Raw genomic sequence first — 55,639 nt, 5'->3', positions numbered from 1 at the left:
ATAAGTAGGCCACTCACAATTAGGTGGGCCATGATTCCAACTGAGGGCCTAAGTGGATCTTTATGGATTGGTGGCAAACCGTTAACGTACTTAAAGCCCATCATAGGCAATGGCACACATTGTGAGTTGGTGGGATGAACTTCGAAAGATTTTGGCCTGAATGGAGCGTACTCATCTTCCCACTCATCACCAATCGAGGTAAAGGGACAAAAGAACCAAGTGAAGTGTGTGTGTGTGCAAACAATTATTGAACAAGCCTTTATTAAGATTAAGAAATAGGACACATTCGAATCAAACTCTCTATCCCCAACAAAGTCGCCACTGTGAGCGCAACGTGCATTTAGCCTTTTGGGGAGTTTGCCTCAGCTGAGTGGACCGAGGTGGGGAAACAAAGTGTCGTCACCTAGTTTTATGGTCTAGGAACCATGAATATAGCACCCTTACATGAAAGGACTAAACTTACTACCAGAGTATGGGATCGGAATTTAGGTACGATTTTGGAAAGGTGTTAGGCATCCAAAACAGCCCGACCCGTGGGTCAGCTTCCACTCATTGTGTCTTACGTCTTAATTTCATTAAAGACATATGCAATATTGAATCTTAAAACTCACACACACATTAGCACACATCCAAACATACAACATGACATTTCATCCCAAACCTAACATACATCTATCATACTTTTCATCACATCACAAACCTTAGCAATCATCTATCATGCTTATCATCACATCACATCCGAGCGAGCAAACAAACATTCATAGACGAGGCAGTAAGTATATATGACAAAAACTTAGGCATGTCAAAGTTTGAACAAACATATGATATCATCAAAACATCTAAAGCATATCTTTCAAACAAAGCATATTCATACTCATCATCAAGGTAGATCCATATGCATGTTCATGTAAGTGTATGACTTACCTCATTTACCATTTCTGCATCACAACACCTATGGCATCAATGCATGGTCGTGTGAGTGCATGTTCATGGCATTAAAGTAAGAAATAAAAGAAACCATGTTAAAGGCAAACAAGCAATTAAACAGAAGAACAAGGACTCAAAAACATACAAGGAGGTCAAAACAGAGGCATATGATGTGAAAGAAATAAAGAAACAAAAGTAGAAAACTCAAATTAAGGTTTTTAGGCACGAGTATGCGTGCACATACATAGGACTGTGTACACAGACTAGTTGTATGCATACACATACTTCAAGCCTACATGCGCATGCAGAAAGTATGCGTACACAAACTTGCTTAGGAACCCTAACCCAAAAACATAGAAACGCAAAAAACGAACAAAACTAAAATCTAATAACCTAACATGCACGAAATCATAAAGCAAAGAAAACCTAAGCTAAAAAAACATGTTAACACAGAAATAAAACAAGAAAACAGATTAAAACATAATCAAAATGAAGAAATGAAAAGAAAAAGTTTTGAACTCAATAACTCAAATAAGAAGCTTTTCAAGCTTGATTTTGACCATTCCCCTTAGTCAATCTATTCACAATTAAATATAAAAGTGATTAGTAATCTTAAACTTGAAAGATCAAGACCAGAAAATGTCTCAATCAAATAAAATTGACTTGAGGATGTTTTATGAAAAACTCCCTTTTTGATTCACTATTTCTAGTAAATCTTGTGTTTTCTCTTAGGATTTTCTATGTGTTTTTGAAATATACCATGTAAGAATTCATATAGTTGAAAAATGGGAGTTTGGAATAGCTCCCAGACAATGTAGGATTCATTCCAAATCTCAGTTTTTAATGCAAAAAACTTGCCTTTCGTAGGTTTTTGAAACCCTAGCTGTGTGCGTAGTCTGTACCTACGTATGCTTGCATCAGACCTATGTACGTAGGCCGAGGGTTTCCTTATCCTTTTATTTTCCAAAAATAGATTTATTTGCTCATAAAAAGTTATATTATCTATTTTAACACCTTTCGAATCAATTTGTAATCTGATTGGATCCTAAACAAACTTTGGACCTTAAAATTTCAGCATCATTAGGGAACTAGTGTCACGCCCCAAATCCAAAAGGATCCAAAGCATTAGAAAAAATCTTAAAGGTACCTGTTGATTTTTCCTTTTTGAAAATTCAATCTAAAATTCATTATCAAAGTAACAACATCAAGAATTGTCATAAAAATTTCATTAATGATACTCCCAAAGTAAGTTAGAGCTCTATGTAATAATTACAAGGACCATTGGCCACAAAAGAATAGAAAATAAATACAATTACATATCATTAACTTGTCTCATCAATAGAAATAAAGTCATAACCACTATAATATACAAAAGAATAAGTCAAGCCTACTTTAGGATATCATCTAAATATTTCCATCACAAAAGTCCAACCTTTATCAGTAGTTAGTCTAACTACTACTAGCCACAAAAACTTGTCTAAAAATGATCGTTTCCTACTCTAAGAAATTTTGTAAAAGAATGGGATGAGATAGAACTCAGTAAGTAGAATAATTAATGGGGGTGGGGGATATACAAGTTTCATGATGATGAACGATTTACAAAATGTGTTATAATTTGGGAATTTCTATTTGGATCATACAAATCTATTTTTTTTAATAAAATGACAAGAATGATTAAAATAATGTTTCACCAAGCTTTCTCAAAATATTTCAACATGAAACTACATACTATTTACTGTGAACTATCAAAACACTATTTAAAAACTTGAAAATCCAACCCAAGGTCACATGACAAGCCACCTTAAAGACGTTAGGTATGCCACAAAGACATCAGTTATGCCATGAAGACATCGGTTATGCCACAAAGACATCAAATTATGCAGGTTATGCCACAAAGACATCAATTTGCCACAAAGACGGGGTGCCAAGATACCTATGTCACAAAGACTGCAGTATATGAAGACATCAATTATGCCATAAAGACATCAAATTATGCAAATTATGCCACAAAGACATCAATCTGTCATAAAGACGGGGTGCCAAGATACCTATGTCACAAAGACTGCGGCATCTGGCTAGGTAATCACACTTGTCACGGCACAAGGGTAAAAACAACATACAACTCACAGTTAAATAAAATTGAAACTTGTAGTTTGTTTTCAAGTAGTTTCATAAAACCTTTTAATATCCAAGCATTTCACAAAGTTCTCAAATTTTCCAAAATCATTTCTTTTCACTAAGATTTTCTAACAATTTTCCAAATATCACAAGTCAAAATAAAACATCTTTAGAATTTGCAAATAATTCAACAAATCCATAAAATCCATTCCCAAGAATTTTTTAAAAGATGCTTATCTTTTTCATGCTAACAAATCATGCATCTCCCCATATGTATTACCAAATATGAAGAACTTTTCATAAATAGTCATATATAATAGGGTTACAACACAATACTTTTCAAGAAAACATAATCCCGCAAATAATTTTCCAAAATGTGTTTAACCCAAAAATAACATTTATGCAACATGGTTACTTTCCAAAAATCCTATTAAAAAGCTACTTACCTTACAACCTACAAAAAGCCTAATTCTCCATGCTCCAAAGGAGATTAGCTAGAACCTAAACAATACCAAGCAAACCTATCATGATAAGTATCAAGCTTGATATTGCCTCTAACTACAAATTAGAAATTGCCAAATAAGCACTTAATTAGCCAAGCCTAGTATTTAACTTCACAAATAATGTATTCTACTTCTAAAGTTTCTCAACAAATTAATTCACAAGGCATAGGCTTCAATTTATAAAATTAACTCATTTAATATCATCTCCCTAATACTAAAATTAACAATTTATGAGTACCTTCCATAAGATTTACACAACATCATCAAAAGATCCATGACACCAAAATCATAATATCCTCCAAGAAAAACAATTTGAATGTTTAACTAGTTCCAAACAATCAATAAAAATTAGATTCATTTCACATTGAAAAGCCAAAACCCCTAAATCTTCATCACTTAGATAGCCACCATCATAAAAACTATAAACCCGCTCATCAAATAAATCCACCAAGACAAAACCAATACATATAAACACATGAATATCACTTCCAAAACCCATAAACCACATAGGTATCATTATCAGAACTTGGATAAAGAAAGCCTCTAAAAAAAGCATATAAATCCACCAAAAGATTAGGAAATTTTACCTCAAATAATAGAGATGAGTAAGCTTTAGCTTTTTCCTATGGAGTTTTCTAGTAAACTTCACCGAAAAAAGATGGTGGAAGTGGTGGTATGGAGGTACGCCGGTGGGAGTGAGAGGGAAAGTGAGAAAGGAGTGTGTGTTTATGAGAAAAAGAAAAAGAAGTGTAAGGAACACTTACTTTGACCAGCCAAAAAGGGAGATAAGGGAGTGTGATGTGTGGTGGTAGTGAATGGGGTAGGTGGGGCATGTGGAAGGTCCAAAAAATCTGACCTTTGTCTCTCTTTTTTTTCTTTTTTTGAATTAGGTTGGGGCATTACAACAGGGACCTAAGTCGTAAAGAGTACAAAATGTGGTGTTTACAGGGCTCGAGTCGTAAGAGGTACAAAATGCAATGTCTATTGATGCCCTTCTTTTGATTCGTAAGCTCCACAAAATGGAATCAAAAGAATAAGAGACAAAACATTTTGTTTCGACGTACAGTTCGAGCCCAACCCACACACATGGCAAACAACACATATACATAGGGTGGGGTACAACTCCGTAAAGTTGCATGGGATTCATATGTCTGAAATCCCACCTTTGTTACTCGAGAAACGAGCAATGACAGGTTCACTAACCTAGAACCTGTTTTGCCAATTGCAAGCAAAAGGTGAGTGACTTGCTATCATAGAGCCATTAAAAAAGAAAAACAAACATGGCCAACGGCCTCTATCTTTTCCATTGTGCTTGCATATTCAATTCTCGCGAGATATGTGAACAAGTTCTGTACTCTTCTTTTCTGACTTGTATAGGGTTTGTGCCTGCATATTCAATTCCCTTGAAATATGTTTGCAAGTTCTGTACTCTTCTTTTTTGACTTGTATGGGGCCTATGCTTGCATATTCAATTCCTGTAGGATATGTGCACATGTGACCTTGGTAGTTCTAACTCACAAGGAAGTACTTGGTGTAAGATCCACTGGGGAGGATAACTTGCTGAGGAATGTGTTGGTGGCCCATGGCGAAGCCTTCTTGGTAATTTTGACCTACAACGAAGTCTTAGATGGTGTGTAGTCCATTGGGGGAAATTCTCTTCTTCTCCTTCTTGATTCATTGGGGAACTAGGGAAGCTTTTGTTGATTCTACTCATGAGGGAGTTTCCTCAACTTTCTGGGGAAATTCTTTTCTTCACAGCCCTTAAGGATTTGTCTTTATGCCTTGGACCCATGGGGGAATTCTCTATGATACTTGGGAAAAACTTGTTTATTCTGTTACTTACTGGGGATTTGGTTAATGATCTTGACTCATTAAAGAGTTTCCTTAGTGATTTCCAATCCACTAAGGGATGTTCTTGATCCTTTCAATCCACTAGAGATGCTTTGAGAGTTCCTGTGTCTTCCACCCTACTGAAGGTATTTCTGTCATTTTGGATGCTTTCTTGAATTTTTTCATTATACTTCCCACCTTTTGGTAGTCCACTGGGGATATTCTAATTTTTTTTTTTTTGTGCTAAACTACACATAGTTTAGCAAGAGGCCTAAACTACATGCAGTTTAGTCATCAAACCTTCCCGTTTCTTCATTTTTCTCCAACAGTTACCAACCATTTCTTTTTCTTCTTATTTCTCTTAATATTCTTCATCTTTTCACATTCTCTCTAACTCTTCAATTTCCATTTTCTCTCTACAAAACCCTCTGTCTCTCTTTCATTTCTTCATCTCTTAACATCTGATTCTCTCTTCCTCTCTCAAACTCTCTCATCCTCTCCAATGGCACCCAAGTCCAAAACCAAGAAAACTTCCTACCTGATTTCTAGTGATGTCTTCAATCTCACACATTGGAATAGGGCTACAAGGTTAAATGAGTCTCCACTGACATACAGGCAATAAAATCATCTCTCAAAGGGTGGAAGGGCCGGATTGGTAAGTTTTTCAAACTTTTCTCATTTTCAAGTTTTGCTCTAATCTTCCATTTTAATCCATTTTTAGACTTGTAAATGCTTGGGTTTGTTGTAGGATGGGTTGAGATGAAAACTTGATGCCTTGGAAGGGTAGGAACATGCTTAGGATGAGTTTTGATCGATGGTAGGTTGAAAATGTCGAAGAAACCTTTTTGTCTATGTTCATGCGTGCGCATGCGTAGGGCATGCGTGCGTAGCCTGTATTCATGCATACATGTCCATGTTCATTAGTTTATATGGAAGCATGTTCCAACATGCGTACGAATGCAAGGACCCTGCGCACGCATGCGCAGGTCTGTGTGCACATACTGGCACTCATAAACCTCAATTTTCATTATTTTGACTCCTTTTCACTTATTTCTTTATCCAACGGCCATTCTTATGTTCTTTTTTCTTCTCTTTACTGGTCTTGCCCCCTTTTTTAGGCAGTGGTAGCAATAGTCATATCTCTTTCTGGTACAAGGCCTTGGCTAGCTTCGAGCCCATCCTCCGTTTGCTTCCGGAGAGTCATGCTAGTGCCATCTTGGTGCAATCATTAGTTGAGAGGTGGTGGAACCCTACCCACACCTTCCACGTTGCTAAGCGAGAGATGATAGTGACTACCTATGATTTCCACCGGATGATTGGTCTTCGATGTGATGGGTCGCTTATTAATTTGGAGGGTGAGTCGAGTATACAGCTGGGCATAGATTTGCTAGGGTGGAGGCACATGACAAAGACAGTCTGTTATTTTGATCTTAAGATGGACCACAGACCTCTTCCTCAAGAGATGCCTAAGGATTGTGCCTAGATGGCTATGGCATTCTTGATGTACATATTAGGGGCATATCTCTTTGCTAACAGTGGGCAGACGTTGTTCTTGAGATGGATGCCTCTTTTTCGTGACTTCGAGGAAGCTCGAGAGGCTAACTAGGGTCAGGCCTGTCTCACCTATCTATACTCATCTCTAGACACATTCAGCCAGGGAACTCTATGCCAGCAGGTGGGGACTTGGAATCTCCTTGAGGTCAATTCTTTCTTCCTTTTCTTTTTGTATCCTCCTACCAACATGTACTTCATGCCTTTGTAAACTATATTTATCCATATGCCATCTAGGTTTACAAAACTGCTCCTTATGCTCTTGTAAACTATGTTCATGTCTTTATCTTGCCAAACAAAGTATGAGATGGGCTTAAGGCCCAAGATGAAACAAGGACACAAACAAACACACAAACACATGAAAAACCACACGAGGCATCAAACATGTAAACAAACACACAAGACAACAGAACAAACAATAAAAGATCACAGAAGTGCAAGGATTGCAAGAAAATATGAAGATACCAAAGACAAGGACAGACACGGCAACTTCTAAAGAAGTGACAAACACAAAAAACCACAAAGATTGAACAAGAGCAAAGATGACACAAAGGACACAAAACTCAAGCTTGAACAAATTCTAAGAAAAGAAGACACAAAACAAGACCATTCTAATGAGGCATGGTAAAAATGGGAACTGAACACTTGATTCATTATGGATAGCTTTAGAAATGTTCAAACATTAGGACACATCCTCCTTGTGGGTCCACCTTGCCCCTAGCTTGACTGATTCACTTTTTTTTTTTACCCTAACTTCTGCCTAGGCCGCCCTTACGGGTTTTCAACCTAACGGGCATTTTTTACTCTATTTTACTTTTTTTTTACCCTACTTTTACCTAGGCCGCCTTCATGAGTTTTTAACCTAATGGGCATTTTTACTTTTTTTTAAGGCCCTAACTTTTGCCTAGACCGTTTTTACGGGTTTTTAGCCTAGTAGGCTCTTTCACTTTTACAAGAAACAAATAAATGGGATGAAATGAATAAGTGCTATGACTTATCCTTAAAAAAATTTTGTTGATTCAAACTCTCAATACATGAGTTACACAATTTAAATGATGTAATATGGTTGCACCTCACAAGGTTGCCTACGTACCCAAAAGGAATCAAGCCTAATGTAGTTCACACAAACAACTTCAATTGATCAGAGAGGACTTTTACTTCGCCTATAATGAAGGCTTTGGTTCTCGGCTCACAAAGAAATGGATAACAAAGGCTCAAACTTACTTTCTTAAGGGTTACAACTTGGTCAAGGATTACTTTTTATCACTTTTGAACTTTCTTCACTTTCATTTTTTTTTCTTTATTTCACTTCATCTTTTTTTGCATTTCAATTCACTTCACTTTTTCACTTTTTCACCTTTTTTTTTTGTTTTTTGTTTTTTTTTTTGCATTTCACTTCACTTCACTTTTCACTTTTTTTTTTTTTTTTTGGCTCAATTTTGATTAACTTTTTTTACTTCCACCACTTTATTTCATGCATTGCCCCTAATGTAGGGGGTAATCCTTGACATGGGTTACTTTGAAAGAAAATAACTTTGAAGGCTCAAAAGGGGTGAGCAAAGGGAAATATGTTTAGGATAGTAGAATAATGGTCTATCTTCATCCTAGTTTCCATTGTTCAATTATGGGAAAACATGCAACATCACATTTTGAGAATCAAATCAACTTGAAACTTTAAGAACTTATCATAAAGCTCAAACCATTGCAAACCACTTTGTTAATGAATTAAAAGAGAGTATATGAATTGAAAGACTCACTGAATTGAAACAACAAAACCATACTGAATTGAAATAATAAGGACACTTCTGAACTGAAAGACACACTGAAATGAAAGACTTTGGTGGATGCAATAACAAAGACTAAACTTCTCGATCAATCAACCCCAAGTAGGATGAGGCACAACATGGTAGTCGGAGAAAGAATTAGTCTTGATGTTTCAGAGGTTGATGGGTGGCTTTGGAATCTTGTCAGATTGAATGAGATCTTCAATATCATGATGGAGACGAGTGCACTTATCAATAGAATAACCATGGTTCTGATGGTACTTGCAATACTCACTTGTGTTTTAGTTTGGAGTATATCTTCCAAGATTGGGCTTGATAAATCCTTTGGTTGACAAAGCTTCAAGTGCTTGGGATAAAGTCATTCCCAATGGAGTAAACTCTCTTTGAACATTAACAGCATTAACTTCGCTTGTCTTACCACCATTGTTACCACTATTACTTGAATACCCTACCCTAAACTTCTTTTGAGGTTTTACATCACTCTTCTTAATAAGTCCATTATTAATAGCATCCTCAACTTGTATACCAATATCATACAAATCAATAAAAGTCTTCAAAGGAATTGGTGCAAGTTAGCGCCCATACGTAGGTAGAATGTTCTTCATGACCATCCTCACTTGGTCTTTCTTACTAGGACGATTAGGTATCTTAGAAGCTTTTCCTCTCCACCTCATTTGAAATTGGAAAATGACTCATCGCTCAATTTCTTTGTAGTCTCCAAGTCTCTAAGGCTCACATCCAATTGAATATTATATGAATATTGTTGTGCAAAAGCTTAAGCCATCTTGTTCCAATCATTCATCTTAGCATTTTCCAATGAGAGATACCATTGTAGGGCTACAACACTAAGAGTTCGAGGGAAACACATAATGATTTGTTCCTTGGTAAGACCTAGAGGCTTCATGGCAAGAACATATTGCTTCAAATGATTTTTGGGATTTCCAGTTCCATCAAAAGAATCCATCTTTGGCATCTTGAACTTTGGGGGGAGTTGGACATCGGGAAATGGACACAATCCCTCAATATAAAGCAAGAAGTCCTCCATACCTTGGGACCTCTTAAGCATACCCTTCATCTTCTCAATTTCTTGACTTGTCTCTTTGGCTTCCTTTGACTTTTCTTTCTTCTTAGGTTCCTTGTTGATCTCAGCCTTTTTCTCGTCAAAACAATCATCATCAAAGATAGAGTCTTCATCTTGAGATTCTTGTACTACCTTCTTCTTTTCTTGAGCACCTTCAAGATTATGAAGCCTCTTAATGAAGGGAGCAGTCATCTTTGCCATCATTTCTTCCATCTTCTTCAAAATATCTTGGTCACTTAAGGCCATTTGGTCGACAGAAGCAAGATTGGTTCTTATGAGGCGATTATCAGAGGTTTGAGACCATGAGGGTTGTGCAATACCCTTTTTAGGAGCAATGATTGGTCACTTACAAGAGACTTATCCTTATGAGAAATATTTCATGAAGATTACCAACAAAAACTTTTATGTACAGTTCCCACTTAACTATGCCCCTAGAATGAGACCATAAAGTTTAGACAAGACCCAAAAGAATGAAACTTGAAAACACAAAAATGAAGACACCAAAAGATGACAAACCTTAACAAGACATGGGCCTAGTGCCCTTAGACAAACAAGAGTGGACCTAGGGCCCTTGACAAAAGATAAAATAAGGTAACAACCCTAGAGAGCACAATATGGGCCTAAGGCTCCAAAACAAAAACAAGGATGGGCCTAAGGCCCCAAGACATAACAAAGATGGGCTTAATGCCCTAAACAAAACAAGGACAAGCTTAAGGCCTAAGACAAGCCAAAGACAAAACACGAATGGACCTAAGGCCTAAGATGACACAAGAACGGGCTTAATGCCCCTAGACAAAACAAGGATGAGCTTAAGGCCCAAGATAAGACAAAACATGGATGGGCCTAAGCTCAAGACACAACAAAGGATGGGGCTAAGACCCAAGACAACACAAGAATGGGCCTAATGCCCCTAGAAAAGACAAGGATGGGCTTAAGGCCCAAGACAACACAAGGGTGGGCATAATGCCCCTAGACTAAACAAGGATGGGTCTAAAGCCCAAGACACAACAAAGGATGGGTCTAGGACCTAAGGCAACACAATGGTGGGCTTAATGCCTCTAGACAAAACAAGGATGAACTTAAGGCCCAAGACAAAACAAGACAAAATACAGATGGGCCTAAGCCCAAGACACAACAAAAGAAAGGCTTAAACATCAAACAAAAAAGGGCAACTGGAATGGGCCAATATTTGAAAAAAATTATTACTAAAGAAAAACTCAAAAGATTTTTTTGAAAATTTTTATTTTGAAAGAAACTCTTTTTAGAAAACTCAATTTGATTTTTTCATTTACAGAAAACTCACTTTTTTAAAAAAGAAAAACCTTTTTAGGAATTTATATTAAAAAATCTCACTAAAAACTCATATTTTATTTTTTGAAATTTTTTTTTTTGAAAGCAACTCTTTCTTGAAAAAAATATATTTACAAAGAAACTCACTTGTTTTTTGAAATTTTTTTGAAATTTATAGATATATATATAAACCTAACTGAAAACTCACACCTTTTTTACTTGTTTTTTTGGGGTAAAAAATTCACATATTTTTTTTTTGAAAATTTTTATTTTAAAAAAGAACTTGACAACTTGAAAAAAGAAAATTGGTTTTTTATTTTTGAAAACATAATATACTAAAAAAGATTGACCCACTTTATTAGCCCAACAAACCATTCAAACAAAGCACACACATGCACACCCAATTAGGTAACCCTATATGATTGGGTTTTAAGCTTATCTACGTGTGGGTAAGCTTCTTAAAGCTAAAGGGACAAATCAGTAGGTCACTTATAACTAGATGGGCCATGATTCCAACCGAGGGCCTAAGTGGACCTTTGTGGATTGGTGGCAAACCGTTAATGTACCCAAAGCCCATCATAGGCAATGGCACAAATTGAGAGTTAGTGGGATGAATTTTGAAAGATTTTAGCCCCAATGGAGCGTACTCATCTTCCTACTCATCACCAACCGGGGAAAAAAGGACAAAAGAACCAAGTGAAGTGTGTGCAAACAAAATAAAACTGGATTGATCTCAATTAATAAAATCTTTATTTAATTATGGCCTAACAACTCGTCAAAGTTAAACTTCATCTCTATCCTCAGCGGAGTCACCACTGTAGGCGCAAATGAGAGTACACCCTGGGCGAGTGGAGACATAAGATGAGTATTTATAAGTTAAAATTAGGATTTTCAAACTTTGTAATGATATTTGGACATTCTCAAGGGTTCATGGGCTGGCCCACATCAAAGCATTATGTTTTGGCCCTTAAAATGAAGTTTTAAAACCCAAAAAATCGGATTGTCCAGTTGGCCCAACCTCAAAAAGTCATAACTCACTCAAAATAAGTCCAAATTAGGAAAGAGTTGTTTCCAAATTGAATCCCATGATGTCTACTTTCCAATGAAATGGATCTCACTTAAAAATTCTTTGTGGATCAAAAGTTAGGGTCAAAACAGTGAGCAAATATCATTTTTCAATATCAATTTCAAAGCAATTTGAGCACTTTTGAGTTGTGATTACTTCCAAACTATTGTGAACTCTTTAATTACCCTTGGTTGACATATGTCAAGCTCATCATTGGGGCCGGGGACCAAAATTTATTAATGGGTACAAAATGCGGTCTCTATAGGTGGCACAAAGCAAGCAAGGCAAGCATATTAACATTGTACAAAGCAGAGAAAGGGTATGCATCAAGCAAACCAACAGCATGGAGGTGTATCTCACAAATGGTCACACCCAACTAAGCCACAAGAGGGATGGGTGCCACCACACAAGCAAGTGGCCCCAAAGATCAACGAGCACAAGCCCACGGAGGGCACAAAGCATGGCAAAGCTTAGATCTAGTCAGACAAACATGGAGATAAAGCATAGAAGCAAGCAAATATAGACATGCATAAGGAAAATGATCCAAGCCTTTTGATATAGGCCTATGTATATGGATGTAGGCCTAGACCACAAGATCTAGATCTACACCCTACCTAAAGGGAAAAAACACAAGAAAAAGGGGACAAAGAGACAAAAAGGCTATAGAAGCACATGGCATAACAACCAATATGTAGATCTACACACATGAACAAGGCACGAAGTAAACAAAGATATAGATCTAAACATAAGCATGGCAAGGAGCACATAAACAAGTAGATCTAAGCATAAACATGGCAAAAAGCACCTAGGCACATGGATCTAAGCATAAACACAACATCTAGGCATATCCTAGCCCAAGAAGGCTAGGCCAACAACATTAAAGCGGTAAAACATGGCAAAAAGCAAGGAGACATGCCAAAAAGATTATAAAACATGCTAGGAAGCAAGATAAAGCAAAGATATACTATGGAAAGCAAATAGACATGGTAAGAAGAAAGATAAAGCAAAGGGTGTAGATTGTAGCTAAAAAGCTACATCTACACCCTTAAAACCTCAAATCTAAGGTCCTAAGACCAAGGAGAGGAAAAACAGTGCAAGAACACTACCTTTTGATTTTGAAAAAAGAAAGAAATCAAAAGTTTTTTGATGTGTTTGGGAGAAAATTTAGAGGGGAAAAGAGAGAGAATCTGCCCAGGAGAATGCTCCAAAATTGCCCAAATTTTTTTTTTTTTGGTTGAAATTTGGGGGTCTTAGGGTATTTATAATGGTTTTGTGACTCTTCGACTATCGGCAACTAGTGGCCGCCGGCCACTAAAGGTGCGCCAGGCTGGTGTTGACATCACCAAGGTTTGACTATTCCGGTTTTGACTTTGATCGCATATTTGAATGTCTTCTCGGACTCTGATCGAGCTAATCTTAGTGTCCTTGGAAATCTTAGGATGTCTAGTTTCCAAAACATTAAAGAAATTGAAATTTTGACGGTTGGATCAAAAGTTATGGTCTTGAGAAGCGAGTTGACACGCTTTGTACGATTTTCAGGAGAAAATGAATTCAATAATATTTGCAATGACGCTAGTCTCAACTTGTTCCAATGATCAGATCAAAATTAGGGTTTTCGTGGTCCCTAGGAGTTAATCTCGGGTTAAACTTGGTCAAAGTTGATGAAAAGTACCAAGTAACTCGAGTTTGATGCAGAAACATGAAAAATGTTGTTTTGGAATGATTTTGACTAGCTTTGACTTTTGGTCAACCTAGGGTTAACCAAGGGCATTTTGGTTAATTTGATCTAAAATGACACTTTGAGTGCTCCAATCCCTAAATGAGTTACGCCACATCAATCCAAATGTTTTTGTGGCCCCATGGAAAAAAATTAATATTTTTGAGATTTTGGGGTCCGGCACGTAAATTGAAGGCAAACAAAATACGATATCTACAGCTCTAATGTATTTTTTGAAAAAAAAAATGTAAGTGAACTTGTTGGGTTTTTTATAAGGAAAATATTATTATTTTATGGTTTATTGGGTGCCCTTAGGGAAATTTGTTAATGGATAATTTTAAGAAAAAAATTTGATATCATTTCTATTGAAAATATAATAAGTTATAAAAAAAATTAGTTACATTTTTTTAACCAACAAAAGATTTCTTAAATCAATACCTTTAAGGAATTTGTTAAGTTTTTCTTATTTTGTTATTTAATTATAAAAAATAGCGTTGTGGAAGAATTAATATTTGGAGAATAGCCTCTTTTGGCATTGAGATTGTTTTTCCTAAACATGATTTTAGTTTTATCGTATTTTGCGCTAAAATGGTATTTGGAAACATAACATTGAGGTTGTGTTTTACAAAATTTGAAATTTGACTGATGGTGCTATTTATTTATTAAAAATTAATAATTAAACAAATATTATATTCAATAATTTTCCATTATTATTATATTATTGTGAAAGAAAGTCATTGAATCCCCAACCCAACCCAACCCCAGTGGAGCGAAAGACACAAAAAGCACAAAACATATTCCCAATCTTGCATTTGTATTTGCTCTCTCCTCTGGAAGTGGAAGTGGAAGGAGAAGGGTCGGATGAATGAAGCGAACAATAATAATAATGTGTGAGCTGTTGTTGCTTCTGTCTCTATTCATCTCCTCATCTCTGGCCTTCCAATCGGATGAACTCCTCATCGAAGAAGAGGACTTGGGCTCAGAAGGCGGATTCCCTGATCTCGCCCACATCCGATCATCATCACCACAACCACCTCCAACAACCCCAACCCGGAAGAGGTGTTCGGAGTCGGATCAGGATTCGAAGGTCCAGTTCTCACTCGAACACGCCTTTGGCGACTCCGATTTCTCTCCTGCTGGCATCTTCAACGCTCGCCTCAAAACTTGGAACCACGGGGCCCAGGTCTCTCTCTCTCTCTCACGGGCCTTAGGTTTGTCGTGGAAATACCAATAATATATTGGTGCTGGACTGACTTTGGAGTTGTTTTACTTGTAACAGACACTAACAAAGCTGCGTTTTTCGAGGAATGATTTTACTGAGGTGGAGAAGGAGAAGTTTCAAGTAATTATTTATCCAAACTTGTCTTTCTTTCTTTGTGCGCGCAATTGCTCTGCTGAAATGTTGATGCTGTCTGTTATTGCAGAATCTTCTGAAAGGAGATGACTTCTATAGGATAAGATTGCCTTCCAATGTTTTGAGCTCCCCTGGGAGGGAATACGTTATATCCTCTGTGAAAGCAGTAAGTTTCTCATTTTTGCACCACCTAACTAATTTCGAGAATCATGTATATGGATAATTTTCATCAACAAAATCAAATTAGAATGCTTACTGATTGGTTTTTTCTTTTTCATTGTTATCCTTGAAATTTTGTGCTAATAAAAATATTTCTAAAGGTGTCCCAAACTTTATACTTATTTCTGCTACCAAATGTGACTATTTTAGTGGTTTTGCCTCTGTTATCTGTGTTTCATTTTTGTACCATTGTAATGCCTGAGTTCCTGACTGCACTAACTTGCAATTTTGTTTAAATGCAGAGATGTCTTCCAAGAGAAAGCCTCGATGAACATTTTGTTATACACATGGTACTCTCAACTTTGGGATTCATACTGAATTCATGTTTGCTGCCTATCAAAAGAAAAACTACATTCTTGCTTCTGTTTCTGATTTTTCAAACTATACTCTTTTCTTGAGTTGATACCTAGCAATCCTTTATTCTAGTTTGGGTAAATAGAGGAAGTCTCTTATGGATGTTTCTTTAGAATTTGGTAAGTGATGCCAATGAGCTATAGCTCAACTGTCCCTTTGTGGTGGGTTCGACACCTAGTAGGTGCATGTGTTTACCAAAACAAAAAAAAAAAAAAGGTAGGTGATTTCAACTTTGTTAAGTTTTTTGGTAGTAGATAATGGGATGGGAGTATGGGGAAAAACAGACAGGAGAAACTGAAAATCTCTCTTGTGGTTGGTTTAAAAATTATTAAGTTCTATGCCCATTATAAAATCTATTTCCCCATTTTGTTTCTTTTGCCTTGGGAACTTAAACTAGGACTAAATAGTCACTATACTGGCCTATGAAGGGTACCAGTTTGGTGTTATATTGAAAGTACCACATTTTGAGATTCATTCTGTCTTTATTTCTAACAATTCTTGTTGCCTTATATTTATTTATTTTAAAATCATTGTTTGGATTAGGATCAGGATTATAATTTGGTTGGTGGAGACTATTTTAGCAATAGGGTGTTGTATTCACTTGGATAATGTTATTGGAATAATAAGTTATTGGAATTTTGTGGGAGATTGAATAAGGCTAGCTTTTTTGTGGCCATAGTAGAGTACTATGGTGGGGCTTGCCGAGGGTGTGTTATGATACCAGCAAGCACTAACCGTTCTGGGTGGTCTTTGTTTCACAAAGAGTTAGGCTTCTTCTTCTCTGGTGACAAATCAAGGCTAGGTTATGGAGGTGAGAGCGGTTTTATTTTTGCCAGCCAATGGTGGCCGGAATAGGCAAGCTATGAACAATTATGGTAACTAGTGGAAGCTTAGGAATTTTGAAATTTTTGGAGATAATCTAGGTAATAATGTGATTCTTTGTGGCTCTACCAAAAATAGACCCACACATGCATTTATTTTTAAGTTGACTGTTGAGAATTTGGCTTTGAGAATTTTTAAACCAAAAGATGGGAAGGGAAAGTGCTTTAGGCTAAAGCCCAATGAAATTACTAAATATGAACCTTTTAATGAAGAAGCTCAAGGGCCCATTCCTCCTATTTTTAATAGGATTGACTTTCCTAGGCTTGACAAAGCCCATATGCTGGCTCTGGAAGACCCTAAAGGTAAAGGGCCTCTTAGTTCAACCCTTAGCCCAGACCGTAGCCCAACCCTTATATGTGCTGGGGTCTCAAGTTCTGAATCCGATAGAGAACCAATTGGGTGAGAGCAAGTCTCGGGGTTTGAAGCCGATAGAGAGATAGGTAGGTGAGAGTTCGAGTGGCGATGGGAAGTTGTCGATGAGAATTTTTGGTGCTCCGGAGACTGGCACAGACTTGGCGTCAAGGTGTATCTCATCTGCCTTCAATCTTGATTTCGTAGAGGTTGATCCTTCTATGGTCACGGGCTTCGATGCCAAGGTAACCCATGGGATAGGTAACCGAAATTTTGGGTTCACTAGAGAGATGGTGGCTAGCTCGGCGGCGGTGGCATTTGAGTCTCCGATTATGAAAGAAGTGTTGCCGATCCTTTGTCGGCACATATGGGTGGTTCAAAATCGTTTTTCTCCTCTTTCAGACTTGGGTAATGGGGTGGAAGCTGAGTTTGGGGAAAGGGAGGATCATGACAAAGCTTTTGATGTGGGTGGCCACCATGATGATACGACATAGCGGAGGTCAGTGGATTATGTTGGGGAACTTCAGAGTGATTCTAGGCTTCTCCTTCTACCGTGGGATAACAGTGGGGTTGATGACCATGGCTGTGGTAGTGGAGAGAATGATAATTGTTTGTTGGAGTGTGACCCTTTGTCTCGGTGGGATCCCAGCGAACTCAGAGATTTGTTGCTGGTTCAGGATACTGTAAAGGGTACTCAGGTGACAGAAGTTGATGAAGATTTTTTGTAATATGGTGGGTTTTCCAATTGTGAAACATGCAGCTCAATTTTTGGTTCTATTTTGTCTTCTTGAACTAGAATGTCTCGAGGTGACCAAGGATGAGGTGGCTAAGCGAACTATAAACCCAAGGACAAGAGGTCTCAGAGAGCTTAAGGGGCTGATTTCTTCTGTTAATTATGATGGTATCTCCTCTAGGAGTAGGAATAGAGTTTGTTCTAATGTTGTCGGGGGTGTTGGTAATTTTAAATGAATTTGCGACTTTTGTCTTGGAAAGTAAGGGGGCTCAACAATCCCCGGAAGAGATAGGTTTGTAAGAAACTTCTTAAAGAGTGGAAATGTGATTTTGTTTGTTTCTAGGAAACTAAAATATACTCTATTGATGCTGCTTTTGTTTGGAGTTTATGGGGTAGTCCTTTCATTGACTGGGTGGTGTTAGATGCGGTCCAGTCTTCAGGAGGGATCTTGATGATTTGGGATAAGAGGGTTTTTGAAAATATGGATGTTATGGTTGGACAATTTTCTGTCAATGTCTTATTGAGAGGGGTGGTGGATGGTTTTGTTTGGGGTTGTACAGGTGTGTATGGCCCTAATGATGATGGTCAAAGGGCTGCTTTGTGGGAGGAGTTGTCAAGGGTGCGTGATAGGTGGACCATGGTATGGTGCTTGGTAGGTGACTTCAACATTATTAGATACCACGAGTGAGAGGCTTGGTTGTGAGTCTTTTTATAGAGAGCAATTTCTTAGTGGATTTACCATTAGAGGGGTTTATTTCACTTGGTTTAGAGATTCTAGAATATGCTCTATGTTGAGAATAGACAGGGCTTTGGTATCATTAGATTGAGAGGATCATTTTGGGAATGTCTCTCAAAGGGTGCTTCCTTGGGTTATTTCGGACCATTGTCTACTTTTGTTGGAAGTTGGTGGTTTTCGTCAAGGTTGTTGTGCCTTTAAATTTGAGAATATGTGGCAGAAAGCTAAGGGATTTGTTGAAGTAGTTTAGCAATGGTGGACTGGGTAATGTTTTGTGGGCTCTCCAAGTTTTGTTTTGGCCCAAAAATTAAAGGCTCTGAAAGTTGATCTAAAAAATGGAATAGGGAGGAGTTTGGGGATTTGGCCTTTAGAAAGAAGAGCTTGCTGTTTGAATTATTGGGTTTAGATGCTAGAGAAGAGTTCCTGGGCCTTTCGAATGAGGATCAGAATCGTCGTATTCAGATCAAAGGTGACATAGAACATTTGGCTTCTATGGAGGAGACTTTCTGGAGACAAAAGTCTCGTGTCTTGTATGTGAAGGAGGGCGACAACAATACTCAATTCTTTAATAGGTTAGCAAACTCCCATAGAACAGCTAACCAAATTAAGAGGATTGAGGTGGATGGTGTTCTTTATGAGGATGGGTCTGATTTGTGATCTCGAGTAGTTCATTTCTACTAGAAGTTGTATGAGGAAACCGAAGTGGGGCGCCCTACTACGAATGGGTTAGATTTTGCATGTATAAAGGAGGAAGAGAGGTTGTCCTTAGAGAGAGAGAGAGAGAATTCACGAAGGAGGAAGTCATCTAGGTCTTGAGGGAGATGGAGGGGGATAAAGGCCCTGGTCTGGATGGGTTCACGATGGCTTTTTTTCACAAATGCTGGACTGTTGTGGAAAAGGATGTTATGGATTTTTTTGAACACTGTCATCAACACTCCGTGTTCGAGCAGTCTATGAATGCTTCTTTTCTCACTTTAATTCCTAAGAAGAGTAATGCCATTAATATTAAAGATTTTTGCCCTATCAGTTTGGTGGGCAATGTGTATAAGTTGCTGTCAAAGGTGTTGGCTAATAGATTGAGGGCAGTGTTGGATAATCTCATTTCTGAGTCTCAAAATTCCTTTGTTGGTGGAAGGCAAATTCTAGATTTAGTGTTCATTGCTAATGAGTGCCTAGATAGTAGGTTGAAGAGCTGTGGGTGTGGTTTGCAAGCTTGATATCGAAGAAGCATATGACCATGTGAATTGGGATGCTTTGTTATATCTATTGTGTCAGATGGGTTTTAGGGTGAAATGGAGGGGGTGGATTAAGGCCTGTGTTACTTCTACTCGTTTTTCTGTCCTAGTAAATTGGCTTCCCTAAAGGTTTTTTGGAAGCTCTTGCGGTTTGCAACAAGGTGATCCACTATCCCTCTTTTGTTTCTTTTGATAATGGAGGTTTTGAGCAGAATTTTGAGAAAGACGAAGGAGAGCGATCTTATTCGGGATTTTCAAGAGGGAGCAGTGAATTCTGTTGATGCGCGTATTTCCCATTTTTTGTTTGCGAATGACACTATTTTATTCTGTGATGCTTCTAGGGGATAGCTTCTTTCCATAAGGTTGGTTTTGTCTCGTTTTCAAGCTTTTACGGGGTTGAAGGTTAATGTTGGGAAAAGTGAGATTGTACTTGTTGGGGAGGTGAGTAACCTGGATGTCTCGGCTAATATTCTTCGGCGTAGAGTGGGCAGTTTGCCTATGAAATATTTGGGAATGCCTTTGGGAACTTCGTTTTAAGACAGTTTCTATTTGGAACCCTATTTTGGAGAAGATGGGGAAGAAACTATCAGGGTGGAAGCGTCTCTAATTATCTAAGGGTGGTAGGCTCACGTTATTGAAGAGTACTCTCTCAAGTCTCCCAACGTTCTATTTATCTTTGTTCACCATTCCTAAGGTTGTGGCTGCAAGATTGGAAAGTATCCAGAGGAATTTTATTTGGGGGTCTTTAGAGGGGTGCTTCAAATACCCTTTGATGGCTTGGGAAAATGTGTGTTCACCCATTGAGGTGGATGGTTTGGGGACAAGAAATGTGGTGTCTTTTAACCAAGCCTTGTTAAGGAAATGGCTGTTGAGAATTTGGAGATATGGACATGAAGTTAACCATTTCTGGCATAGAGTTATCTCCACTAAATATGGAGAGGGTCAAGGGGGGTGGAGCACTAAAGTTTGCAAGAGGGCTCATGGATGTGCCTATGGCGTAGTATTCAAGAGGGAGAGCTTTTCTAAGCATCTTTCGTTTTTAGTGGGTGATGGCACTCGTATCCGTTTATGGCATGATCAATGTAGTCAAAGGCGTTTCAGGCAAGCACCTAGGCGCTCAGGCAAGGCGAGGCGGTGTAAAAGCGCCTCAAGGTCACTGAGGCGAGGTGCCTTTAGTGAGGCGAGCGCCTCTGTCGACTAGTCGCTCGCCTTGAACAGTTTTTCCGGGTGTTAGGCGAGAGCCTCCGTCGCCTTTGTTTTCTTGTCGCCTTTGTTTTCTTTCCGGGGACTTGGTTTTGTTAAAAAGATAACTGGCTTTTTCTTAATTTATAACTTAATTTTGTCTTTTAGTAACATTAGTGGGGTTTGAGTTGGCAGCCACTAATGTTTAATAAAAAGCATATCAGACCTTAGCTTTTTAGAACCACAAATAAATAATAAAATAATATATAAGTACATGGACCTTCTAGCCACTACAACAGTTGCCCAATAGTACCCTACCTCAACAGGTTTTATTTCTACTTTTAAATTTATAACATTATTTTATTCCTATTTCCTACATGTAATTTTAATTTAAAAAGCTCTCTTTTTTACTATTGCTTCTCATTCTCCGGACCTCTCTGCTCTCTTTTCTTTTTTTGTTTTTGTCTTTCTTCTTTTTTTCTACTCCTTTCTTACTTAGAGCAACTCTCTCTGTTCTTTTCTTTCCCTCTCCTTTCTTACTCAAAGCAGCTCTCTCTGTTCTTTTCTTTCCCTCATAGCTCCCCTCTGTCAGTTTTTTTCCCCTCTAGTCTCTAATAGCAACTCTCCTCTTTTTATTTTTATTCCTATAATCTCTCTTCTTCTTTTTTTGGGCCCTATTGGATTCAACACAAAAACTGGTTTTATAGACTAATTCCTATGCATTAGGAACAAGGTAAGAGAGGCTTGATTATAATTTTAAGTACATTAATATATATGATTTAAGCTCTATATATGTAAAAAAAACTATATTTAATATTTAGCACCTTGCTTCACTCAGGCTAGCGCCTTTTTGGCGCCTCGTCGCCTTGGGCGATACAAGGCCTTAGCGCCTCAAGGTCGCCTGACGCCTTTGACTACCTTGGGCATGATAAGTGGATTGGTTATAATACCCTCAAATCCCTATATCTTGAGCTCTACGTGTGTTCAATTGACAAGGAAGCTTGTGTCTCTAAGGTTTTGTGGCTTCTAGAGGGGGGAAATGTTAGAATTTGGGATATGAGACTTTACAGGTAATTTCAAGACTGGGAGCTAGCTGCATCTTATTCACTTCTTGCGTTTATCCAATCTCACATTCCCCAGGGTACGAGAAGTGATGCTCTTTGTTGGCGTCTCAAAGGTAATGGTAGGTTTGACATCTAGTCTTTCTACCATAAGATTTGGGTTGCTCAAAGTTCTTTGTTCCCTTGGAAGGGTATTTGGAAATCTAAGGTTCCTAAGCAAGTGGCTTTCCTTTTGTGGACGGTTGCTCATGGTTGGATTCTTACTCTGGATAATCTCATGCTTAGGGGACGTTCTTTGGAAAATCGGTGTTGTTTGTGTCGTTGTGATGGGGAATCGGTGGACCACTTACTTCTACATTGTCCTGTTACACATACATTTTGGATTTATATGCTTTAGGTCTTCGAGATGTATTGAGTCATGCTAGACTCGGTGGCAGGTTTATTTTTGTGCTAGCATCAATGGCTTGGGAATTATACTTTGAATGTTTGGAATTTGATCCCAATTTGTTTGATGTGTATTGTATGGTTGGAACAAAACCACCGCTCTTTTGAGGACATTGAGAAGACGTTGGAAGAGTTAATTGTGCTCTGCTAGCATAGTCTCTTTGATTGGTCTCGTTGTTGGGGTTTTACTGATTGTTCCTCTCTACATGAGTTTATGCTTTCACTTAGATTTATTTCCGGATTTTTTTTTTTCATTTCCTGTTGTTCATCATCATGAACTTGTATTTTTCCTAATTTTTTCATTAATAATTCTTATGATTACCTATCAAAAAAAAAAATGTTATTACATGTTTACATTGTGTATAACTCTTTGGAGGCATTGAGAAGATTGGGAAATGAAACAGAGTTAGATGAAAATATGTGCAGAAGATGCACTTGATCTAAGATGATTTGCTTTATCTGAATCTTAATTGTATGCTAACACCTCTGTTAACATTTCTTCTCTGTCTTGTACTTGCATATTGTGTTGCTTTTAGCTATGATAAATGGATAGAAAATTTGTTACTAAAGTTTATATTTGGTTGCATACAGAGGAATCTTACATTTGGGGGAACTTCATTTTATCTATTATTTGTTGAGTTTTATACAAATAAAATAATAACTAATGTTTTGTGTTTTCCTACAGAAAAATTTGAACAATATCTTTTAAATCTACTAGTCTAGAATGAGATGTCAAATCAGTAGGTTCAGCCAGAACAAATTTCTTATTGACATGGATTTGACACTTAGTTTCATCAATATGTTGGACAGATGGTTGTTTTATGATTCAGTGCTTTGTCATTGTTTGATGGATCTAGGTTGCGTAATTTTATGATGTTTTCCTCCATTTATTTGTTTGTTAATTTTTTATTTTTCATTTTTTGCAGGAAGGTGTCAATATCTTGGCCGTAAATTATGGTGCCCCTGGGGCATGTCCACATCCCCGGCAACTGAAACTTGTAAGTCAAAATTGATCTTTGTTTTTTGTTCATGTTACTGAATGAACCAAAAAATTGGAATTTTTATCTGATGTAAAAATAGTTTACCATTGTTTGACTATCTGGGACTCTTTAGTTGGTTTCAGATTTTCTTTGATCCCTTTAAGGCTTTAACCCCTTGGGTAATGGCTGAGTTGAAATGAAGCCCTAACCAGAGAGGTTTCTCTTGGACTTGGAGTGTGGTATATTTCTTGGCTGTGCTTTTTAAAGTAGTAGTTAATCAGTTAAGATGCTATAATCCTAGCAATCTTTGTTGTGGCATAATTACTACTTTATTTTGAGAGAGAGAGAGAGAGAGAGAGAGAGGGGGGGGGGGCTTTTTGTTCTTCAATGCTTGTATCTTTGAAAACTTGGAATTTTAATCATATGATGTGCTTAAATCCAACAATGGCAGCTGATATTTAGATGACAAATTTAATTATCTTGATTTTGGCTGGTTGACAAGCAGCATTTGTTTTAAATTTTGCAACTGGAACTTTACATCTGGAGAGTGATAAGAGACTAAGCTGTGGAGCATGATGTGTAGCAAAAAATGTTACTCTTCTCAATTTTTTTGTTGTCTCTATTTCAGCCTGCAAAATGGTCTTTCAAGTCACACACGGTTTTGAAGAACAGCGAGCAGGCACCAAGGTAACTAGTCTGATATTGTTAATTCTTTCCACCTTGTAGAAGTAGCATCTGGTATAGTATGTTGCTGCAATTAATTCTCAGAAAAAGTTTAATGGAGTTTTCCAGAAAAATTTACTGAAAGAAAAAAAAAATTATAATGTTTCCTTCTTGTCGGCTCAACTGATTGACGTCATTGTTACCTGTTTCATCCATCCGAGTTCGTATGGTCAATCTGTCTATTTGATTAGGTTATGTTCAAGACTGCTAATTGATTTGGTGCTTTTTATTAAATATTTCAAGTGCAGTCATTACTTTATCAATGTACTAATCTTTATGTCTTTCTAAATGGTTTATCAATCATGTTGATAGCTGTATATTTCTTACTTGCAGAGCTCCAGTATTTTCTGAAGATATTCTTGGAGAGACTGCAGAGGGTGAAGTTATACTGCCACCAGAAAGGTCCTTTTGGGCTAAATATGTGAGTACCTAAGAATTAATTGTTTTCTTAACCTTTTTCCCCTTAATTTTTGTTATAAGTACTTTTCCCCCCTTAAACGTTCTTTCATCACAATAATTTTGTACACCATTGGATTGTGGCCATATCAGTGGATGTACCTGATCCCTCTTGGACTGATCGTCATGAATGCCATAACCCAAGCAATGAATATGCCGGAAGAACAAGGTGGTGGCCAAGCGCAGCAGCCAGGGGCTGCAGTCCAACGTGGGCCAACTCCTGCTGTGCGGAGAAGATGATGGGTTTGATTGCCTCTAACATCTTGGATGTGTGGAGTTATATAGACTGACCTTCGCTGTCTGTAAAATTTTTGTTATTATTCCAAATTTCTGTTAATGAGATAGCCTTCAGAAGAAGGGTAAAGCCCTCAAAATTTCCACAGATGCATTTGAATTCTATTGGGAATCATAACATGTTGCAACTTAAAACTTTTAAAAACGTTAGTTAAATTGGAGATTCATGCTGCTCGCTCACTGTTTTCCGTCTTCAACATAGTTTTCTTGAATGCTAATTAAAGCACCTGTGGCTAGAATAACTTCTTTCTTTGTTCCCTTCCCCTTTTTATCCCTATAATAAATTGCTGGTTGATCCCTTCCCCTTTCTTTGTTCCCTTCATCTGTTGACAGCACTTGGATGTGTAAAGTTTGCTTCTGTTTGTTTCTTTGAAAAAACCTTGTATAAATATAGCCTCCGTTTGGGTACTACGTTTTCGCAAAACGCGTTTCACCATTTTCTTCTTCTTTTTTTTTTTTTTTTTTTTTTTTTTGTTCTCTCTATGCCGTGGTTTTTGATTGGAAAGGTGTGAACAGTGCAACCTCAGCAACTTTTCCAGCACCTTTTGATAAACTTTTCAGCAACTTTTCAATCACGGTACTCACAAATCTCATTTTTTAGCAATTTTTTTTTATTAAAAATGGGTCATATGGTACTATTCACACATTTAAAAATTAATTTGTTACAGTGTTTTTCAGTTTTCAGCTGTGGTAAGGCTACATGCTGAAACTCATGGTAAGGCTTATGATTCAATTTTTTTTTTTTTTTCCTTACAACGGAATATGGATGACCATGCCTCACTGTGCATATAAATCATGAATAGAATACATGCTGAATATTTTGTGTATTATTTTACTTGTCAATATATATATATATATATATATATATATATATATAATCATGTGGTATATGAACCATCATAAAGGATGAAAACCATGATAGAAAAGCCTATGCTTAAATTCCAACTTTTGAACATGTTTTTTTCTTTTTTTTTTGGCATCAGTGAGTACTAACAATTCTTGTCTGCAATTAGAAAGCATTGTTCTTCCATCTCAAAGGAATAAAATGTTTCCGTAATATTAGTAAAATTATAGCTAATTCTGTACTCATTGACTCAGATTCTAGTTCAATCAGGCTTGAACTCATACATCCATTGCACTCTTTGGCAAAAGATTAACACAACAAACCTCTCAAGACTACCTTAAATCTGAACTTCAGAGCGCAATCTGAACAAGCTTGGGGTTGACATCGTTTTTTACCTACTTCCTTAATTATATTTACCGGATATCATCCAATAAATAGTTCCATTCATGGACACAGCTCATTTGGGATAACTAAGTAGATTAAAATCTTAATCCTCCAAAATCATGATTTGCCTTCACCCTCTGTTAAAGTAAGGACCCCACATCCAATTTTCAGCCCCAAAATCCAATTATATTGAATCGTGAAAAAAAAAAAATCACCATGGCAAGCAACATATATTTCGTTTCTTTTTTTGTATGCCGGAGATAATAGATAAATTTCAGAGTTCAAAGACCTAACCGTCAAGCCTGTATATTGGGAACATTGGCTGCTGAATTGACTCATAACTATGGATAACTAAGGGAGTCTACTTGAGAGAAAACCATAGAGTTGATAGGACTGGGGAACCTATTTGTACATGGTAGCATTTGGTTATAATCTAAGGTAGCTGATTTTCTTGGTCTCTCTAGACTATAATTAGAAATGATGTATTTCATCAATATACTGAAACTCATAAAACCATGTGAGAACAAATCTGCTATTAAATATCTTAGCTCAACTGCACCAGAACTAGCAAGCCAAGTTTTTATCAAAGATAATTTCAGCAGTCATATATGAAAAATATGCTCAAACAGCTCATAAATTGTTATTATGTTTGAAGAACCAGGATATATGTTTTGGCCTTATTCCTTTATTCATGCATAGTCATATTTTGGTTCTTCTATAACTGGCCATCACTGCAGATTCACTTGCTCTCACTCCTTAGGCTTTAGGTCAGCATCCTGATCATTCTCCTCAGCCTGGTTTGTAGAAGGCTCAATGGGGTTGTTGTTCACATCCCCACCTGGTAATAGCTGCTGTTGGCAAATAATTCGTCTCAGCTCATTGTTCTCCTCCTCCATAGCAAAATTGAGTGCTACCATTGAAAGAAATACAACATTATTTGAGGTCATACATGCTACTAACAAAGGTGATATAAGGATAAAGTGCCAATAGCTAGAGAGGATAAATGGTGTAACAAGCATATGTAACACCCGTCTAACATAGAAGTGGGTCCCATGCTAGTATATGGTGTAAGAGGCATATATAATGCCCCTTTCACATAGGGGTGAGTCCCATGCCTTTCGGGTCTACCTAAGAAGGTGGCGTTCAATATGCACATTAATACCATATTCTTTTTTCAATCACTCGCATTGGTGGAACAATCATACTTTTGGCTAAACACACCAAAATGAGTGTTCATATGAAATAAAGAATCACATTTAAAGGCCACTAGAAGTTTAAAATAAGTTGTGTATAGTGTATAGCTTGCTAAGGGTAGGGCTTGCACTACCACTAGGCCAATTAAGCAGTCTGTAACGACTCAAGGAAAAGTGTTAGCCACATCTACGCTATACCTCAAAAGGACTAGTCACAATTGAAGCTCTTTGTAATTGTTAATAAAGCCCAGATCTATCCAGTAAATACTCGATGTGGGACTTATCACATACCCACACATATCACACAATCAATCAAATTGGGGTATCACAATCTTTCACACTTAAATTCTTAACGTCCTCGTTAGGGTCCACTTTGTGGGGTAGTGTCTCTGAGCCTACACAGGATTACTGGGCCGACTCTGATACCATATGTAACGACCCAAGGAAAAACGCTAGCCACATCTGCGCTATATCTCAAAAGGACTAGTCGCAATTGAGGCTCCTTGTAGTTGTTAATAAAGCCCAAATTTACCTAGTAAATACCTGATGTGGGACTCATCACACACCCACACACATCACATAATCAATCAAATTGGGGCATCACACAGTCGCTTAAGGCCTCTAAGTGGAACATGGACCCCAAATTTTATTTTTCTCAATACTTATAAGAGTATTAATTAGACCCCAAATATTAGCCAATAATAAATAAATGAGTAATGCTATGGACAAAACAAAATGTCACAATAATTTCACATAACATTTCTAAATTAACATGCCAAGTCACACATGGCTCCACCATGAAAACAAATTCTCTATCCCATTTTTTATGTACCACTTTAATTACGATCCACCAATCATAACTTGTCAACCAAAGTAGAAAATGAAAAAAAAAAAAAATATATATATATATATATATATATATATATATATATATATGACATATCATGATTGGTGGAGCATGAAGTAGTACACAAAAAATTGGGACAAAGGATTTGTATATGCCCATCACAATCTCTAGTTTAATTTTTTTGCTATTCTAATTTAAAAATGTTATGACATTTTGTTGTACTCCTAGTAATACTCAAAATAAATTGTTTATTAAAGACAAAAATAAAATATCAAAAAGGGAATTTTTTTTAGCAAAGTATAGGTGGACTGTAGACCACAGTCCACCCACTTTTTTTGTTTTTGATAAAATTTTATTTTGTAGCTTTATAGATATACTAGTTGTTAAAAATAAAAACGTTTTTGTGAAAATTTTACCGAGTCTCAAAATGATTCTCTAGATAATTTGTTATAAGCTATGAAAAAATCTCACAAAACGAATAAGAAAATTTTCAAAAAAAAGTTATAAAAAAATTTAGATGAACAACTCACAAATGAACAAAAAATAAAAAACTAAATTTTTTTGCATTTAAACAAATTAAAAGAATAGATTTTAAGTAAAAAAAAAAAAAAAATATATATATATATATATATATATATATTATTTCATCAAATTAAAATATATAAAAGTCTCAATTCAAATGTCACTTTAGGCCCCAAAATCCCTTGGGTTGGCCCAGGTTAAGGGACTAGGTAGTTTTGGAGTTCATATAAAACATTGCTTCTATGCTGTCAGTTTAAAAACTTGCAAGTTTGTAAATAGTGGCCATTAGTAGTTATCCTTCCATGAATTTGGCCACATTTGTTTAAAAACTTGCAACCTTAAACCTAGTAGATGAGGATGGCCACATTTGATTTTAGATATAGTAAGAAAAGAAAATCTTCCCCATGACAAAAATGTAGACAAAAGCAAAATTTTTAAAATAAAATGCTTACATTCTTGCACTTGAAGTTTGTGCTCCACTTCCTGTTGAAGATAGGCAAGCTGGTTGTTTTCAGTTATATTCTCATCAAAGTCAGCCTGTTATGAGAATCCCATTTGAGAAAAGATAGTCAGAAATCTACTTCAGTCTCCAGATACTTGAGCTATAAAAGCATTTGGAAGAAAGAGAGGTAAATTACCAAAATCATGTTCAGCCTTTGTTTCAATTCAGCATCTTCCTGTTCCAGTCTTCGTATCTTTCTCCTCAGTTCGGAAATATAGCGCATATTCCTCATGATTTCCCTTTGAGTAGAGGTTGTGGATGTTGCATTCCTATAACATGCATGACAATAATGATGTGAAATTTGTTTAGGTCTCAACAGCCTTTTGGCTCTTAAATCTAAGTTGATAATGAAGAGAGATTTTGGTATATTGACCACTTTAATTAAAAGAGGGCTTACTTTAGCTGTCTGGAAGTAAAGAGCAAAACCTTGTTAAATAACTTGAACCATTTATGGAAAAAATGGCACTTATTGAGCTACACAAAAAAAAAAGAAAAAAAAAAGGGGAAAAAAAGAAGAATAAATGAAACTAAGTCTTAGTTTGTTTACTAGTTCTAATCATCTCCTCAACTTGTAAATATCCTTAGTATATCCTGGTCACTTTCTCCTCTCATTTTTTCTTATCTTCCTCTCTCTCTCTCTCTCTCTCTCCTCAAAACATTTCCTTAAAACTTTATTTGGTTGGAGGATGGAAAAGTGGGGGAATGAAACATATTTAGTTCCCCTTATGTATGTTTGATTGGGGGGTGAAAAAGTAGAGAGATGAAAAAAATATTTTGTTTAGTTGAGAAGAAAAATGAGATGATAAAAAATGTAAGTTTGTATAAATTTACTCTCATACTCCTATAGCATAAACCAATTAATACTTTAAAAGAAAACAAATTTTTTTTCAATATATAAAAAATAACTTAAACATTAAAGTTTGAAAAGAAGAAGAAGAAGAAGAAGAAGAAGAAGAAGAAGAAAAGAAGTTACATGAAAAACATGAGTGAGAGGAGATGGGTAGTTTCCATCAAGCACCCCCCCCCCCCCCACCCCACCCCACCCTCTCTCTTCCCCAACATTTTTTCCTAAAATTAGGGAGATTCTAAAATTACCCAAAATGGTGGCCCCATGGAGAAAACTCCTAGACCCCACCATTTTCTCTCTCATTTTCTCCTCTCAACCAAACACTCTTCCTTATAATTTTTTCTCCACTTTTTTCTCCCTCATTTTCCATCTCCACAATAATTACCCCAATCAAATGAGCCCCAAATGACAGTGATCACTTTCTCTTTGATAAATGTGAACTTTGTAATACATATTTGGTATGCATAATTGAGAAAATTTAACAGGATGAGTGTTGGTGGGAGGATGAAAAATAAATATAAATTGTCTTTGTTTGGTTGGTAAGGGGAATGAGAGAATGAAAAAAGCATTTTGTTTGGATTCGCCATATTGCCCACATTACATAATTAATAAAAGAATAGCAAATTTGGACAAATGGGTTTAAAAGGGCAAAATAGTAAATGCCTTTGTTGTCCACATTGTCACTCCACTTTTCTCTCCAGACAGGCCCCAAGATCCTTGGAAGAGCCAAAGGAAGACAAAAGAAACAAAAAAGAATAAATTGAACACTTGAAAAATTAGGGGGGGGGGGGGGAGGTTGAAGTTTTTGGGCTTGCTTTTCTTCCCCTTAATTTTCTATCATCAACTAAACAATAGAAAAGCTCCTATTTACCCTTCCATTCTCTCTCCTCTTTTTCCATCCTCTCTCTTTTCGCCCCAACCAAACATAACCTTAGGAAAGTCAAGTTATATAATTTCATTGCTAAATACTTGGTCCTCTAATATCAAATAAATTTCTTTCATATGAATTTATTAAACAAGGAATTTAATCATTTGTTTTGTGTGTAAACTTACCAATCAAAAAAAAAAAAAAAAATCTTAGTTTGTTACACTAGTAAAAAATATTCACAATACATATATCAATGAAATTGAAAACATGTTGATAAGAAGGACAAGAGATCCTGTATATTGCAATACCTGAAGGAATAGTCAGATACTGGAAGAGGTTGTGATAACCTCTTTTGTCAAGAAAATAGAACACATATATTGTAACACAAAAATATTGTACTATAATTAAGGAATTCCAAAAATTAATGTTAAGAAGGTAAGAATATCTCATCAAAAAGTACCACAATAAAATGGAAGGAAAAATAAATAAATAAATAAGTACCAATATATTGAGAATGAAACTCACCTTCTTCCCTCCATTGATAATGTGATATCAGGTATGAAATCCCTTGGTAAAGGAGTAGAAACTGTTGGTGTGTATTTGTTTTTCACTCCTATTAGTCTATTACTAATAGACCTTTTATATATAAATATATTGTTTAAATTATGTTTTATTTTTGCTTTTTAAATGGGAATTTAAATTATGTTTTAGGTCTGGATGTTATTTTCTTTCCATTTTCACTAAGCTATTTAATTATGAACCATGTGTAATAAGATTTTACCATATATCAATGGTAGAATATGGAGTGATAATTTATGGTTAATTCATTATTGAAATTTTAGTTGCAGAAACTACAATTTTTATTGGCTAATAAATGATAAACTTCTTAGGTTCTAATGCTCTGTTTTTTTTTTTTTTTTTTGAAGTAAAATATTTTCAAACATAAATATTATACATGTAAATCATTTTCTGTAAAATATTCCAGGTGTTTTGTGTGACATGTAAAAAATTTCAAACCAACCATCAAAGTTGATGGTAACAATTGGAGCTACTGGTGCAGGAGGTCTGATGATCAAACCTTTGAAATTGACAGACCAAACAATGTCTCTAATGACTAGATCGTCGGCATTGATCGTCAAAGCGATGACTTTAGCCCACTATATTGCCAGCAACCATCGTTGGAATAGCATCTTTCGTGACTGGACCATCAGCACCGATCCTCAAAACAATGGCTTTCATCACCATAACGACATCTCTAGTGGCCACAACTTTGAAATTGGTAGCCAGAACGACGGCTTTGGTTGCCAGAATAATGTCTTTGGTGACTGGACCACTAGAGGCCAATGCTAGTGTTGATTACACAAATGGCATCTATGGCCACCAAACCATCAGATCACTAGCATAGGCTGCCCAACCCACCAGATTGGTGATTTAGCCACCAAATGGGGGGAGGGGGAGCCATTGTGTGTTTTTGTAAAATATTTTACCATGTTTTAAAAGGAAAAACATTTTACAACATTTTATAAAATATTTTATGGTTAAAGAAAAATATTTTACAAGTTTGACATCATTTTACATGCAGACAAACAATTAAAAATGGAAAAACATTTTCCTTAAAATATTTTCAAAACAAACGAAGTGTAAAAGACAAATTATAAAGTGAGTATTGACATTTTGGGATTTATTTAGTGAAAGTCTAGTCATTTTTGACAAGCTTTGTGATGTGCTTAGGTTATTTAGGCCTATTACATCTTGATTTGGAGAGAGAGAGAGAGAGAGAGAGAGAGAGAGAGAGAGAGAGAGAGAGAGAGAGTATTTTAAAATAAAGGTTTACATCATGTATTAGATTTATGGTTTGTAATTATTATTTTGATGAATTTGATAATTACAATGGAGATGAAGGATTTAAATTCTTGATGTCTCCGTTGGCAACATTATGAGTTGCCAGTTAGATTTATGGTTTACAAGGTAAGAGCATATTGATTCTTCTTGTGGACATAAATAGGAGACAATCCCATGTAAGATAGATTTTCAAATGTGATACATACAAAAATATAGAAAAATCAATAAGATTAATATTTTAAAAAGTAGAATATAATATGAATAACTAAATCTTTTTTTTTTCTTTTTTGAGAGAGAGTTCAACCTATGGCGTCTGCTCCTAATAATAACTCTTTATTATCAAACCAAGACACCAATCGGTTTTTGGTGTAGGAGGGGATTGAACCCCAAATCTCTTATTCAACCATTAGAGACTCTACTAGTTGAGTTAACTGGAACCCACGAATAACTAAATCTATATAGGTACAACTACGATAATATATAGATATCTTACACAGGAGTAACTAAATCCTTGAACTAATTTCTCAGATTATTCATCCTTAAGCTAGAAAATTAAAGAATTTTTAGGAATATAACCAAAATAACCTTGAAACCTTAAAAATATGAATTTATTATTGTTTAATATTGAGAAACTTTGGCTTATGGGAAACGTTGGGTTATAAATTGACATAAGTTAATTAATTCAATTACCCAAGTTAATTAATTATTCAAATTACATACAATATTGTGGAGGCACGAAAAAAATCACCAATCTAACTAAACAAAAGAGTAGTGGAAAGTAAAATTTGACAGAGTGATTTGTTAACTAATGGGAAAACCTTCACAAGGCAAAAACTCCACCGGATGAATTTTAGTTCACTACTCCCAAGAATCCACTAATTAAGAATAAGTAGTTACAAGTATAAGAAATCTTACCACTACTCGGCCTATCCCAAAATACCAACTCATAGGTTTTTAGAGATATAAAAGACTTATTTTATAGTCATTGTCATATAGAGAGACAAACACAGAGACATATACTGTGTGATACACAAAACTATGAAGCTGCTGCCACTCTTGTGCACCTTTGGGTTATGTACCAAGCTGCTTTCAGATATACAAGCGTGGATTGAAAAACTTTGCACCCAACAACAACTCTCAAGTTGCTGGTGCTAGTCACATACTGGGATCAGTGCAAAAGACAAAAGTCTTCTACAAGATCAAGCCCACTTTTCTGCAATGAATCTTGAGTAATCTTCATGTGTTCAATCATAACACTTGATATATAAGCTTTTATGGTCTACTTGAACCCACTTAGAGCTACCCAAAATACAAGTTCAGTGCATTTTGTCATATTATATGTCAATTACTTAAAAATATGACATTTACAAGAAAGTTTTATGGTTCTAGAGTTTAGCCTAAAGGTGCTCACTTGGGTTATTGTTTTTTTCTATGCAAGTAAAATTTTGAAAAATGTTTTTAGATAGTTTGCTTTGGTGGAAAGGAACTCTTGGGAAATTTTGTGATTGTTTGGTTCATCCCATCCACCTTGTAGAGAAAGAGAGAGCCTTTGCCTAAGTGATAGAAACACTCCCAATATCTCTTCTCCATTTCTCTCTCCATTGCTGCATCCTTGAGAGAAATTTTTATTACCATCACCTCCTATACAGTCCTTTGAGTGTTGTGATTATATGTTGAAGGTTAGGAAACCATAAGAGCCATTACAAATCCAAACCTAACTGTGGCTCTATGTTGGCTACTCAATGGTAGTGTCCTTGGGAAGCTAGTTGAATAAAGGACTCGATAAAATCGATTATTAGCTAGGGCTTGGAGGGCTCAAGTACATAAGGGATATGGGCTTGGAGGGTTCATAGTCTTACTTGTACTGCAACTGTTCATCTAGTCGATATTTTATAACCGTGTGGCCAGGGGAGAGATTTTTCCACCTGGGTGCTCTAGTTTTCCTCTTCCTAAACACTTCCTTGTGTTTAGTTTTAGTTTGTTTTATTTTCCGCATTTTCATATTGCTATTTATATGCTCTAGTTCTTACTTGTTTAGGCTTGCAATATGAAATTTGGTTAATCACTTATATTAGACTAATTGTTAGTTTTAGACTAAAAGTGATTAAGCCTTGATTTTTGTTAAAGAGGGTTCTAAATATATGCTAGGTTGTAATTAGCATTTTATAGAGAGAAATGAAATTTTGGGACTTAGAAGCTTAATTTGAATTTTGTCCATAAGAAGAGGGGGGGGGGGGGGGGGACTTTATTTCATTGCATGCATTTTTCTAAGAGATTAACCTCTATTGGGTTATATATTAACCCCATTTAATTAGTCAATTTCCCAAGTTGAGTTATTAGTCCAAATTACATGCAAATCCAATTAAGGCACAATCAAATTACCAAACTAGATTAAGTACACTAGAAAATATGTTTGACATGGAGATTTGATCACGATGGGAAAACTCTCATAGGGAAAACCCCACATGGTGAATGTTAGGTCACCACTTCCAAAAAAAAACTAACAAGAATAGTACAATGAATTTTACCCTATCCTAAAGTACCTAATTATAGTAAAACCTGTCGATACTATATTTTGCCCAGCCCAGATTTGCACGTCAAAACAATGCCAAAATAAATTAAAAAAATTGAAAAAAGGTGCAAAATTATAAGTTTCAAATCCAAAAAGGGTAAAATTAAATACAATTGAGATCAAAACCCTAACCAAGTATGGTCAAAACGTTGAATTTTTTAATCCAACAGTTGGATCGAGTTGAATTTTGGACCGTCTTGTAGGACATATATTTCCCTTCGAAACTATAGTTTACGGGCCAAAATTGGAGTTAAAACGGATGAGATATCACCAAAATACCAAAAACCCTAATAAAAATCTAACTTTTTTTTTTACTTATTATTTTTTTTTTTTTTTATAGGAAAAAACAAGCAATTTTTTGGCCGATTTCGCGCAATAAATTGTACCAATTGCCAACTGGGCAGGCACTGGAGCGATCTAGCTGACCCATCTTGAAGAAAAAGGTCTTGACTACTTTTAGTAAATATTGCTCGATTATATCTGCCCTGAATTTGAAGGTGCAAATTTTTTAAGGAAAAACGTCACAGAATGTTTCAGCACTGTGTCATCTTCCTTCCAAGCGCGATATCTTGACGACTGTAACTCCAAATCTTACAAGAACAAGACCATTGGAAACTAGACATTCATAGCTTTCAAGGCATATAAATTTTGAATAAAAAAGGAGTTTGAAAAGGCCTCCAAACAGCTGCACGAATATTGGAACAAAAATTTAAAAAAAAAATACAAAATAGGCTGATGAGGTGTCAAGAAATGGGAGACCATGTTACACCTAGCTAGCCTCCCATTTGGCCTCATCCCCTTATAAATACCCCCTCATTTTTTGAGAAAAATAGGAACTTTTTGAGAGAAAATAGTGAGGAAAATAGGAAAAAAAAAAAGAAAAGGAAAAGAGTGGAAAAATTCTGCGAAAATCCTCTAGAAATTCTAAAATTTTTTTTTTCTCTCTCTCTCTCTCGGAAACCCAACACAAAAAAGCCCTCTTTCATTTTTTCTAGTAATTTTGTGGGTAAGCTTGTAAGGGTGGAGTAGTTTCTTAATAACTACACCCACCAAATCTCATTTTATTCTCAAGTAAACGTCATCTTTATATATATAAAGATGAGGAAGTGACCTGAACAATGTAATTCATAACTAAGCAAACTCCATCTACCACTTTCTTCAGATGTTTAAGGGTCCAAGTGTCACGAAGAGAAATGGGGGAGGGAAAGATGGAAGGCCAGGATGTGAAGGAAGGGGGAGTATATAAAAAAGATGGTTTTTAGAAAAAGTGGGGCCAGACACAAGTATCAAAAAAAGAAAGAAAAAAAAAGAAAGAAAGGGAAATAGGAAGAACATTGAGAGAAGAGAGTGAACAGTACAACTTTCTGTATAACATTGGCCTCCTCGGGCAAGCTTGTAGGGAGACATTTGCTCATCTATTCTATAACATTAGCCCTTTCTTCCTTATTTTTATCCTCGGGCAGAGCCCTCTCTTACAAATTTTATTGATTTAGGCCAAGAATAAACTACACAACTCACTGTTCTAAGTGGCTTGGGTTGCCAGATCTTTTGGTCCTTACAATTGGTGCTGTCTATGGGAACACCAAGGTGCGGTGGATTTGTTATGAGTAGTTATGGCTAACATAGACTAGGATAGGGAAGAATCGGTTGGCTCACAAAGGGAGAACCAGTTTGTTAACTTGGAGCGAATGAGAGATAGGCAACATACCCCAAGTGTTATGGTGGAGTCTTACCACACTGAACGTACAGAGCGGAGTCACTTAAGGATTGGGAGTCATGTCTCACAAAATCAGGAGACACAGAAATTGCAACAGGAGATAGACCACCTACGCAGAAGTTGAGGCACAGGGAGCATGATAGAAGGAGTCCATCTCCCCCATCAAGTGAGGGTTTGAGTGAAATCAGGGATCACTCATATCGTTATAGATATAGAACTCCATCTAGTGAGTCCTATTCAGCTTCCTCATGCCAGGACAGAAACAGGCGTGGGAGGAGGTCTTCCCACCGTGGCATGGGGAATTATGCAATGAGTAAAGCCTTATAGCAAATTTCTAAGTTACCTTTTGTTAGGAGAATTAAAAAAGCCAAGCTCCCTCATCGGTTTTCTCAACCAAATTTCACCATTTACAATGGGAGGACATCCCGTGGAGCATGTCAGCCACTTTAATCAAAAGATGGCTGTTCATTCTAGTAACGAGGCTCTTATGTGCAAAGTTTTCCCCTCTAACCTCGTGTCGGTGGCTATGCGTTGGTTTGATGCCTTGGAGGAAGGGTCAATTGGGTCCTTTGAAGAGTTAACGAGGGCATTTGGCACTAGATTCATAACGTGCAGTAGAGTCCCCAAGCCAGTTGATTCTCAGCTGTCTATGACCATGAGGGAAGGAGAGACCCTCAGGACTTACTAGGATAGGTATTGGGAAATGTATAATGAGATAGATGAGGACTTTAAGGATGTGGTGGTGAGAACCTTTAAGGTAGTCCTCCCTACCGAACATGATTTGAGGAAGTCATTAACGATGAAGTCTGCCCTGAATATGCACCAGCTTATGGATCGCATAAATAAGTATAAGCGGGTAGAGGAGGACCAAATCCAAGGAAAAGGCAAGGCTAAGATTTTCCCAGAGAAGAGGGATCCTTGGGGAGGGGGATATCAGGGTAATCGCCCTAGAAGGGAATTCTATAATCAAACGTTATCCATGGGGACTCAATTGGCCAACTTGATGTTTAAAGAACTAGTATATCAAATACTAGAGAAAATAAAGAACAAGCCCTATTTCAAGTAGCCCAATAAAATGGGTGAGGACTCATCTAGGAGAAACCAAAGCCTTTATTACCATTACCATCAAGACAAGGGACATACTACGAAGGACTGCAGGACCCTGCATGATCACCTGAATCAATTGGTGAAGGCAAGGAAGCTCAATCAGTTCGTACACTAGCCTACGGGGCAGTTTGGGCACTTGGGAGCTGAGTTTCATAGGAGTGGTGTCCCTTAGCCAGCATTGGGCACTATTAATGTGATTTTTGCCAGGACAAGGAGTGATGTTGGGGCGAGTTCTGGGATCATGTCCTTGGGTGGGGGCCCTGATCTAAGGGCCAGGGATCAGGCTCCTAAAAGAACTAGAGTGATGGTCCCCCCCTACCCTGGGTTTCTCTGAGGAGGACAAGGAGAGAACGTTTGCCACAAGATGATTCTTTAGTGGTTACCATTAGGATTGGTGGTTATGACATAAAAATGGTACTAGTTGATCAGGGAAGCGGAGCAGAGATTTTGTACCCTGATTTGTATAAGGAGTTAAATTTAAAACCCAAAGACCTGGAAAGGTATGATTCACCCTTAATGGGTTTTGATGGGAGGATGGTGGTCCCTCGAGGAATGATAAGATTACCCATATAAGCTAGGGACGAGGAGGTACAGGTCAATTTCATCGTTGTAGAAGCCTATTCCCCATATACAACTATCTTAGCCAGACCTTGGCTTCATGCTATGGGTGTGGTGTCTTTAACTCTACATCTAAAGGTTAAGTATCCCACTCAGGGAAGAGTGGAAAGTTGGTTGGTAGCCAGGCAATGGCTAGGCAATGTTTGGTGTTAGCAATTACACAGCATCCTGCAAATCCTGTTTCAGTAGCAAAGGATCAGGTCCTATAGCAACCAAAGGGCCCTGTAGGGGGGCAGTAGGCCGAAGCATGTGAATAGTTGTCCGAGGAGCTAGAGAAGATGGTAATAGCGCAGGATGAGGAGCGATATTTTCAAGTGGGATCCCAGTTACCACCATTGGAAAAGGCGGAATTGGTGAAGTTCTTGGAAGTTAACATTGATGTGTTTTTGTGGAGCACTTATGATGTACCAGAGATTGACCCTGGGTTCATTTGTCATCAATTGAATGTGAATCTCGATGCTACACCACGTAAGCAACCTCCTCGGCGTTCATCCAAAGAGCATGCCGAGGCAGTAAGGGTAGAAGTAAACAAGTTGAAACAAGCTGGAGCAATTAAGGAGATCTTCTATCCCGAATGGTTAGCTAACACTGTGGTAGTAAAGAAGAAAAATGGGAAGTGGCATGTGTGTGTGGATTTCACTGATCTGAATAAGGTTTGCTCGAAGGACCCCTTTTCTCCTCCCTCGGATTAATCAGTTGATGGACTCAATTGTGGGGCATCCTCGGATGAGTTTTTTGGTTGCCTTCCAAGGGTATCATCAGATACCCTTATCACTACCTGATCAGGAGAAGACAACTTTTCGTGCTCCTAACGAGAACTACCACTATCGCATGATGCCCTTTGGCCTTAAGAATGCAGGATCCACGTATCAAAGGATGGTTACCCAGATGTTTGACTCACAGATTGGGAGGAATATGGATGCCTACATTGATGACATGGTGATAAAGAGCAGATAGGTAGAAGAGCATTTGGCGGATTTGGGGGAAGTATTCTCAGTATTGAGAGAGCATAAGCTACGTCTGAATGCATCCAAGTGTTCTTTTGGGGTTAGCTTGGGAAAGTTTTTAAGCTATATGATAACACACCGAGGGATTGAAGTCAACCCCGATTAAATTAAGGCTATAAACAGTTTGCACCCTCCCCAAAATCCCAAAGAGGTACAGAAATTGATCGGGATGGCAGCAGCTCTAAATAGATTCATTTCTCGATCTGCAGACAAGTGCCGTCCTTTTTTCTAGCCTCTTCACAAGTGGAGGGACTTTCATTGGACCGAGGAGTGTGTAGTAGCTTTTGAGGAGCTTAAGCAGTATTTGTCAAGTCCCCTAATCCTATCCAGGCCCGAGAAGGAGGAAGTGATGTATGCATACCTGGCAGTTACAAATTATGCTATCACTTTGGTCTTGGTCAAAAATGAGGATGGGGTCCAACGGCTTGTCTACTATGTTAGTAAGTCCTTGCAGAAGGTTGAGACACGCTATTTACCCCTAGAGAAGGCAGTATTGACCATCGTGCATGCCACCAGGAAGCTTCCTCATTATTTTCAGGCTCACACTGTGGTGGTGCTCACCCAACTCCCTTTGCAAGCTCTTTTGAGAAAATCAGACTATATAGGCAAAATTGCTAAGTGGGTGTTGAGGTCTAAAAGGATCACAGTGAGAGAAGCCCAAAAGAGTGAGCCAAGCCCAAAAGAAAATAAGCCAAGTCCAAGGAAGCAGGTGCAAGGGGACCACGAAAGAAAAAGCAGGCCCAGGAGGCTTGAAGCCCAAAAGAAGAAACATCAAGAAGGAAAAGAAACCCACGACGAAAGATTAAAGAATATAGCCAGGATCCTCAGCAACCATCAAGAGGCGCGGATCCTTCCAGGCGCACAGTCAAAGGAAGATTAAGACAACTCGAAAGAAAATGACAAGAAAAGAAAATTAGAAACAGAGTAGAAGCCACAAGCACCAAAAGACCCAGCAAAAAAAGAAGAAATAACCAGCGACCTCTCACGGCACAAGTGGGAAGCGTCTCGGGGAACCAAAACAGAGAAATACGAAAAGAGGAATGGCAACAGGCGACTTTCAAGTCGGCAAAATGGGATTCCGCCCAAATGGGAAAAACGGCAAAAGGGGAATCGCCAAACGGTGAGACGGAGAAGGGCATACCTCAGCACATCCCAAAGTAGGTAACCAGCCATGGACTTTCAAAGGAATCAAAGCTGAAAGAGGGAAAGAATGAGAAAAACTGGAAATAGAACCTGCCGAGTGATGGGCACGGAACAGGGCTCTGTTAACCATAAGACGAAACAGGGGAACCAATGGTTCCCCTGGGATGCCAGAATTTCACTATAAAAGGAGGGGTAGGTTACGAAGAAAAGGCAGAGAGATTTTTAGAGAGAAAGAACTATCAGTGAAGTTTTTATAAAAGAAAGGAAAACTGAGGGAAAAGTTAATATTACTTCCCGGTATCCTATAAAAGCCACTATTGCACATACTCGGATTCAAAGAGAATCAAACTTTGCAAGTTTTGAAGGCTGAGATAGCCATTCAAGACTGTAATTTTTGAGCTTGATTGAACCTTGTATCACGTCTTAGTGAGCATTCTGTAACTATAACAAAGAACATATTAATGAAATATGTCTCAGTGATTCAAAGATCCTCATAACATTATTTTGTGCTCCTTTGCTGATCCTGTTCTCTGAATTTACCTTGTTGTTTTGATATGTCTTTCAATACGAATATCCTTACTTGTCATTTTACGTGTATTGTAGGAAGCATCCCCTGTGCATCACTTGATTCTTAAACAGCCTATTAGCTGCGTTGAGTCAAGGCCTGGTCCACCAAACCACTTATTAGGCCCGGGATTCTTGGGCCTGAGTGTCACAAAAAAAAGGCACTCTCACAGTGGGGAACCATGCTGGGTGCCTATGATGTCAAGTACATGCCTCAAACTGCTATAAAGGGTTAAGCCTTAGCAGACTTTGTGGCAGAATTCACTGAGGGTACATTCAGTGAGGAAGAGAAAGCATTGAGTGTTATGACCACCTCGGCCGTGGTAATTCTCCCTTGGGAAGTTTACACTAACAGGGCAACCAGCCGAAAAGGAGTAGGGATAGGGATTGTGTTAATCACTCTCGAGAAACTAGTAATGGAGAAGTCATTGCGATTGGGTTTCCTAGATACCAACAACGAGGCTAAGTGTAAAGCCTTATTAGCTGGGGTGGCTATGGTCAGTCAGCTAGGAGGAGAAATGGTGGAGTTGCATTTAGATTCTCGATTGGTGGTAGGCCAGGTCAATGGAGAGTTTGAAGCCTAAGATTAAAGGATGTAAGGGTATCTTGCCAAAGTAAAACAGGCTCGAGCCCAGTTTAAGAGTTTTGTTTTAAAGTAAATCCCTAGGGGACAGAACTCCCATGCAGACTCTTTGGCAATGTTGGCCACTTCTCTAGGATCAAATCTTCCTCGGGTTGTTATTGTTGATGACATGGATGGCTCTAGTCTTACAAGAGGGCCTTCAGTGGGGGTACATAGTCTCCAGGTGGGGCTAAGCTAGATGGACCCCATAGTAACTTTTTTGGAATGAGGATTGTTGCCTAAAGACAAGGGGGAGGCAGAGAAGGTGCGTAGGAATGCTCCTCGTTATTGGCTATCTAAAGAGCAGAAGTTGTACAAGATCCCGAAACAGTGGAGCCTTTATTGGAAGAGTTACATAAGGATATATGTGGGAATCACACAGGTGGGAGGTCTTTGGCTCATAAAGCCCTCACCCAGGGATATTGGTAGCCGAGCATGCAGAAAACCTCCTAAGATTATGCGAAGAGGTGTGACCAATGTCAGAGATATGCCCCAAATATTCATCAATTAGGGGGAGTCTTGAATCCACTCTGCAGCCCTTGGCCATTTGCTCATTGGGGCTTGGATATAGTGGGACCATTTCCTCGAGCTATAGGGAATCGAAGGTGGCTCCTCGTCGGGACTTATTATTTTACCAAGTGGGTAGAAGCTGAGCCACTTGCTAATATAGGTTTATCTGGAGGAATATCGTCACAAGGTTTGGAGTCCCACATACATTGATCTCCGATAATGGTCTTCAGTTTGACAATAAAGCCTTTCGAAGATATTGTAGGGAGTTGGAGATCAGGAACAGGTATTCTACACCTGCTTATCCTCAAAAGAATGGCCAGGCCAAGGCTACTAATAAGGTTATAGTGTCTGGACTGAAGAAAAGATTAGATGATGCTATAGGGAAATGGGTCGATGAATTGCCCCATGTACTGTGGACTTATCGTACTATGCCTTGAAGACCAATAGGAGAGACTTATTTTTCAATGACTTATGGGGCAGAAGCGGCAATTCCCCTGGAGTTAGGATTCCCAACCCTAAGAACTGATCAGTTCAACGCTGAGGAAAATAATTGTTTACTCTTGGATAGCCTAGATATGGCCGAAGAAAGGAGAAATGTGGCTACAGTAAAAATGACACATTACCAGCAGAGACTTAAGCAAGGGTACGATAAGGGGGTGAGGTTAAGGCCATTAGCTCCGGGAGATTTGGTCTTAAGAAAAGTGGTGGGGACAGCAAAGAACCTTGTCTGGGGAAAACTTGGCCCTAACTGGGAAAGACCATATAGGATAACCTCTGCTGCTGGCATTGGGGATTACTACTTAAAAGACTTGGCCTTGGCATTGGCCATTGGTAAATTAACCTTGTATGGAAAAAGTTCTAAGTGTTAAACAGAACCTCGGCCTTATTCGACTCCTCGGGTCACAAGCCTTGAGTAAATTAACCTTGTATGGAAAAAGCGTTAAGTGTTAAATAGAACCTCGGCATTGTTCAACTCCTCGGGTCACAAGCCTTGGGTAAATTAACCTTGTATGGAAAAAGCACTAAGTGTTAAACAGAACCTCGGCATTGTTCAACTCCTCGGGTCACAAGCCTTGGGTAAATTAACCTTGTATGGAAAAATTTCTAAGTGTTAACAGAATCTCAGCCTTGTTAGACTCCCCGGGTCACAAGCCTTGGGTAAATTAACCTTGCATGGAAATAGCTCTAAGTGTTAACCAGAACATTGGCCTTGTTCAACTCCTCGGGTCAAAGCCTTGGGTAAATTAACCTTGGATGGAAAAAGTTCTAAGTGTTAAACAGAACCTCGGCCTTGTTCGACTCCTCGGGTCACAAGCCTTGGGTAAATTAACCTTGTATGGAAAAAGTTCTAAGTGTTAAACAGAACCTCAGCCTTGTTTGACTCCTTGGGTCACAAGCCTTAGGTAAATTAATCTTGTATGGGAAAAATTTCTAAGTGTAAAACAGGATCTTAGTCTTGTTCAGCTCCTCGGGTCATGAACCTTGGTCGAGTTAGCATTTACGTAGAATTTTCTAAGTATTGGATAGAACCATAAGTCTTGCTTGCTTCCTCGAGTTACAAGCACAAGGTAGATTGGTTTTTTTTTAGCATTCCAAGTCCGAATTGAGGTAAGTTGTTGCTTGAAATTTATACTAAGTATCATAATGTTATTATGAATTGCCCTAAGTGTTAGTCCAATAACTTTCTTAAGGTTCATTTCAGATTGATCAGGATAGTATAGGGAATTAGTTAAGTTAATTAAAGATTAGTACGTTCCTGATAATATTTAAAAAGGGGAATAGCGGGGAATATACTTGGGCAAATTAAACTTGAATAGATGGAAAAGTGCAAAGTAAAAATAAGGTATTTTCATTAAAGTTCAAGAGTTGGATTACTATAAGAGAAGGATGAGACATTAACTACTCTCAAGCCCTAGTACAAAATTGGCTAAATAGCTCAACCTATAACTAAGTTAGGCTACAGCCTCTTTTTCTTTCTCTTTCTCCTTCTCCTTCTTCTTCCTCTTCAGTTGCTCAACTTCAGTTACCTCCTGTTCCTTGTCCACAATAGCTACTAGAGCTGGTTGATCGTGCCCTTGCTTTGCAGGAGGTGTGGCAGCTGAAGTAGAGGTAGGTTGAGTCGAGGTGGAGGCAGGGTTAGGATTAACTGGGGGCTGAGGGAAACTGGGAGCAAAACATAAGGCTAAGGGATAGTATACCTTATCAGGAGCTCGGAGCTCTGATTCAGCACTAACCCCAGCTACGTTCAGTGCTTCACCCCATACTTCTAGGCAAAAGGCCCGAACAACATCCCTAAGCTAGGCTGTAAGACTTTGAGCAATCTTAGTCATGCCCGCATCATAGGCATCCTGCTTGGCTTTGGCCCTTTTAGCATCCTTGGCCTCTAGCTGCTTCTGTTGTTGTTTGGCCTTCACCATGGCCAAGGCCAGCTGACTTTCGACCTTCTTCTAAGAAGCTCTTGCCTCCTCTGCCTGTTTCTCAAACCAAGCCAAGGCAGACTTAGCATTATTTCTTAATTTCTCTACCTCGGCCAGGTGAAAGAGAGTGTCCTTCTGCCTCTTCTTAGTCTCAGCGTGGGCCATCTAGGTGGCCTCAAGTTTGCCTTCAGCTTTACGAGCTTGGCCCAAGGCATGGTATACCCACTCCTCAGCCACGAAGGCTACTTGCACAGATTGGAAAATTGCTATAGGTTAGTATCCTTGCATGAATTATGTTAACTTATGGAAACAAGAGAATGAGTATATACCTTGGCAAGGTCTCTCTTTAGTGAAAGAAAGACCTCACGCTTTTGAAAAGACCACAGCTCCTGCATGTCTTTAGGCAGAAGGAGAGCCTTTTCTAGACATTCTGCCAAAATTCCCGATCTCCCTTTCTGCAGATCCTAGAGATTGGTGTCATTCATGACGAGGCTCCCCGAGCTCAGCACAAACGAAGGCCCTCAGGCCGAGGCCTTCGGCTGCTGATATCCCTTTGAGCCTTTGGACGTCCCAGAAGGAACGTTCTTTTTCTGCTAAGCCCTAGATTTTGAGGGCTCATTGGATGAGGGCTGCTTCGAGGGACGTGTGGCTTTTCCCTCTTCAATGTCCTCGAATCCTTTGCCCCCTTGGACCCTTTTTCTTTTCTTGTCCACAGCGTCACCAGAGGACGCGCGTGGAGGGGCAGAAGTGGGTGGTTGAGGCACTATGGGAACTACTGGGGAGGCACCCTCAGCGTGCGCTCTGAGTAGGGCCAGCAAGTCTGGGGTCTTTTTTTGGAACCCCATCCCTTCAGATATGTCAGCTTCCTCTTGGTTAGTGCTGACTTAGGCATAAGGTGGACTGCATTGGGAAAGGTTGGGGGAATCTTCGGGGTCTTTTTGATGGTAGAAGACCTCTAAATCCTTGTCTATTACTTCTTGGGTGGGTTTGGGAGTGCCCTCTGTATCCTCGTCGTCTGAAGGTATAGGCTGCTCGTAAGAGTAAAGGAGTCTGGTCACCAGCGGGGCTGGAAGTTAGGCCTCTTGCGTTCCAGGTGGAGGAGGATTAGTTAGCAGAAAACTAGGACTGCTATGTCGATTAAGGCCAACCATTTATCTTTAGCTCTGATTACGTTCTTCGGGCTTTGGAAACGTTTGGAGAGGGGTTCAAACCTGAGGATTAGGTGCATCGCCTAGAGTTGGCCATCCTTATGTAGAAAAATTTCTGATTTAAGGATCCGATTTAGGTTGGGAAAATTCACGAGGTTCTTTTTTGGGGCGGTGTGGTGTTCGTCTACGAAAAGGGGGAGTAACATAAGTCATAGGTTAAAGAAAAAATCTTGTTAAAGTTTTTCTTTTTTCCTACGCGCATCTAAGGTTTGTGGGAACCCTACCTGGTTCCCCTTCCAGGGTGGGACAGTACAACCCATGGTGCCAGTCACTCGAGATGATGAGGAAGTCCCCATCCATCTCCTTGTTTGACTCAGGCATTCAGGATATTAACCTAACGGCAGAGACCCTACATTTGATGTAGTATTTGGTTTCCTTCCCTTTCTGGCAACTGTACACCCAATTCATGTCATGCCATGTAAGGTTGGTCCCCATTTTCCAGTTTATCATATCTACGCTACTGAGGACCCAAAAAACGTTGGGGGAGCATTGTGTGGGGGTCAGCCTATAGTTCATCAGGAAGTCTCTAGTGATCCTTCCCATGGGAATTTCCATCCCGCCTTCTATGAATGTGATCATTGGAATCACCACTGAGCCAGCAAGTCTATTCATAACCAGCCATTCGCCTAGTTCACAGTGTTGAAGTTCAACACCGTTGGGGATCCTGTATTTAGCCCTAAAGGAAACCCAGCCTTCAGGGGTATCTACCAGCCTAGCAAATCTACCCATAAAGATCTATGGTGTAAGAAATGAAAAATCTAGCGCAAAAAATATGAATCCAAACACACCTACAAGCAATACAATAGTCTTTCCTCGAGTTGCTGCTTTAATGAAAATTTGCCAAATGAGTAAATGAGGCCAAACTAGCCTCAGCCTCTCCTTATATAGGGGTGAAAAATGAGCGGTAAAATTCCCGCTCATAAATGCAGGTAAATAAGGACCGCAGGATCATAATTTTACCGTAGAACGTGGTGGAACAAGCAACTGCCTGACACAATAAATATGGGATTGTGAATACCGAGGCACCAGGAATATGCTGATGACAAGAGAAAAGACATTACCACATGGAAACGCGTTTGGCACGTATCAAATGGGATGTATAACTAAAACATCGCTTTTATCTTAGAGTTAATAGCAAAAGTTTTAGGGGGCTATTGTGGGTGCCTGAGGACCGAGGACAGGACTAATGAGTTGTAGTACTGACATGGGGGTATCACATGACTACAACATGGGGGTATCACATGCCCGAAAAGGAAATTGAGGAGAGGAGGGGATGAGACAAAGTACTCTAAGGCGATCCAGTTGGGAAGAATGGTCTGAAGAGAGAGAATCAGTGAAAGTAGGGGAAGTTTCCAATTAGGGGTAGTGAGGAAGTGACCTGAACAGTGTAATTCACAGCTAAGCAAACTCCATCTACCACCTTTTTCAAATGTTTAAGGGGATAAGTATCACGAAGAGAAATGGGGGAGGGAAAGATGGAAGGTCAGGATGCGAAGGAAGGGGGAGTATATAAAAAAGATGGTTTTCAAAAAAATGGGGGCCAAACACAAGTATCAAAAAGAGAAAAAAGGGAAAACATTGAAAGAAGAGAGTGAATAGTGAGAAGGGATGAGACAAACTTTCTGTATAACATTGGCCTCCTCGGGCAGGCTTGTAGGGAGACATTTACTCATCTATTCTATTACATTAGCCCTTTCTTCCTTATTTTTATCCTCGAGCATAGCCCTCTCTTGTTATTTGTTTCCTCTCTTACAAATTTTATTGATTTGGGCCAAGGTTGAACTGCACAATTGACTGTTCTAAGTGGGCTTAGGCCATCAGATCTTTTGGTCCTTACAAAAATAATAATAAAATATTTTTTTTTTAAATACCACATTAGCATTTTAATTTTAAAAAAAGCCACCTCAGAAAATTTAAAGAAAAAAATCTAATTTAAACTAAAATCATTTATGAAAAAAACGAAAATCGTTATCTTAGTCTTTTTCTTTTTCTTCTTATTTCTTTAACCTTATCAGCATTTACTAATCTCAAATTCTCTCTTTTTGAAATTATTTTTCTCTTTCTTCTTATTTCTTTAACCTTATCTTTTTAAGTCTATTTATTTTTCTAATCTCCAATTCTCTCTCTCTCTCTCTCTCTTCACCCTCTATGGACGAAATCTCTCTCTCCACTGTAGCTCCATGGCCGGAGCTCACAAGCTTGATGAGGAGAAAACGATCTACTATGGATGGAGAAAACGATCTACCATGGACGGTCTTGATGCAGTCTTGGATCTTGGTTTGGCGGAGTGGCACTTGAGGGTTTTCACATGTGAGGCTCGTTGGTGGAAGTGGCTGCACACCTATTCCTGATCTGCCATGGATGAGCCACCCCAAGCCTTATCTCCTATGCCTACGGCTTCACTTGTGCTCCAATTTTCCTCTCCTTTCTCATATTGCAAAGCTTTGTTCCTCTTGTTCTGGGTTTGTTATTGTTTTTGTTTTTTGGATAGAATGTGGAGTTGTTTGATTTTATGGGTTTTTCTTGTGTGTTTGTTTCCCAAGAAAATTTCTGGGTTTATGGGTTTGTTAGAGATTGGGTTGGTTACTGTGTTTATGGGTTTGTTTCTAGGGTTTTTTTTTGTTTTTTTGGATTTGATGGAGATTGGGTTTAGTTGCTGGATTTGGATTTAGGGTTTGCTAGAGATTGGTTTGGTTGCTTCTTGGATTTGGGAAGAACAGGAAGAAAATTTCCTATTAGTATTTGATTCAATGTTTTCTTCTTGTTTTCATTTGTGTTCTTCTGATATGGGTGTGAGTTCTTGGCTACTAGGTTTGTGTTCTTGTGATTTGAATTCTTGGTTGCTGGGTTTGTGTTCTTTTGTTCTTGTGATTTGAGTTCTTGGTTGTTTGGTTTGTGTTCTTGTGATGGGTTTGAGTTCTTGGTTGATGGGTTTGGTCTGTTGAAGAACATGAACATTAAGAAATGAAATTTTTAATTTAATTAGATTTAAGGTTTTTCTTTAAATTTTTTTTTAATTTTCTAATGTGGCTTTTAAAAAAAAATTTAAATGCTGACATGACATTTACAAAATGCCAAATAAAATATTTTATTATTATTTTAATAGCCATGTCAGCATTTAATGTGCCAACAAGGCACTCCATTTGCCACATCATATTTTTCTGTTACTGGATTGACAGAAAGGACCAAAATAAAATCAATAATCTAAAATCAAGGACTGACCTAGGAGCAAAATCAATTTATGGACCAAATCGAGAATTGGCTTAAAATGTAAGGACCAAAAGTGCATTTTCACCTTTATTTTATTACACCTATATATACACACACACACACACACACACCTAAATAAACAAAAGATTTTCTATTCCCTATCTCTTAAATGGTTTTTAAACCTCAAATAAAACATAATATGGGTGTGTCTCATAAGAATAGTTGATGGCTTAGAACTCCCATTTCTTTAGGATGAAGTATCCATAAGGCTTGAAAAAAATTAAAATCTATTTAAGAGGGATATATAAAAAAAAAAAAAAAAAAAAAAAAAAAAAAAAAAAGATAAATAAAAACTTTTTCCAATAAACCTTTACAATATTCCTGCACTTTCTTTTAATGTCATTTAAATTTCTGCACTTTAAATTTCAGCTCTTTACTTTTATGTCATTTATTTTTCTGCTCTTTACTTTTTATGTCATTTGAATTTCAGCACACTTACTTTGTTATTTATTTTTCTGTACTTTACTATTGCTCCTTTATATTTCTCATCAATAAGTTATCATAAAATAAAATTGTTTAGGTAAAAACATATCTTTTACATACTTTTCTAAGGAAATGCCTTTTTTTTTTATAAAGAAATAAAGTTTCTTTTTCCTCCCTTTTTCTTTAAAAAAATGCTTTCAAAATAAAAATGTGCCCACCTTTTCTTTTTTTAAAAAGGGAAAATGGTAAAAAATAAATAAATAAGAGAGAAATGTTTTCTTCAAAATAATAATAATACTTTTACCACGGTGGAATAATTTTTTTTATCACTTTAAGAAAATGCTTTCAAAATATGTTTGATTTTCCTTTCCATATTAAAAAAAAATTGGTTTCAAATAATAAGAATGCTTTCAAAAAAATGTTTTTACCACATTCGGAAAAAAAATTCAATAAAAAAAAAAAATCTTTAGAACAAGTAAAGTCTTTTGAAACTCGTCTTTGTATAAAAATTATGGGATTTTTCTTGGAGCCCCCAAAACTTCTTTCCTTTTCAAAAATAAAAACCCATGAATCTTTTTAGAAATATTTTTCTCAAAATCAAGGTACTTTTCAAAAACCATTTTTCTAAAAACAAAAACAAAAAAAAAAAAACAAAAAACCTTGTTTTGCCTTTACAACCTTGCTTGCTCAAAAGGGATTTTTCTAAAAAATGTTGAAAATATCCTTCTTAAAGCTTCTAAAAAAAAATTAAAAAAAATTTCATTCCAAATTCTCGCAAAAATAAAAATAAAGATAAAGTTAATATTGTAAATGTTTTTCATACATTTTAATTTCAAACTTTTCCTTAAAATAATTTTGTTAAAGATTTGTGTCCCTGGTTCATCTTCTTAAACCATTGAACAAAAATCAAGCTTACATCGTTCCTCTTATTTCTTTGGCACTAATGTATTTTATTTATCATATTTTTTGTATGATAATAAATGAGAAACATTGTGGATGACAACAAGGTGCTACTCTTCTAACTCTCTCTTTTATTTGTAGTTTGTTTATATAGTAGTTTAGTATTCACATGTTGCCTACTTATTAAATAATCTACTCACATGTTTGTATGCTCCCTTATATGCTAGCTATGTAAATACCTCACATGCCTTGCTTGTAAATGTTCTTTGGAGTTAATATTCACATGTTATTTTATAAGTAAATAATTACTCACATGTGTGTGTGTGTATGTATATATATATATATATATATATTGTTTACAAAACCTTTTAAAAAATAAAAATGCTAGATATTCTATTTCTTCACTAAAAAGATAACATTTAAAATAAATTAAAATAAGGTACTATCTTCGGATAGGCATTGTGGGGTGCCTAACACCTTCCCCACACATAACCAAACTTTCGAGTCCAAGATTTTTGGTTCACGACTTTTTGGTTTGGCTTAATTTAATGAACCCTTAAAATTTGGTTTAATTAATTAGGCAACCTAAAATGAATTAGACCCCTTGGTGACCAATCACACCTAATACAAAACCAATGGTTAGTGGCAACTTCTAAATAAAAATAAGAAAAAGGGACTCACATACACACACCTCACCTAGAATCACAAGCACACAAAGAGTCACATTGCCAAAGACCCAATGTGCGACCTCCCTAAATCAGAAATTTTTAGGCGTCCACAAAACCTACTAATCTATAAGGAAGCTCAACTCCAATCCTCCCAATTGGACTACTTCTTGAAGAAGACTTCTCCTTTGCACAAATAACCTATTTGTGACTACCAGCATAGCAAGCCTTTTGATTGTTGTAGCTTGTAGAGTTATTCAAACCACGCTTTGCTGAACCAGTAGTAGCTTTATACAAACCCTAGGTACACAAATGTCGCAGAAACACCTGTTATGCATGTATCTCTCTGTCTACAATGATGGCTATGTAATATTATTTTATATGCTTTGGAAGCCTAGTACACAAATCCCTAGAATTGCCAAGTCATCATGGGCTAAAATAGAAAATTACTGTTCAGCTTTCTTGAAGTTCGATAGATCGCGAGGTGTCTAGAGGTATCAAAATTCATTTATTCTCAATAGATTGACATGTATTGAGATTTGTAGATGCAACTTTTCTTGAGAAGTTTTTTTAGCAATTTGTGTCTTCAATAATACCACTTGTTTATTCAACAAATGTCGTCTTGAACCACTAGAAACTAAGACTCAATTACAAGTATAATGCATTTTGATCTCAAATATGACAATAAATAAAAATATGACCCTTACAATCTCCCTATAGACACCTCATTTTGTTCTGACTTATATCCAAGACCTCTGGTTCTAATGAAGAGAAATCAAATCGCTACCAAAATGATCAGTATTGTGTGTGGAACCCAACGAGGTTGACAAGCCAAAACATGACCCAATACAGCCTAAGCTCGAGCCTAAATATGAAAAATATGTAGGAAGCCCAAAGCCCAAAAGACATTTTTGACCTAATTTGGCCTAGGCTTACAAAGTGTGCATACGTTGGGTATTTAATGCGTACGCACCCAATCTATGGCGTATGTACTCTCTGGATAGAAAACCTAAAATCACTCAATTTCCATTTGATGAGATTCTAGGGCAACCAACCTGATAAATTGACTGCCCAAACGTGTCATCAAACCCTAGCTACCCATTTCCCTTATAAATAGTAATACTCCCATTGCCAACATAAAAAATGAAACCTTACTGAAACTCTGCCAAATTCCCAAATAATACTTGAACCTAGAGTTTTAAGGCTAGAAGGGCAAAAAGGGTTAAGATTTAGATTGATCTTCAGGTCCTTGTTGATTTGAAGGTAATCTTTTTCTCACTCATATTCAAATTCTATTTCGGTCCAAGCTTGCAATCATATTACTTAGAGTCCCTTAGCAAACCCTAATCATATTCCTCAAATCATCCTCCCACACACACAGCTGTAGTAGTCAATTTCACCTAGCAGGATGGTTAAAATTACATCATTGTAAGTGTTATGAGGAGGAAATGTGGATCTTTTCCATGACCCACATTTTCCTTCTCAATTCTTGTTTCTGTTATACTTTCTGTTGTTTTTAAGCCATCTCTTTAATTTCGTTCATTTTTGTTGTTTGTACTAAGAACATGTAAGATCCTTAATTTGCCTCAAGATTCGTATGCACAGATAGGATGCATACACATCCATACCCTGGCATACACACTTTTCATATGGCTAAGGTTCTTTTTTTTTTTTTTTTTTGGGAAATCCTCCTTGAGTCTCAAGTGTGTACGCGAGTAGAAGAGTGCGTACGCATCCTTCTTACTGCATACGCCAATTTGGGCCCAACCAAATTTCTTGCATTTTCTGTTTCCGTTATCTTTATTGTCATGTTTTATTATCTTTCCTTATCTGTTTTTATCTATCTTTAATGTGCATATTCTGTTTGTCTTTTGTTTCCTTTCTTGTTTGAAATTAATTGTAAAATACTAAAAACATTTCTTTCTCTTTCCTTTTCTATCTCCAAACCCTAATTCACTCTCTCTTTTCTCTCTCATTCAATCTCTAATTATGATTCAAACTCAATAAGGCAACTAAAAGCCTTAGAGATAAATAAGGCAAACATTTCAAATATAATAGACTCAAATACTTTCTAAACTTTAAGTCAATAGTTACTTAGTATTCAATTCATTTGAGTTTAAAGGTAGTTTTGATATAATTAAGGGGATTTATTCATTTTTAATTGCAAACATCAGATGTCAAGTCAATCAGACCCTAATTAGTTAAATTTCTTTAAGCCTTAAAAGATGCAAGCTATTAATGTCAAATCAAAACAATTCAAGTCTAATAAAGGGAAAATACATATTAATTAATGAAGATTTCACTTCAATTAGTAATATTTCCTAATAAGACTTAAATACACTTAGGAGTAAGATTCGTAACTCTATTTGGTACCCACATGCGCATACCCGCATATATGCATGATTGGGTATGCATATGCACACACTTGCTTGTTCTATCATGTTGTTTTCCATGCCATGCCTTGTTTCTTTGAGTTCATTGTCAGGAATTAGTTTCTTTTCCATGACTATCTCTTTGCTTTCATACTCACATGTCTACATCGCTTTCTATACCTTGTCTCAAATGACTTGTAGACTACATCTAGGTCTAGATGCAAACGCACACTTCTAAACTTCTAAGATAAATCTACCTCTTGTCTGAATCAAGCAACAATATATGAAGGCCAACTACGATTGGGCGAGCTTGGGGTGCTTAATCTCTTCCCATCCTGTACCCTAACTCCAGACCTTGTCTAGTAGAAAGACCTTCATGGAGTCATGTTTTGGTTCTTGGACCTATAACCGATGGCGACTCATTTGCTTCTTTCTAAGAGGCACTGCGTACTCCCAGGCTCACGCTTGATTTGAGCCTAAACCGCTTCAAGGGAGATTAAGAATTGCACACCCACCTTCATGAGAAGGAACCGACATGTTGATAAGTTACCATACAAATGGGGATATTAAAAAAAAATGATGTAGATCCTTCCAAACGCCACCACACTTATGAGTTGGCCTAGACTGAATTGAGCAGTATTATGACATTATGGTCTCCACCAACAAATCAACTACCACCTTCAAAACCATCTGTCTCTTTTGGAATTTTTTCTGTGTTCTTACATAAAAGTACCTGGCCATATATAGTTTGTGTTTATACATGAATTACACAAATTACGGTAGCGCTTGCGTTAGTTGACTATCTAATAGATGGTAGACAAGCTTTCTATGCTGCCTTCTTTTTCCCAAACAGTAAGCTCAATGAATATGTGTTCCCCTTCTGTGCAGCAGCTTCTACTCGATTTCCACCGATCTACAAGTTATTTTTATCAAGTACTCCATCAAATCAAAGTAAACAATACCGAAAAGTATCCAAAAATTATATCGGATTAATAAATAAATGACTTAGCATCCAACATATTATTAGTCCACGTGCCGTAGTAGGGGTACAAATGGTTCTTTTTTATTTCATAAAATATAATACAGAATGTATTGATTTAAAGGTATAGAACATACCTTGTCCATGAGCCAATAGCCAATGGTAGGCATATACTGCACCAAATACATAACAGCAAGCACAGGCTGCACGAGATAGCCAAAAGGATTGAGATTATTAAACAAGAAAATGTCAATGGTACGAGCAAGGCATAGTTATTTTGTTGCACATTCTAAACAAAGCAGAAGTGTATGTACTCCTACACTTTAACATAAAAAGCAAAGGCACGAGGACATTTTGGAGCATCGTATGAAGCCAGTCTTTCATGTCTTGATTAATAGTTTCAATTTTTCAAGTATATTTTATAATTGTTTGCATTGTCATATTCACAACAGTAGAGTAAATTAGAGTTGTAGAATATTATATATCGCTAGATCATATTCTAACAAAAAGGACACCAAAAAATAAAAGGAAGAAAGAAATACAAATAGAGGAGAGTCACCTCAAAAGGAAAAGAGCACAAAATTAATAATGCTGCGTTTGGATGAAGGATTTGTAGGCAGAATTTAGGCCCACCACAGAATTTTAAACTCTTTCAATTAAAATTCCTTGTTCGGATGTCATAAAGGGAATTCCAAATTTCATGAGAGAAATTTAGCCAGAATTTGGGACCTTCGATTTCTCCTTTCAAATTCCGCCTCTATAGGCGTTATTTCTAAAATTCTACTATTCACTCTATTTCTTCATTCACAGAAACCAGATCTAGAA

The 55,639-nt window shown here is 37.4% G+C and overlaps 3 protein-coding genes, 1 long non-coding RNA gene and 1 pseudogene across 4 annotated transcripts in view; 3 read left to right on the top strand and 2 right to left on the bottom strand.

Annotated features, from left to right (window-relative positions):
* The first annotated feature begins 14,622 nt into the window (after positions 1 to 14,622).
* On the top strand, positions 14,623 to 25,051 carry LOC126691108 (uncharacterized). The gene is made up of 8 exons (XM_050386187.1): positions 14,623 to 15,050; positions 15,147 to 15,209; positions 15,292 to 15,387; positions 15,683 to 15,730; positions 23,345 to 23,416; positions 24,027 to 24,085; positions 24,455 to 24,542; positions 24,671 to 25,051. The coding sequence occupies exons 1-8, from the start codon at positions 14,733 to 14,735 to the stop codon at positions 24,815 to 24,817; spliced, it is 891 nt and encodes a 296-aa protein (XP_050242144.1). The 5' UTR covers positions 14,623 to 14,732; the 3' UTR covers positions 24,818 to 25,051.
* Positions 15,737 to 23,337, top strand: LOC126691117 (uncharacterized). Its single transcript, XR_007644789.1, has 2 exons — positions 15,737 to 21,646; positions 21,752 to 23,337. It is a non-coding gene; the product is annotated as an uncharacterized LOC126691117 (long non-coding RNA).
* Positions 25,052 to 26,699: 1,648 nt separating the features above from the next.
* LOC126714290 (transcription factor RF2a-like) lies at positions 26,700 to 29,432 on the bottom strand. The gene is made up of 3 exons (XM_050414384.1): positions 29,300 to 29,432; positions 29,114 to 29,198; positions 26,700 to 27,009 (listed from the first exon to the last, which is right to left on the bottom strand). The coding sequence occupies exons 1-3, from the start codon at positions 29,393 to 29,395 to the stop codon at positions 26,849 to 26,851; spliced, it is 342 nt and encodes a 113-aa protein (XP_050270341.1). The 5' UTR covers positions 29,396 to 29,432; the 3' UTR covers positions 26,700 to 26,848.
* Positions 29,433 to 37,318: 7,886 nt separating this feature from the next.
* Positions 37,319 to 38,689, top strand: LOC126712813 (uncharacterized; annotated as a pseudogene).
* Positions 38,690 to 54,507: 15,818 nt separating this feature from the next.
* LOC126691102 (uncharacterized) overlaps positions 54,508 to 55,639 on the bottom strand; it is a 17,496-nt gene continuing 16,364 nt past the window's right edge. The window contains exons 11-12 of the mRNA XM_050386178.1: positions 54,952 to 55,017; positions 54,508 to 54,748 (exon numbers count right to left, since the gene is read on the bottom strand). Of these exons, the coding sequence (XP_050242135.1) occupies positions 54,662 to 54,748; positions 54,952 to 55,017 (153 nt within the window). The 3' untranslated portion in view covers positions 54,508 to 54,661. The remainder of the gene's footprint in view (positions 54,749 to 54,951; positions 55,018 to 55,639) is intronic.

Source organism: Quercus robur, chromosome 1, assembly GCF_932294415.1.
Source record: "Quercus robur chromosome 1, dhQueRobu3.1, whole genome shotgun sequence".
Classification (NCBI taxonomy): Eukaryota; Viridiplantae; Streptophyta; class Magnoliopsida; order Fagales; family Fagaceae; genus Quercus; species Quercus robur.
Note: the sequence above shows the minus strand (reverse complement) of the source record. Positions and strands in the feature narration are given on the sequence as shown.

What these genes read in the sequence shown, in the direction of transcription:
- LOC126691108 (XM_050386187.1), top strand. Translation starts at nt 14,733, where the DNA reads ATGAAGCGAACAATAATAATAATGTGTGAGCTGTTGTTGCTTCTGTCT. An exon ending in AACATTTTGTTATACACATG is followed by an intron (nt 15,731 to 23,344) that starts GTACTCTCAACT and finishes CATTTTTTGCAG; the next exon opens with GAAGGTGTCAATATCTTGGC. An exon ending in AACAGCGAGCAGGCACCAAG is followed by an intron (nt 24,086 to 24,454) that starts GTAACTAGTCTG and finishes TCTTACTTGCAG; the next exon opens with AGCTCCAGTATTTTCTGAAG.
- LOC126714290 (XM_050414384.1), bottom strand. Translation starts at nt 29,395, where the DNA reads ATGAGGAATATGCGCTATATTTCCGAACTGAGGAGAAAGATACGAAGA. An exon ending in AAAGGCTGAACATGATTTTG is followed by an intron (nt 29,199 to 29,299) that starts GTAATTTACCTC and finishes TTCTCATAACAG; the next exon opens with GCTGACTTTGATGAGAATAT. An exon ending in CAAACTTCAAGTGCAAGAAT is followed by an intron (nt 27,010 to 29,113) that starts GTAAGCATTTTA and finishes TTTCAATGGTAG; the next exon opens with CACTCAATTTTGCTATGGAG.